Source organism: Callorhinus ursinus, unplaced genomic scaffold (assembly GCF_003265705.2).
Source record: "Callorhinus ursinus isolate GAN/ISIS: 27379988/994484 unplaced genomic scaffold, GSC_fseal_2.0 scaffold80, whole genome shotgun sequence".
NCBI lineage: Eukaryota > Metazoa > Chordata > Mammalia > Carnivora > Otariidae > Callorhinus > Callorhinus ursinus.
This window is the reverse complement of record NW_027397142.1, coordinates 1,563,039-1,615,452: the sequence shown is the minus strand read 5'-3', so window position 1 is coordinate 1,615,452 and position 52,414 is coordinate 1,563,039. Positions and strand designations below refer to the sequence as shown.

General features: G+C 40.6%; 1 protein-coding gene and 1 long non-coding RNA gene across 2 annotated transcripts; one reads left to right on the top strand and one right to left on the bottom strand.

The window, feature by feature from the left end:
• Window positions 1-7,812: 7,812 nt before the first annotated feature.
• Window positions 7,813-13,462, bottom strand: LOC141371595 (uncharacterized). Its single transcript, XR_012376675.1, has 3 exons — window positions 13,405-13,462; window positions 11,780-11,895; window positions 7,813-7,937 (listed from the first exon to the last, which is right to left on the bottom strand). It is a non-coding gene; the product is annotated as an uncharacterized lncRNA (long non-coding RNA).
• A 123-nt stretch (window positions 13,463-13,585) lies between these two features.
• On the top strand, window positions 13,586-39,498 carry XRCC2 (X-ray repair cross complementing 2). The gene is made up of 3 exons (XM_025862231.2): window positions 13,586-13,721; window positions 27,192-27,273; window positions 37,506-39,498. Exons 1-3 carry the CDS (start codon window positions 13,683-13,685, stop codon window positions 38,225-38,227), a joined length of 843 nt encoding a protein of 280 aa, XP_025718016.1. The 5' UTR covers window positions 13,586-13,682; the 3' UTR covers window positions 38,228-39,498.
• The last annotated feature ends 12,916 nt before the right edge of the window (window positions 39,499-52,414 follow it).

Here is a 52,414-nt window from a genome sequence, read left to right as displayed (position 1 = left end):
TGGGCATCTGCCTTCAGCTCAGGTCATGGTCCCAGGGTCCTGGGATCGAGCCCCGCGTCGGGCTCCCTGCTCAGCGGGAAGCCTGCTTCTCCCTCTCCCACTCCCCCTGCTTGTGTTCCTGCTCTTGCTATCTCTGCCTCTGTCAAATAAATAAATAAATAATCTTTAAAAAAATAAAAATAAAATAAAATAAAGCAAAATAAAATAGTCAAACTCATAAGAGTCAGACAGAATGGTGGTTGCCGGAGGCTACAGGGAGGGGGAAATGGGCAGATGTTAATCAATGGCATAAGGGCACCTGGGTGGCTCAGATGGTTGAGCGTCTGCCTTCAGCTCAGGTCATGATCCTGGAGTCCTGGGATCGAGTCCCGCATCGGGCTCCCTGCTCCTTGGGAGCCTGCTTCTCCCTCTGCCTCTCTCTCTGTCTCTCTGTCTCTCATGAATAAATAAATAAAATCTTAAAAAAAAAAATCAATGGCATAAAAAGTGAATTATGTAAGATGCATAAATTCTAGAACTCTGCTGTACAACATTGTACACTTAAACATTTAAGAGAGTAGATCTCATATTGTTTTATCATAATAAAATAAAAAAAACGTTTAAATTATACTTTTTCTTCAATGCATTTTGAAGTTTCTGCTTTCAACCAGATTTTGTTAAAATTAGAAGGGAAGATTCTACCCTCAAAGAGGTTATAGTCTTAGTGGAGAGACATTTAGGGGAATTTTTTACACAGACAAGTACACTGACTGTTGAGCTAGCAATGAAATTGATGTCTATTATTCCTCTGGTTGCACTTCACATTTCATGACTCTAATCCATACTGTCACTGACTTCCCAGCTCCAGCTGACATCTCTGTGATGCACATTTTGGGTTGAGGCCTAAGGACATTTAGAAATAGTTTAGTGCTGAGCATAAGCTGAATATATTCCCAGAATTCCTGCACTAATCAATTATTTATCCCTTACAAATGCTGAGATCAAAAATGAAGAAAAGTTATATATTCAAGCTTGACAGGAGGTTTTGGGAGACCAGCAGGAACAAAATACGTTTGAGTCTACAGTGGGTAAAAATGAGCTTCCCACTTCAGTTGTACTTTATCTAAAACAAGACAAAGAGTACTCCTTTGCTACCAGTAGTTAAACATTAATTTATAAATTATGAGGAAGGTGTAATTTGTATGAAATGTTTCAGTCTCTCACCACTGAGTTACTGGGATTTTCTAATGTAACTAGTAAACATATTGTGATATTTGTCACACTTCACCCCTCACTTTAGTTTTAATACAAAGGTGATAAAATATACTAAGTTGCCACTTCAAAGTGCATCTTTCTATCTACAAACTTCTCACCCTTGTACACACACTTTTCTTTTAAAGATTTTATTTGTTTATTTGACAGAGAGAGACACAGCGAGAGAGAGAACACAAGCAGGGGGAGTGGGAGAGGGAGAAGCAGACCTCCCGCCGAGCAGGGAGCCCGACACGGGCCTCGATCCCAGGACCCTGGGACCATGACCTGAGCCAAAGGCAGACGCTTAACGACTGAGCCACCCAGGCGCCCCTACACACACGTTTTTAACTAGGCTTTATTATTTAAAAACTACTGTTACATTTACAGGAAAATTGATAAAATTGAACAAAAGGTACCTGTTCCCACATACCCATGTACCTGACACCTGGTTTCCATGATGATTACCATCTTAAGGTGGTACGGTATATTTGTTACAGGTGATAAACCAATATTAACGCTTGCCTCCTGTTTTGTCTTTTGCTTTCTTTCCACCTCTCTGCCTTCAGTGGTGCTGGGCTCTGTCTCAGGCTCCACTCTGTGGCCAGCCCGCCCTGTGGCCCCGTGGGGCTCTCCCTCTGTGCTCACAGGCTACTACCCCTACACGCTCACAGCCTCGGACCACACCAGGCTCTGCCTCTTGCTTTTCACCCCAACGGTATTGTGCTCCTATCTTTTCCATGTCCCTATAGACAGCTCCCTGCTGCAGCGAGTGCTATGAGATGGTCCAAGATGTGGAATATCATAATTATTAAACCAATCACCTATTTATAGACATTGGTATTATTTTACAAACAAAGCCTCAACACTTATCCTGGGACATATTTCTTTATGTACCTGGACTGTCTTTCCAAGGGATGGCTTCTTGGAGGGGAACTGATAAGTCCGGGGGTATTGGTTGTACTCTTTTAAACCTTTTAGAAATAAAGATTTCACAGTAGGGAAACCTGGGTGGCTCAGTTGGTTAAAGCGTCTGCCTTTGGCTCAGGTCATGATCCCAGGGTCCTGGGATCAAGCCCCGCATCGGGCTCCCGGCTCAGTGGGAAGCCTGCTTCTCCCTCTCCTCCCCACTCATGCTCTCTCGCTGTCTCTGTCTTTCCCTCAAATAAATAAAATCTTAAAAAAAAAAAAGATTTCACAGTAGTGAAGATTTTATCTGTCCACTCTTATTTTTCCACGTTATTCATAAACTATTAAATGCTTGGTTTAATCAAAATATATCATATTTAAGGTAATTCCATTCTAGGGGCGCCTGGGTGGCTCAGTCGGTTGAGCGTCTGCCTTCGGCTCAGGTCATGATCCCAGGGTCCTGGGATCGAGCCATGCCTCGGGCTCCCCGCTCAGCGGGGAGTCTGCTTCTCCCTCTGCCCCTCCCCCTTCTCGTGCTCTCTCTCTCTCTCTCTCTCTCTCTCTCTCAGATAAATAAATAAAATCTTTAAAAAAGATAATTCCACTCTATAAGAGACTTACTTATTTTTAGAGCCATCTTCCTTTGGCCCAACTCACCTTTAAAATGTCTACCCACAGGGTTATAGCTTTTTTTTTTCCTCCTCTGAAATTTTACTATTCTTAGGTCTGGGACATATCTGACTAGACCCGTGTTTCCTCTAAAATATGGTCATTTTCCGCTGCTGCTTTCCGCGTGGTCAGAGTGAAGTTCTACACAACGGCTCCTCTCATTTAACATTTAAATGAGAACACTTTAATCTCCAACAATGGACATAAAGGACGTAGCTGAAGCTCTGCTTTCCACAGAATGAGGCTTCCATCAGTGAACAGACAGTTCAGGCCTCTTCCTGTTTCCTCTGCTGGTTTTGCATCTCGTGTTGAGAAAACATGACTCATTTTCTCTGTGTGGCCCGGTGCTCTGTGGTCTCCTCTCCTACCAACAAAGCCCCAGCATCCTTCCCCCCATTTCTGCTTTCCCGAATGCTTCCCGCCATCTTCCCTGCTGGTATGTGTATTTCCACAGCAGGTGTACATGTTTTGGGGACAGTGCCAGTTACCCCTCTGTTTTAATATACGTGGTTCTTTGAAACAAGAGTGTAGCCCCTCACTTCCTTATTCATAGCCTATTTTATATCCCTGATTTTCAGTGGCTTTGATAAGATCATTTTCCATATCCATCTATTTGTTTAGTACCCAGGCTCTGTACATGGCCATACCAACCGTTGCAGCAATATGGGTTTGTTTTTTTTTTTAATTTTTTTATTGTTATGTTAATCACCATATATTACATCATTAGTTTTTGATGCAGTGTTCCATGATTCATTGTTTGTTCCTAACACCCAGTGCTCCACGCAGAACGTGCCCTCCTCAACACCCATCACCAGGCCAACCCATCCCCCACCCCCCTCCCCTCTAGAACCCTCAGTTTGCCTTCCAGAGTCAATATGGGTTTGTTTAGACCCTGTTGTATCATCACCCCCAGAATTACTGGGACCCGTGTTACCACTGTTCTCACTCCTGTGTTACTGACATCTGCTCTGGCCTGGACTGAAACCTGCTCCTTTCCTGCTGTTCTCCCAGGTCCTCACCCAAGGCTTCAAAACCACTGGTGACACATTCTAGCTTCCTTCTGGGCTTTTCAGCAAATGTGATTACTAAAAAGTGTACCTCAAGTTCAGGACCAATGTGCTCTGCATTTGGAGTTATCAGCTGTAAGACCATCATGTCGTCATGAGAGATTTCCTTTTTCTGCTAGCCATTCTTCTTCTGTTATTAAAATGGTTTCTTTTACTTATTTGTTTATTTATTTTAGAGACAGAAAGCAGGGGAAAGAGCAGAGGAAGGGGGATAAACAGACTCCGTGCTCAGTGCAGAGCAAACCCACGGCCCTGAGATCATGACCTGAGCTGAAGTCAAGAGTTGGACGCTTAACCGACTGAGCCACCCAGGCGCCCCTGGTTTCTATATTTTCACAGAGCAAAAGTAAATGTTCAGTTGTGTGGCACGTGCTTAATTAAATAATTTTTGTACATATACCTAGGTATCTGTGCACATATTTTGAAATGTGATTATTAAATAACAATTCTGTTAAAATGAAATGTGAAACGTAGTCAAAGGAACTACTAGCAGGAATTTCAGCAAGTACTAAACCAGTGGTTGGCGTGCTACGAGCTAAGGATCCTAGGATCGCCAAGACCTTTCAGGGGGTTCATGAGATCAAAACTGTGTTCATAAAAATACTAAGATGTTATTTTCCTTTCTCTTTGTGTTGGCATTTGCACTGTGCTGACATTACAACCGACTGAATTCAGAAGCAGATAGAAGATTCTAGCTGTCATCCGATTAAGCCAACCATTAAAGAGATTTGCAAAAAATGTAAAACGATGCTATTCTTTTCACCAATTTTTTATTTAATTTAATTAATTTTTTTTAAGATTTTATTTTTGTTGGGGCAGCTGGGTGGCTTAGTCTGTTGAGCATCTGCCTTCTGCTCAGGTCATGGTCCCAAGGTCCTGGGATCAAGCCCCACGTCGGGCTCCCTACTCAGCAGGGAGTCTGCTTCTCTCTCTCTCCCTCTGCCCCCCCCCAATCGTGCTCTCTCTCTCTCTCTCAGATAAATAAATAAAACCTTTTTTAAAAAAAGATTTTGTTTTTGTTAAGTAGTCTCTACACCAAACGGGGGGTTCGAACTCACAACCCCAAGACCAAGAGTTGCATGCTCTACTGACTGACCCAGCCGGGCACCCCTCACCAGTTTTTTATTTTAGAAAATACTTTTTTAAATAAAATATGTTGACATGTAAAAGGTTGGTTACATATATATATTTTTTAATTTCTCACTTTAGTTTGTAATACAGTAAATATCATTAGGTATGACCCACATAAACAAAAGTTCTTTGGGGTCCTTAATAATTTTTAAGAGTGTAAAGTGCTCCTGAGCCCCAAAATTCTGAGAGCTGCTGCCCTTAAATGATTATTCAAATTCAGTCTGGATAGTTTTCTTGAAATTTTTTTTTTTTTACCTAAAAAGGTGGGAGAATTCTATCTACTATTTCCATCTTCACCTATATAACAGGTTTTTATTATAACAACTCTTTTCATATATGTCTACAAATATAAATGAAAAGGAAAAAGAGAGAGGGAATTGGAAACCCTATCCTTTAAGACCCAAAAGAGACATACAGATGGGTAAAAGAGCAGTCTTTCAGTTAAATGAGAAGTAAGAATTTCTTCTGGAATGAGCTGAGGTCTGTATAATTAATTGTGTGCAAAAATAATAAAATGCCAGTTTTGTAAATAAAGAAGATAATGTCGTCTTAGTCCATTCCCAACATCCATTTCTCTAAAAGTCTTAATCTCATAGCCTTTTTCAACAGCTTTCCTGAAAAACTCACATGCATACAGTTCATCTATGAAAGTGTACAGTTCAATGGCTTTTAGCTTATTCAAGAGTTGTGCATCCATCACACCATCAATTTTGGAACATTTTCATTATTCCAAAAAGAAACCCTGTACCCATTAGCCATTACCCACCAACACTCCCCCATACCCTCTAGCACTGGGCAACAAATAATCTATTTTCTTTCTCTACGTTCTCCTATTCTGGACATTTCAAATACATGGAATCATACAGTATATGTCCACTGTGACTGGCTTCTAACACTTAGCATAATGTTTTCAAGGTTTGTACAGGTTGCAATACAAATCAGCATTTTATTTCTTTTTATTGACAAATAATATTCCATTGTATGAATATATACCACATTTTATTTATTCACCCATCGGTTGATGGATATCTGGGTGGTTTCTACTTTGTGGCTGTTATGAAAAATGTTGCTATGAACATTTGTATACAAGCGTTTGTGTGCACAACGGTTTTCGGTTCTCTGGGAATAGACCCAGGAGAGGACGTGCTAGGTCATATGGGAGCTCTACATTTAAGATTTTGAGGGATGGCCAGACTGTTTTCCACAGAAGCTGAGCCATTTTATGTTGCCTCCAGCAATACACAAAGATTCCAATTTCTCCAGATCTTCACCAATCCTAGTTATTTATTTATTTGCTTATGTTATTCTAGCCATCCTGGTGGTTGTGAAGGGGCATCTCATTATGGTTTTGATTGGTCAAAAGCCTTTCAACTGGGAAATCAATGTTGTCAGCTGGTGAACTCCAGTCCCGTGGGCTTTAGATGCCCAGGCTCCTCAAAACCCTTATTCTAACATGGATGCCGATCTCAATCTTTTCACCTCCTAAAGCAATTAAATTTGATTTAGGGCAATTTTACCTCTGCAGGTCTTTTTGTGAACCCGATCATCTGCTGGTATTCTGCCGGCGTGACCTAGAGAATTCAGAAGTCTCACTGGCAGTCACAAGTTCATGGCCCTGGGTTCTCTGTTGTCCCAAACATTGTGCCTGTTGGATGGTGTGTGAAGTCAAGAGCACTGGCTTTGGGGCAGACCCAAGGTCAAAATAATCCCCAACTCTAACCAGCTACACAAATGTCATCAGGTAACTGATGTCACCTCTCCAGTCTCAGTTCTTCAGGTATAAAGCAGGGCCATCACCACTGAGGTAAAAGCAGTATGCCATAAGGGTCAGAGATTCGAGCTCTAGAACGGATCGGCCGGGATTGAAATCCAGCTCTGCAACTTCTTAGCTATGTGGCCTTGGGCAAGGTACTTAACCCCTCTGATCCTTTGTTCCTTCACCTGGCACTTAACCCATAGAACTAAAGGAGAAACTATGTAAAGTCGTTGGCGTTTGGTACAGCATTCAAAAATTGTTAGTCAATCCTGCTATTAAATAATATTATTGTGAAATTTAATAGGTAAGGCAAAAAATTGGATGCCAAGAGTTGACGATATGGGGAAAGAGGAAATTGTGTCCACCAACCCAGCAGAACTGAGTTGAGTTGATGTGTTCATGACCCAGCCACCCCATGCCAAGGATATATTGCAGAAAAATTCTCACAAAAGATCTGTGAGGGTACATAAATAGCGGATGTCCATCAGAGTGCTGTGTGTGGGAGCCGGAGTTGGAGACACTCTCGTTATGGGGGACACAGATGACTAGACAAGCACCGGTGGTGGGTACGCAGTGTAGACCATCATGCAGCAGTCAGAGAGGGACACAGACAAACAGGAACAGAGCTGGACCTCCAAACAAGGGGAAAACTGAGTGTATCTGCTGAGAATTAACTAGGAAAACAGATAACACTTTTTTTTTTTTAAAGATTTTATTTATTTGACAGAGAGAGACACAGCGAGAGAGGGAACACAAGCAGGGGGAGTGGGAGAGGGAGAAGCAGGCTTCCCGCGGAGCAGGGAGCCCGACGCGGGGCTCGATCCCAGGACCCCGGGATCATGACCCTAGCCGAAGGCAGACGCTTAACATCTGAGCCACCCAGGCGCCCCAGAAAACAGATAACACATTAAGTATTTTAAAACAGAGAGAATTTAATATGAGAAATTGGTGGCACAGATGACAAAACAGTTAGGAAACCAAACAGGGGACAGATGAAGCCTAGGCTTTTGTAACAGCAGGGAGCCCTCTCTGCCACGAGAGGTGGGAGGCACAAGGGCAGGGAGTGATGTGACCTAAGTCCAGGGGCTGAGGTCACCCTGTAAGAGCTGGAACTATGGCAGGGTTGTTCCGTGGGAACTGGAGCTCTGGAGAAGACTCGGTTGCTGCAGGAGATCCTAAAAAAGACAGAGAAGGAGCACGCACCCGCTTCTCCATTCCTCCATCCTCCTATCTCCCACTAGTGCCTCCCACTGGCTAAACGCAGCTAGGAGCTGACTAGGGAACCTGGAAATGCAGCTTGCAAAGCTCAGCTCGCACCGTGCCCCACTGCACCCTGCACCGCCCTGTGATGTAAAGCAGAGCAGGGAAAGAACAAGAAATGGATTTGAGAGTCTCAGATTCCGGCCAGGACAAAGAATGAGCACACTTCTCTCTGTGAATCACAAATACATACCTACTCAAACAAAACTACTTATTTTGTAAGGAACCTACAAATGCAAGTACACATAGAACATTTAGAGTCATTGCCCAGGCAGGGATGAGATAAAGAGTAAGAAGTGGGACTAAAAGGGAATAAACAAATAAATGAAACCAGAGCAGGGCTTTGCTGGAGCAGAGAGCTGGTCACAAGCCAAAAAAGTACAATGAACTACCCTGAGTATATAAGAAAGGAAGAGGTTGAGGTGACCAATGACTTTAGGGTAAGCGAACCTGATACTCCTTCGATGCTGGTTAATTCCCACAGGAAAAGGGATTGAATGCTTAGGTTATGAATTATTAGTACCTCGGCAGACATGTTGATTTCTTTCTTTTTTTAAAGATTTTATTTATTTATTTGTCAGAGAGAGAGAGAGAGAGAACACAAGCAGGGGAGTGGCAGGCAGAGGGAGAAGCAGGCTCCCCACTGAGCCAGGAGCCCAATGCGGGACTTGATCCTAGAACTCTGGGATCATGACCTGAGCCAAAGGCAGACACTTAACCGGCTGAGCCACCCAGGTGTCCCTGCTGATTCCTTTCTTAATCATAGAGAATCACAGAACCTAGAGTTATAAAAGGCCTTAGGCCCTTCGCATCTTCTGCAAGCAACTGAATGTGTTAGGAAGACCTCAGGCTTTATAGTCAGGTAAACCTGGGTTTACTAGCTGGAGGACTGTGTGATGATTAAAACTCTCTGAGCCTCCAAGTCCTCACCTATAAAATGGGGGAATAATAAATACCTTGCAAGAAAGGGTTGGGAATCATACCATAGAACAAAAGGCAGAGTGTCTGCAACAGAGTTGACTTTTGATAAATGGGAGCTATCATCTTGTCCAAATCCCTCATTTCCCAGGGAAAGAAGTGGAGGCTACCATCTCCTGTAAGTTAGAGGCGTACTGAGCATCACAGACATACGGCAGAGTTGATGATGCATTTTAAATTTCCATGTGGAATTGGAGGTACGAACTTAGCATAAATTCCTAGAAGTAGGATTACTGTGTTAAAAAGTCAATGAATGTGTAGTTTTGTTAGGAACCGGCAAACTCCCCTCCATAAAGAGTGCACATGTTTGCATTTCCACCAGCAAGTTATGAGAACACCTCGAACAGTCTTTTAAAAGAGAAGTGATATCTCTAGAACATTGAAACTGAATTTCAAAACCATGTTGTGCAAGATGGCTCATACAAACAGGTGTGCACTTAATGAACTTAGCTTGTTCAGCTGACACATAACCTTCATTAGGAACAGTGTGAGGACCAAGAAGCTCAATCCGTCCAGGGCGGCTATTCAATTGTAAAGGCTTCTTTCTTAAATATTGATTTTCTTACATGTAAGGAAAGAACTTCTTTGTAGAGACGTGAACAGAATGGAAGAGGAGATGACCTAGATATGTGGCTTTGTACATATGTGTCCTCATTATGAAGGATATAATGAGAGGGAGGGTGCCTCCCCAGCACCCACTCCCACTTCTCCTAAGTACTGGGTTGTTGTTGTGCCATTGTTATTTACTGTTACCTACACCTTACACAAAGCCCATACACTTTGAAAGAATACACTTCCAACCCCGGGGTCTGGGGTGGAGCATGTAGCTCAGGCCCCTACTAACCAGCCCAACCTTATTCCCTGAATGTATTAATGTTTCAGGTGCAGACACATAGCCCTATAAGGGCCAAGGTAGAGAATATGAATCTGACAAGAAAAAAAAGAAACGAGGTACTTGTTTGCCTAATTCAACCTCTCAATAAACTACCCTTGAAGCCTGTCTTACCTCTGGACTTTCGTCTGTGTGACCCAATAAACTTCTTTATTTATTTATGTATTTATTATTTTTATTTTTAAGTAATCTCTACCCCCAACATGGGGCTTGAACTCACAACCCTAAGATCAAGAGCTGCATGCTGTACTGACTGAGCCAGCCAAGCACCCCTCTCATTTATTATATAAACCAATAAGAGTTGAGTGTTCTGTGACTTGTAACCAAAAACATTCCAGTTTATACCATGAGCAATTTTAGTATTAGCTATGAGAATTATTTCATAAGTATATGATATTACATCAGCTTTTTAAAGAATAGATGGGTGAAAATGTATCTTTTCGTGAAACATTTTTTTAAATATTTTATTTATTTATTTGACAGAGAGAAACACAGCAAGAGAGGGAACACAAACAGGGGGAGTGGGAGAGGGAGAAGCAGGCTTCCCGCGGAGCAGGGAGCCTGACTCGGGACTCGATCCCAGGACCCTGGGATCATGACCTGAGCCGAAGGCAGACACCCAATGACTGAGCCACACAGGTGCCCCTCATGAAACTTTTTCATTCCAGTTTTTCCCCTTTGATATTAATGGCTAATATTATTAGTTCCAGATTCTTGCCTCTTAGAACCCAAAAGTGGGCATTACTATTACCAGGACTAAATTTCTAGTTTCTCAAATCCTAGAGATTAGGCCCAAAACTTTATCAAGAAAGCTTAACAAGGCATAAAAAAACCTTTCGGTCAGAATGAAAGACACGTTCATCTATTTTGGCTAAATCCTGCCTTTCTCAATTACAATTACATTCCTGCTTCTCTGAACTTCTTTGCTCACTCAAAATCTTTAATTTATCTTGTTATAGATTGCTTAGTGTGGGTCATCAAGAACTACACAGAGTCTGAGATTTTACTCTTCCTGTAAGCTAATGAGTTAGTCAACCACAATTTTCTGGATGCTGATAAAAGACACAAGAGTCACGGGGCACCAAGGTGGCTCAGTGCGTTAAGCATCCAACTCTTGATTTCAGCTCAGACCGTGATCTCAGAGTCCAGGGATCAAGTCCTGTGTCGGGCTCCATGCTCAGCAGGGATCTGCATGAGATTCCCTCTCTCCTTCTCCCTCTCCCTCTGCCCCTCCCCCTACTTGCGCGCGCACGCCCACACACACACACACACACACACACACACACACACACACGCGCGCGCTCTCTCTCTCACTCTTTGAAATAAATAAATCTTAAAAAAAAAAAAAAGACACAAGAGTCCACACCAGCAGCCAGAATATCAGCATCTCGGTACACTGGTTCCAAGAGCCCCAGTAAGCACAGAGAATGTGAAGAGGGTAAGGTAACACCTGCACGTGGAGTGGGTTGCATTCTAGGAGAGGACATTTCAGCTCAGGGAACACAAATCTTTTCTAATGGACAATAAGCAGGACTTTGCTCCTGAGGGAGACACTGGATCTATCTTCCAGAGCTGTTCATTACACAAATATCTTGGATAGTTTGCAGAATTAGAAAAACTAGACTTCACATTTCTAAGTTAGGAAAATCCAGGACCCCAGTTCAAAAGGGGTTATAGCACAAGCCATCACTATCATCAATACTATCAGAATTATATTAAGATTTGCAGACTTGCCTCGGGGAGCAAATAAGTTGGCACATCTTCTAAAGGATGCATTTACAATATTTGCCGACATATTTTTGGAGATTCACAGTCCTGCCTCCTTGTGTGGGAGTGGGTGGGGAGAAGGCAGGGTAGGTGAATGAATGTTGGTTGCGTTCACCTTACCTTCTATCCCAATCAGTTAAACCTACGCATAGTAACTGTTACTCAAGCGTTGTCTTTCATGGTGCCTGTTTTACCATCTTTCCAAGTGTCTTTTCTTCCCAACCACATACAGTATCCTGTTTGAAAAGAATTGCAATTAAAAATCGTGTTTTCCATCTCATATTCCTGTGATATTTTAATACATAGAGAAGTTTTAGCAGCTTTTATAATGTATCACCCTGGACAACTGCCAGACAGGCTCATCTCTTAATCTGGCCCTAATCACTGCCATCATGGTAAACAGGAGATGGGTATTGAATATTTATTGTATCTTTGGCACTATGTTAAGATATGATTTAAGAAAGATAGGGAGGTAGGAAGAGAATCAATATTTTGTGCTAGGTGCTGTGCTAGCTCTTTTAAGTACATAGTTTCATCACGACAACACAACAATAACTAAGGTCCAGGGTGGTAAGTGATGTGTATCATGGTAATAAGTGACAGAACCAGATTTAAAATTCCAGGTGTATCTGACATCAAGATCCATGATGATTTCAGAAAATTTATCTTGAAATTCAAGAAAATTGTAACTCAGGGAGAAAAGCTCTGTGCAATGAAAGAATAGTACTAATATATGTTGTGTATTAAATGTGATTGTAGACAGTAAGTGTTAAGGAAAATTATCCTGGTTAAAATAATTACTGTCATAGAGCACTTAGGTCAGTCCCTGCTGCTCTGTGTACAGAATGAACCAAGGATTTCAGAGGAAGGTTTTTGGCAGAGCCTGTAGATGGTAACATTAATTCAGGCACTCAACTTAGGCACACACTTTACTTTCACAAGAGGAGTTCAACTTTCACAAGAGGAATTAACTTTCACAAGAGGAGTCCTGGATTTCTACTACCTTGCTTTCTACCTCAGACTCGAACTTCCTCAAGCTCTTTGAGCTTCTCATCCCCAAATTTATCTGCATCTGCACCCATTCTCAACCCTCGTCTCTACTCACAGCGAAAGAGATGCCCTCCCACAGCTAAAGCTAACTTTTATACCTACACCCTCCGTTGTCTCTAGGTCCTGACTCCATCAGGTTTTCTTTCTCTTTCTTTAACCGGTAAGTTACCACAGATCTTCCCTGTCAGCATTTAAACATGTCCCAGGCTTTGCCTTCTTGAAAGACCCTTCCTTGATTTTGCTTGGTACTATATTATCTCCTTCCTTCACAACCAAGTTTCTTTGAAGAACTGTTTGTACTCATGCTCTTCCTTTCCTACTTCCCTTCAATGTGCTGACTACACTACACTCTGGTCATGTGTGCCAAAATTGTGCCTCAGTTTCCTCGTCTGTAAAATGGGGATAACAGTAGCTACCTCATAGGCCTGTGCGGATTAAATGAATTATTATATATAAAGCACTAAGGACACATACTAAGCACTGTAAGTGTTAGCTGTAATTACTATTATTATAATAATTATTTCTTAATTACATAGATTCTATCGAAGTTAGTGTAATTCTTTGTTTTCAGAATTAACCATGAATCACATGTATAACCAGCCAGAGGCTTTTAACCCACAACAGACAAAAAGCCCTGCGTACTCAGTAACTGCTTTTTTATAGTAAAAAAAAAAAGTACATGCTGCTAGTTTTACCTAATAAAAACGAACTGAAGCTTATGAGAGAAAAAAAAAATCACCAGCTGCCTCTGGGTCTCCTAGGAGACGGAGTCTGACGTCACTTGGGCGAGGGTCGCCAGCACACACTACTGCGCATGCCCGCCGCCTCCCTGGCTCAGGGCGGGCGCAATGCGCATGCTCGCGCCCGGTTCACGGGTCAGCGCGTTTGACTGGCTGCGGGACTTCCTCCGTTCGCGGTAAATGGCGCTAGTGGCGGGAAAGTTGAGTGTCTGGTTAGCCCAGCCTCCGGGGCGATGTGTAGTGACTTTCGCAGGGCCGAGTCTGGGACGGAGGTGAGAGCCGCCGAGTCTGGGACGGGAGCGAGAGAGAGGAGAACAGGGCGGTGGGCGGCCGAGGGAGCCGGGAGAGCGCGGGAGGCGGGGCGCGTGCCGGCGCGCGGGGCGCTCGGCGGAGGGAGGGCGAGCCGCCCTGGACTGCGGCCCCCCGGCCGACCCCTCCCGCCCTCGCACCCGGAGCCGGCCCCCGGCACCTGGGAGTCTTCGGAGAAGGGCAGGCTGACGCGCGCGCTGCGAGCGGAGGCGGAGGAGGGCACCCGCACCGCGTGCACAGATAGGTGTGCGGTGCCTGGTATCTGCTCGCTAGGCTGACGGTCCGAATCTGTCCCCCGTTAACTGCGGTCAGAAACGGTAAGCCAGGCAACAGAAGCGAGGAAGAGGGAGGGATTGTCAGCGGGAGAATTTACAGACGTTTAGCCAGGACAGGCAGTGTTTGAGTAGGTTGCCTCCCCTTCTCCCTCTACTCTCTACGTCTCTGCTTATGGCATCAGGCCCTCGCTCTCCCAGCTTGAGTAGCTCAAAAAACACGCCAGCTATTTGACATCCTGCAAGAATTTATTCAGGAATTGAACCAGGAAGTTTCGAGGACTTACAACGTGTCAGCCACTGGTTGAGGAATTGGAGTAAGAAACAACTTCTGCCATTGAAGAACTAGTAAGCTAGTCCGACTTAAAAATTGCAGTATATGTAGGAAAGCGTGCTGCCCAATAGAGGGGCAGGCATCTAGTTAGGAGGAGCAGATGACTGAGTTTTTATTTTATTTTTTTAAAGATTTTATTTATTTGAGAGAGAGAGGATAAGAGACAGAGCACCAGAGGGAAGAGGGTCAGAGGGAGAAGCAGACTCCCTGCCGAGCAGGGAGCCCGATGCGGGACTCGATCCCGGGACTCCAGGATCATGACCTGAGCCGAAGGCAGTCGCTTAACCAACTGAGCCACCCAGGCGCCCAGATGACTGAGTTTTTAAAAGAACCATGTGAAATCGGTTTGGCAAGGAGGGGGTGGCAGTCAAAGAGAATAGCAGTTAACGTGGGTTCTTGCCTTAAGAGCACGGCTTATTTAGGGGAACTGCAGGTACTTCTGAATAGTTGGAACAGAGCTAGTGAGGGAGAGTGGAGTTGGGCAGTGAGTACTGAGAAATAGGCCGGGGTGGATTAGGAAGGATCTCTTATACAGATGAGGGAGAGAAGCAATACTTTGTTTTTTTTTTTTAATAAGATTTTATTTATTTATTTAAGAGAGGGAACAAGTGGAGGGGAGAGGCAGAGGGAGAAGCAGGCTCCCCACTGAGCAGGGAGCCTGACATGGGGCTCCATCCCAGGGATCTGGGATCATGACCTGAGCGGAAGGCAGATGCCCAACCGACTGAGCCATAAGTCAACGAACTTTTCCTGTGAGGGGCGGGATAGTACTTAGGCATTGCAGGCCAGGGGGTCTCTGTCAGAACTCCTTAACCTTGCAGTTATAATGTGAAGGCATCCACAGAGAGGTGAACAAATCAGCATGGCTGTGTTCAATTATTTTTAAACTTCGGATTTGACCTGCTGGCCATAGTTTACCAACCCTTGCTCCTTAAGAGTAGAGCTACTGCATGTATAAGAGCCACTACAGTTAAAACCTTACTTACTTAGATGATCGTTTGAAACCAAGGTTAAACATAAATGACTTTTGCAGTCAGAACAAGCCTAGTATCTAAAAAAATGGGAGCCCTGGGGTCCCTGGGTGGCTCAGCCGGTTAAGTGTCTGCCTTAGGCTCAGGTCATGATCCCAGGTTCCTGGGATCAAGCCCCCGTCGGGCTCTCTGCCAGGGGTGGGTGTGTGTGTGTCCCTCTGCCTGCCGCTCCCCCTGCTTGCGCACTCTCTTTCTCTAATAGGTAAATAAAATCTTTAAAAAAAATAATGAGAGCCTAGCACAGCCCCATCATTGAACAAAAAATTTAGCCACATATCCTTGGCCTGCCGTGTCTGCATGGAGACCCTAAGCCAGATTGCCTGGCTCATACTGCTTTGGAGTACAGAGGGTTGGAGGGGAACAGGAAGCTGGGCAATAGGTGCTACTTTATTCTTTCTTCTTTTTGTTAAGAAAACCAGCTAAGTGAAACTCTTCCTTTAAGTGCTTTGGGCGCTCAATGGCTAGTGCTTCATTTGTTTGGACACAATTTTCTTCCTTTGCACATTATGCTACAGTACTTTATGGATTCTACTTGGAGGCATTGTGTTGAGGAAGATACCTGAAGTCAAAAACTAGCCCAAGAAACAAACTACTTTAAATTTTTAATTCATGAGAATTACAACTTTAAAAAGCAGCTAACCATTCCCACGTTTTGTGAGTAGTAGGGAAAAGACATTTCATACAGGGTCTTCCAAGAAAATAAAGTTGCAAAAAATATTTTAACCTATTCTAGAGATGGAATTACGGTAGGCCAGGTAGCAAGTGGAAAACTTAATAATGAACCCTTGATTTAAAGACCAACATTTGACTACAATTTACAATAAAATAACCTGGTTTGTTTGTTTTTTTTTTACCTTGCCTACTGTTAACCTTTATTCTTTTATCCAGTTTATTCTTCTTAGCACAACTGACAGTTTATATTGATTTAAAGGTCATGAGAGCAGACTTTGTTGTCCGTTGAGTTTACTCCTTTAGTGTCAATGATTAGAACAATATTTAGCCCACAGTAGGCACTCAGTAATTGTTTCTTTAGTGGATAAATTTAATATCTTCTCGTTCCTCTCCCCTCGTTTGCCTTGCTTCATGCGTCATTGAAAAAAAAAATTTCACGGGAACTCCCTTAAATTTTCCTGTTGTCTTTCTTTTTTTTTTTTAAGATTTTATTTATTTACTTGACAGAGAAACACAGCGAGAGAGGGAACACAAGCAGGGGAAGTGGGAGAGGGAGAAGCAGGCTTCCCGCCAAGCAGGGAGCCTGATGTGGGCGGGGCTCGATCCCAGGACCCTGGGACCATGACCTGAGCCGAAGGCAGACGCTTAACAACTGAGCCACCCAGGCGCCCCTCCTGTTGTCTTTCTGTTACTCATTTCTACTTTGTGTCCATCATTGTCAGAGAACATACTCTGTATGATTTCAGTTCTTTTGAATTTGTTGAGGTCTTATGGCCCAGGATGTGATCTGTCTTGATGAATGTTCCATGAGCACTTGAAAAAAATGTATATTCTGCTGTTGTTGGGTACAGTGTTTTATATACATGAGTCAGATCTTGTGTGTTCAGATCTTCTGTATCCTTAATGATTTTCTGTTTGTAAGTCTATCCATTGCAGACTGGTGACTGTTAAGTCCCAGCTAAAATTGTGGGTTGGTTTATTTCTCCTTTCACCTGTATTAATTAGTTTTGCTTCTTGTATTTTGAGGCTCTGATTGATATGTACACATTTAGGATCATACGTCTTTTTTGGTGGATTGATCCTTTTATTATTCATTCTGTAATGTACCTCTTTGTCTCTAGGAATTTTCTTTCCTCTGAAGTATGCTTTATCAGATACTAATATCGCAATTCTTGCTTTTTCATAAAGTCTATCTTGATAATATATGCACTGATTTTTCTCTGATTTTCCTCCTTAAAATAGTAAATATTTTTGCTTCGAAGAAACTGCAACTTCGAGGGCACCTGGGTGGCTCAGTCAGTTGAGCGACTGCCTTCGGCTCAGGTCATGATCCTGGAGTCCCAGGATTGGTCAGTGGGGAGTGGGGCGTCTGCTTCTCCCTCTGGCCCTCCCTCCTCTCATGCTCGCTCGCTCTCTCTCTCTCTCTCTCTCTCTCTCTCTCTCAATCTCTCTCTGAAATAAAATCTTTTAAAAAAGAAAAGAAAAGAAACTGCAACTTCGAGGTGACTGGGTGGCTCAGTCGGTTAAGCATCTGACTCTCGGTTTTGGCTCAGGTCATGATCTCAGGGTCGTGAGATCGAGGGGAGGCGCGGGGAGCTGGAGGGGGCTGAAGGGGGGCCCACGCCCACCTTGGGCGCCTTGGGCTCTGTGCGCAGCTGGAGTCAGCTTGGGATTCTTCCTCCCTCCCTCTCTACTCTTCCCCCAGCGGGGGCTCTCAGGCGGGGGCTCTCTCTCAAATAAAATCTTAAAAAAAAAAAAAAAGGGCAACTTCTCCACTTAGGTTTTTTCCATCCCATCCCTTCTCAAAGACTTCACCGCTACAGATGTTCCCACTCCTATGGTCATTTTTCTGTCTTCTGCATTTTTTTTTTTTTTTTGATTTGTCAGAGCGAGCACAAACGGGGAGCAGCAAACCGAGGGAGAAGCAGGCTGCCTGCCGAGCAAGGAGCCCAACACAGGACCTGATCCCAGCACCCTTAACTGACTGAGCCACCCACGTGTCCCTGCTTCTGCATTTGTAGTCTTCTTTTCCACCCGTCATTTCCCTTGGCGCCCTAACATAAAACAGCAACTGCAAGGCAGAAAACCTCCCTAGGTGCCAACGCCCCACCCAGCCCCATTCCTTTACTCTTCAGCACCGCAGAGTTGTGCTCTGTGCCTCACTTCCTTATCTCCCATTCCTTCCTTAGCCCATGGTGATTCGGCTTCGGTCTCCCACTGTACCCACTACAAGTTCTCTGGTCTAGGTTATCAGCCAACTTGTGTTGCCAAATGCTCATTCCTGAGTGCTCTCTTTTTAGACTGAAGTGTAGGAACGCAGCAGAAAGTGTACTTCTGCAGGAGAGCCGTTGGGAGGGAGGAAGGGGGTGATCATGGGTGTGTAGTACCTGCTCTTAAAATAACCCACTAGAAGGTCTTCCCCGGGGAAGAGAGAATGAGGGGATAGGAGAATATGCCAAAGTATTTCTCCAGCAGAGATCCTCACATGCAAGGTGAGAATAAGTGTTCTGCCAACATTAAGCTCCTGTAATTTTGATTTTGTGCTTTACTGTTTCTTTCTGGGACTGTGCATATATTTGATTTTTTTTAAAGATTGTGTTTATTTGAGAGGGAGAGCGTACGAGTGGGGAGGGGGGCAGAGGGAGAGAATCTGAAGCTGACTCCATTGGAGCCCAATGTGGGGCTTGATCTCACGACCCTGAGATTATGATCTGAGCCGAAATCAAGAGTTGGACACTTAATCAGCTGAGCCACCCGGGTGCCCCTATATTTGTTTTATCTAAATGAAAATTTGAAGCAGTTTGATAAAACTTCCTGATGAAATCTGAAGAATGCATTTAATGGAATTACTCATTTGTGGGATATCATAAATTTAAAATTTAGACCTTACAAATTCTGCTAGAAATTAATGCTGCTTATACACCTTCAGAATGGCAAAAATCAGCAATACAAAAAACAACTGGTGTTGACCAGGATGTGGAGAAAAAGGAACCTTTGTGCACTGTTGGTGGGAATGCAAATTGGTGCAGCCCCTATGGAAAACAGCATGGAGGGTCCTTAAAAAGTTAAAAAACTAGAGCTACCTTAGGGGCGCCTGGGTGGCTCAGTCGTTAAGCGTTGACCTTCGGCTCGGGTCATGGTCCCAGGGTCCTGGGATCAAGCCCCATATCGGGCTCTCTGCTCAGCGGGAAGCCTGCTTCTCCCGCTCCCACTCCCCCTGCTTGTGTTCCCTCTCTTGCTGTGTCTCTCTGTCAAATAAATAAAATCTTAAAAAAAAAACAAAACACAAAAAACACTAGAGCTACCTTAAGATCTAGCAGTTGCACTTCTGAGTATTTTACCCAAAGAGCACAAGAACACTAATTCAAAGGGATACAGTGTTTATAGCAGCATTATTTACAGTAGCCAAGATATTGAAGCAACCCAGATATCCATCAACAGATGAATGGAGAAAGAAGAGGGGGTATATGCGTACAATGGAATATTATTCAGCCATAAAAACGAGTGAAATCTTGCCATTTGCAGTGATATGGATGGAGCTAGAGAAATAAGTCAGAGAAAAACAAATACCATATGATTTCATTCATTTAAGAATTTAAGAGGTAAAACAAACGGGCATCTGGGTGGCTCAGTCGTTAAGCGTCTGACTTCAGCTCAGGTCTTGATCCCAGGGTCCTGGGATCGAGCCCCACATCGGGCTCCCTGCTCCGCGGGGAGTCTGCTTGTCCTCTCTCCCTCCCCAGCCCCCAGCTCATGCTCTCTTTCTCTCAAATGAATAAAATCTTAAAGGGGAAAAAAATAAGAGCGAGACAAACCAAGACACAGACTCTTTAACTATAGGGAACAAACTTGATGCTTACCAGAGGGGAGGAGGGAGGGGGATGGGGGAACAGGCGATGGGGATGAAGGAGGGCACTTGTCCTGATGAGCACCGGGTGATGTGTGGACGTGTTGAGTTACTATATTGTATACCTGAGGCTAATATAACACTATATGTTGACTGGAATTGAAAACTTTAAAAAAAGAAATTCATGCTGCTTAAATTGTCAGGTGTATATATAGTAGTTTTTGCTTTACTTTATTTTTCCTTTTCCTCTTACAGGATGATTGCTTTTATAAAAGCATTAGTTCTTCAAGCTTGATTGAAGAGCCAGGCCCAGTACTCTGCCCTGAAGGGACAGTTGAATTTTTCTAAAGTGGCAGAGGAGCCTCATTTCCCATGTGAAGGGGAATTGGCCCTCTAATTTATGGAACTACCATGAGATCCAAATTTTACATCAATCACATACATATTCACCTAGCTGCTGCTTTCCCTTGCTTCCTTATTCCAGCTCCTCGCTTATGTTCCCTGAGTTATAGTTAACATGTTTTTGCCTGAATTTCCTCTACATATGAGTAGTAAAACTAAGAATTGTATTCATTTTGTAGGTGGGAAATCCAGGCTTGTTATGGGGCAGGGATGGGAATATTTGGTTTAGAATGTTTGCTTCTTTAGGTAGCTTTTTTTTTTTTTAAGATTTTATTTATTTGAGAGAGAGCACAAACTGAGGGGAGAAGCAGAGGGAGAAACTGAGCGGGGAGCCTGATATGGGGGCTCCATCCCAGGACCCTGGGATCATGATCCAAGCCAAAGGTAGACGCTTAACTGAAGCACCCAGAAGCCCCTTTGAGTAGCCTTTTATACTTAAGCGGTTTGCAACCCTGCTGCTGGGGTCCATCTGCAGACAGATTTATTTACAAAAGGTCAGGGGAAATGAGCCTTTATCCAAATGAGCTATATATATGTATGTGTATATATTTACCTTAATGCCATTCATTTCTGGTTGGTTTGATCTTTAAGTTCTTCTTTCTGCTCTTGTGTAAGCTTTTCCTTAACTAAATGGTCTTTAAAAACATCTGTATGGTAGGTATTCTACTTACTAAGTGTTGAAGGTATACAGTTGCATTGGAAATGGACTTTTGTTAGTATGAAGAACTTCGAGGACATGAATACTCATGGACTTTTGTTTGGTAGAAGTTTGCAGACTGTCCAAACATGAAAATCAAAATAGTTTGAGGTTCTTTACACTCTCCATCCTTCCCAAGCCTGCCTACCTATGCCCTGTTTACCTTTAATTTAACAGGGAGCTACTGAGTTTCTGCCAAACAAAAGCGTTTTGGAGTCCATTGTGAGCCAAGATAAGATTCTTTTCCTTTTGAGCTTTTACATCCAGATGAGGGATGTAATGTGTTAAGTACAATAATAGTTTCATGGAAGGAGGTGGCCTTGAAGAATGTATAGTATTGTTTGTTCAGTAGTCTTGGCCTTAGAAATTTAAATGAGAGACTAGGCAAAGGATATTCCCTGTAGAAAGAAAAAAAGCATTTCTCTATCAAGGCACATTTTGAATGTATTTAAAAGAACTATATACGAAATCTCTCATTCAAAATTAAGGGTGCCTCCCACAAATTAGAACTGACCGTGAGACTGAACAGAAAGGCTGACAAGTCCAGCTTGAAGTGAAATGGCTTGTAAGGGGACTTACTGACTGAGCCTGTCTCCGGGCAGCCTCAAGATGAGTAAATCTCAATCCCACCTCCCTTAAGACAAGACAGGGCTTTTCTTGCCCGGAGGAGGTTGGAAGTACTGTTGTGGGACCACCCAAGAGGAGAATGTTTAATGGCTGTGTGTCATAGTCAGAGCTCCAGGGCAGGTCAAGGATGTTATGCCCTAAGGGTGTACTTAAGGGTGTGGTTAAACAAAAGGAAAGAATGTTGGGAGGGGTGCTGTGCTCCAGGAGGTCCCAGGTCACTGACTGGTCCTCGGGGTGATTTGTCCAAGGTGATTTGTCCAAGATGGCGTTAGGTTCCCACACCTTCCCAGCACCCTGCCTGATTTCTCTTGTAGCAGCTTCAGTACTTGATTGCATTTTTGTAACCTTCTGACTCTCCCCTCTTAAATTCTTTGAAGATAGAAACTGTGTCTGCTACATCTGTGTAGCCCTAGCATCTCACTCAGTTCCTGGGATACACTTGACTTGGCTGAAATGTTTACCAGTGGATATCTATACAATAGAGTATTACCCCCTTTGCAGATTATATACTTATTATGGCAGTAATGCTGCTGTTGAAACATTTAGGGCTCCTTGTTGCTGTTGGAGGGAGTACTAACAGAGATGGTTGAAAGAGACCAGGTAATTGCCTGGACGGGATCTTGGACCGGTTTGGACCGGTTTGATCGTCAGCTTAGTAGGTCCAAAAACCATTTCATCTCTGTACTCAGACTTGATTAGTCTCGGTGATACTGACTCTGAGGTAGTGGAGCACAGAACTCTCCAGGCTTTGGGAGCCATAAGAGATCTCTTAAATCTTGGCTCTGGCATCCACTAGTTTTCTCATCTGAAAAACAGAATGATAACAAATAGAGCTAGTGTAACAACTAAAAGATATAATGTATATAAATTATGTACTGCTGATAACCACAGTAAGCACAAATAGTAGCTATTAGTTGATGGCTATTGTTATGATAAAACCTAGCAGATACTCATTTACAAACCAAATGTAAAATCTATTAATTAACAATATTAGTGAAACTGCCAAATAGGCTAAAATTGTTGTGTCCACTGTGCCTTCTTTTCGAAATAGGAAATTTGGCCTCAGAAAGATTGCTGAGAGAATCAAGAGAAATCCCTCACCAAGCTCAGATTGTTAATCTTCCCTAAAAGGGTTAAAGTGTCTTGTCTAGCAGAACTTGGGTTCCTTTTAACAAACTCTTTTCTGCCCTTCAGAAACTCCAGATTGATTATACCTGGCTTCTTTCCGTTCATTCCTTAAATCTGGACATCATTAATTTTAATTTCTATAATAGGTTATGTCAGATTTTTAGAGTATTTTCTTTCTTTCTTTTTTTAAGATTTTATTTATTTGACAGAGACACAGCGAGAGCAGAAACACAAGCAGGGGGAGTGGGAGAGGGAGAAGCAGGCCTCCTGCAGAGCAGGGAGCCCGATGTGGGGCTCGATCCCAGGACCCTGGGACCATGACCTGAGCCGAAGGCAGACGCTTAATGACTTGAGCCACCCCGGCGCCCCCTTTTTTTTCTTTTTTTTTTTTTTTTAAGATTTTACTATTTATTTATTTGAAAGAGAAACAGACTGCTTTGGCATTGTAAAACATTATTTTGAATATTCTCAATGGTGGAAAGTTTTCATCCTTTGAAAATGAATTTGATTTTTTAATAAGAGTGGAAAATCAGATGCAGTTAGCCAGTTTGGTAAGAGGGGTAGTACCATCTCTGTCCAGATGTCATGCCAATATAAAGCTTTCTTGAATACTTTTCTTATCAGGAATTCTCACGTAGAGAATTCTAAAATATCTTGAGGAGTGACAGTAAGAGTAAACAGCTGGAGTAACTTCCTAAGTTAATCATTCTGATGAGGATAGTTATTTGTATACATGCTTTTTAAAACATTTAAAGTCATTGTATGTGTTCTATCTTGTCCCTGCGGGTTTCCTTCTTGTCCTTCAAGCTGGACTCCATCTTCTAACTCAGGGGTTCTCATATGTTTTGGCTTTAGGAGTGCATTACACATTTAAAAATTATTGAGGATTTTAAAGAGCTTCTGTGCATTTTTTTGTGGAGTTTTTTTTTTTTTGTGGTATAATAGTTAAAACATTATATTAGTTTCAGGTGTACATCATGATTTGATATTTATGTTGCTAAGTGATCACCACAATAAGTGCAGTTAGTATTTGTCACCAAGAGCTTTTGTTTATGTGGGTTATATCTATTTATTGAAAGGCAGAAGCGAGAAGGTTTATTAAAGCGAAAAATACACTCACAAGATCTCCAGAGCGGGCGAGCTCCAGAGAGAGAGCTGCATGAGTAATTTAGAATTTTAAATATTTACATTCATATGCAAGTGACAAATTATAATCCCTTTGAGTATTATCATAAGTATTTTAATGAAAAATAGTTATTTCCCTAAACAAAAAATGTGAGGAGTGACACTGTTTTACATATTTGCAGATCTCTCTAATGTCTGGTTGAATGGAACTTGACTGGGTTCTCATCTCTTCTGCATCCAGTCTATTACTGTATGTTCTGGTTGAAGTACATGAAGACTCTCTGGGCTTTCACAGATACATACAGTTGGAAAAAGTAGAAGTATTTGAAGGTCTTTTTAGATAATTGTGGGTTTTCTTTGATTCTGTACCAAAACTTGACAAGATAGTAGTTTCCTAAAAGTTAATTGCAACGTAGACTATAAAATTACATCAGTGACTTTTTTTTCATATGTTAAAATCATTGATTGGTCTAACACTTGGAGTGAATATTTTAACCAGGACTGATTTAACATCATGCATTGGTCATTTGGAGATACTGGTTCACTGAATTACACAGATCTTTCAAGTATTGGCGTGTTTTGTTAAATAATTATTTTAAAAAATCACATTCATTAAAACACTGGTGACTTCACCAAAAAGGACCTTAAGTTTTGGAAAGCTGTCAAGGTCACAGTGGTGGATGAGTTTTCCAAAATTCAGATGTTATCATTGGCAACAAATACTGTCAGTTTTCTTGAAGTGACAAGCTTACTTTCTTTGTTTTCAACAAAATGCCACATACCAAAGTCTGTATAATCAAAGTTTGTCTTTTAGTTGTTCTTTCAAATAAAAGGGTAGCCGACTGAAAAAAGCATCCAACTCAAATATTCAACACAAGTGCTTTTACTAGAGAAAACAAAACAAAGCAAAACAAAATGATTGCATTTCATTTTGGAGAAGTCCTTCATCTGTGTGTGAAGTTGGGGACGTCCCCCAGAGCTGACTTTACCTCAGACACAAAGAGTTAGATACCTAGGACTATACTCAACTCTGATATTAATTGCAAGTTGGGAGGTCCCCAGGACCACCTTCAGGTATAGCAATTCAGTAGGACTCACAGAACTCATTGAAAGCAGTTGTATTCATGGTTATGGTTTACTGCAGGGAAAGGATGCAGATTTAAAAGCAGCCAGCGGAGGAGATGTAATGGATCAAAGTCCAGGAGAATTCCAAATGCAGACCTTCCAGTCGTCCTCTCCTGGTGGAGTTGTGGATGGTGCTCAGTTCTCCCAGCAACAGTTTGTGATGGTCTGCCAACCACAGAAGATCCCCTGAACTTTGGTGTCCAGCATCTTCTTGGGGCTCTCTCATGTAGACACAGCTCACTCTCTGGCCCCCCTGAGACCAGAGGTCAAATTGATCCAAAGCCCCAACCCTAAGTCACACTGTTAGACTGTCTGGTGTGGCGGAAGGTTCCCTGGTAAACAAAGATACTTTGATCAGGCAGGATATTCCAGGAGACTTGGAGATGACCTCCCAGGGGCCAAGGGCAAAGGCCAGACCTCTCTGATCAAGGTTAAATTCTTTACTGGTAGTATGTAGCCTGTGTCATCACAATGATTTAAAGTACTCAGGGGTCATGATTTAAGAGAACTAATACTTTTAGCCGCCTCATCAAAGGCATTCTTATGAAAAACTAGTTTTGCTGGTTTTGCGTTTTTTCTGCGAGTGGTGAGGAACGCCGTGTGTGCTGGGACAGTTGGGTGCCACTTGTGCGGTTGGGCCAGCATTTTCACCCGCCTCCACTGGTCCACGGTCAGTGCAGGTGTCAACTCGGCGAGAACGATCGTGTCTGAATACTTAGGAGGAGAGTTTTAACCTCGGATATGCCTGCCCAATCTGCGCTAACTCGGCGCGCTGTGTCTCTGGTGTAGTGAGCAGTGCTTTACATTCTTTTGTAGTAAAATACCATCTCCCAGAGGACGGTTACAGCAAGTTCTTTGAGGGTAGGTTGTCTTCATCTTTTGTAGTCTGCATTTTACCTGCCATGGTGCATTGTATGTAACAGAAACTCAATAAACATTTGCTAAATTAATGTATAGTACCCTTTCATCACTTAAGGAAATCTTTTCAAAACCTTCGTTTCAGTTAAAAAAAAAAAACAGTAGAGTGACTGCTTTTGTTCCCTCTTTTTCTCTTTTGTTGTGTGGAAGAGTGGTCAAATCTGTGCTGATTTCTCAGACACTTGAGAATCAGCTTTGATATCTTTGATTACATGTCCCTCATTGACATTTAAATCAGTCATGCAGTTCTGCTCGCTGTCATCCTAACTACTTTTGTCTTGGTGCGGGCATTCATCCTCCAGATTAGTGTGACAGACTCCAGCTTACTCTGCATATCTGGTTTTACTTTCAGATACATTCCCTGCTAGCCACCAAGATAATCTGTTTGAAGTGCAGATGATGCTAGCTTGTGCTGTACTTAACATAGTGCTTACTCTATGTCAAGCACTTTTTTTAATACCCTGAATCCTCAACAACTGCGGGAGGGGAGATTCTGTTATCACTTGAATGACGAGAGACCTGAGGCCCAGAGGAGGGAGCTAGTAGGTCTGGTTCTGAAGTCCCAACTGTCTACTGTAACTGTTCTAGACTGCTTCTCACTACATAGCTTACAATCCCTTGCTTTTGTCTACAAACCAGAGAATAAGCCCCTAAACATGGCATGTAGGGCCTTCTGTGATCTGACTTGCGCTCTTAGCACCTCTGTATCTCCTGTTTTGTGCTAGAAGCTCTAGCAGGTGAATCTGCTTACGGTTCACCCACATGCGGAGTAACAGCCTCTGCGCCCTGGCTATGGTCACCTGTGCTCTGTTCACCGAACAAATCCCGGAGGGAGCTCTTCAAGGGCAGTTTTTCTCCACTCTTCCTTTGTCCCCTCCCACTGCTAGATAAGGAATTGACAGTATAATTCGCAGACAGATTAAAAGCTGGTGTATGTATAACAAGTGTATTAAGTATAGTGAGAGAAAATTGGGTAAATACTTTGTAATTAGCAGTTTGGCCCTATCTCCCAAACTATACTATCAGTTCTTCTGGGGGCAGGAACTCATTTTATGCCATCAGTATTTGACACATAAACAAAAAAGGAAATATTTTCTGAATAAACGAACATAATTTTTCCTGTTTCGTAATTTCCTCCAAATCCTCAAAACTAAATTAGTCTTTTTTATAGACTTTTGGAAAATTGTGTAAATATAGATTTCTAAGATTTTATATTTTTAAGTAATGAGTTTTTCTTCTTTTTTTCTTTTGCAAGCTCCTTGGCCGACTTGAAGGTAGAAGTTCCTTGAAAGAAATAGAACCGTATCTGTTTGCTGATGAAGATTCATCTGTACATGGTAAAAACAATCTCAAACCAAAATACAGTGTCATACATTAAGGCTTATAAAACATGTTTTTTTCTGACATACTCATTTATATGTACATACTCGTAGCAAACGGCTATATGGATTAACCTGTAAAATTAAAAAGTGAGAAATAGATCATAACACTTTTAAGTCTTCATTATCTGTGTCAGATGAGATAAAGTTTGGCTCATCTGCAGTAAATAGATTAAATACCTCTCTTATCCTGACACAGTATTTTTGAGGGAGTTTGTTACTATAATTTATTTTTTAATTCTTTAGAAGTTTGAGAATCACAAGAAAGTCCTTAGGTATCCCGTTGTCTGTTAATACTTATGTAGAAGGGAGAGGACATGCCCACTTGTTCCCCGCAGTGCTTCTACACTAAGGAAAACTTAAAGAAAGGTACTGTGCTGGCATTGTGTTTCGATTCTTTAGTGGAAGAGCTCTGTAGAGATATAATTCACCCATTTAAGTGTGCAATTTCATGATTTGTAGTATTCACATTTACGCATCTATCACCACAAGTGATTTTAGAACATTTTCATCACCCCAAAAGAAAGCCGTGCCTATTAGCAGTCACTCCCCATTTGCTCCCACCTCCCTCAGCTCTAGGCAGCCACTAATCTACTTGATGACTCTATAGCCTTGTCTGTATATTTCATATAATTGAATTATACAGTATGTGGTCTTCTGTGACTGGCTTCTATTACTTTGCATAATCTTCAAGTTTTCTGTTGTGGCATAGTTCTGTTTCTTGTTGAGTAATATTTTCTTTTTTGTTTATCCATTCATCAGCTGCTGGACATTTGGGTTTCTACTTTTTGCTGTTATGGATAACGCTGCTGTGATTATTTGTGTACAAGCTTTTCTGTGGATATATGTTTTCAGTTCTCATGGGTAATACCCACGAGAGGGACTGTTAGGTTTGTTCGGCAACTGTGTTTAACCTTTTGTGGAACTGCTAGACTGTTTCCCTCAGCAGCTACACATTTTACTTGCCACCAGGGGTGAAGTGTAGAATAGTTCCAATTTTCCCACATCCTGCAAACAAATGTCATTGTCTGTGTTTTTGATTATAGCCTTCCTAGTGAGTATGAAATGATATCTCATTGTGGTTTTGATTTACATTCCCTGATGGCTAATGATATTAGGCATCTTTGCGTGTGCTTGTTGGCAATTTGTATATGTAATTTGGAGAAATGTCATATCTTTTGCCCATTTAAAAAAATGGGTTGTGTTTTTCTTACTGAGTTGTAAGAGTCCTTTATATATTCTAGATACAAGTCCCTTATCAAACATATTTGATAATACTTTCTTTCAAAGTATTTGAAAATACTTTCTCCCATTCTATAGGTTGCCTTTTCATTATCTTGATAGTGTCCCTTGAAGCACAAAGTTATTAATTTTGATGAAGTCCAATTTATCTGTTTTATCTTTTATTGCTCATGCTTTTGGTATCATAGCTAGGAGGCCATTGGCTAATCCAAGGTCAAGATTTACGGCTTTCATTCTTTTCTGATCAGAGAGCAGTCTTCTGTGATTCAACCTTTTTAATTGATTGAGATTTGTTTTATTTCTGAATGTAAGGTCTATTTTGAAGAATGTTCCATGTGCACTTGAGAAGAATGTATATTCTGCTCTAGTTGGATTGAGTGTTTTCTTGATGTTTTGTAGTTCTGGTTGATTTTTAGCATTAAGTCTCCTGTCCTTGTTGGATCTTTTAACCTAATGTTCTATCTGGTATTGAAAGTGGGTATTGAAGTTTCCATCAATTACTATTGAATTGTTTATTTCTCCCTTTATTTCTCAGTTTTCCTTCATATATTTTGGGGCTTCATGCACTGTTGGGCATGTACAAGTTTATTATTTTACCTTATTGATGGATTGATTGATTTATTATTATAAAATGTCCTTCTTTGTCACCTAACACCCATTAGGATGGAAACAGTAAAAAACAAAATAACAAGTGTTGGTGAGGTTGTAGAGAAATTAGAACCCTTGTGCACTGTTAATGTGAATATAAAATGGTGCCACTATGAAAAACAGTATGAAGTTTCCTCAAAAAATCAACAACAGAACTACCATATGATTGGGGCATCTGGATGGCGCAGTCGGTTTAGCATCTAACTCTTGATTTCAGCTCAGGTCATGCTCTCAGGGTCATGAGATCGAGCCCCAGGTTGGGCTCTGGGTTTGGTGCAGAGTCTGCTTGAGATTCTTTCCTTCTCCCTCTGTTCCTGCCCCTACTCGTGCGTGCACTCACTCGCTCACTCTGAAAATAAATAAAATCTTAAAAAAAAAAAAAAAAAGGAACTGCCATATGATCCAACAATTCTACTTCTGGGAAGATCTCCAGAAGAATTGAAAGGAGAGTATTGAAGAGGTATTTGCGTTCCTATGTTCATAGCAGCAGTACTCACAATAGCTAAGAGATGGGGGCAACCCAGACGTTCATCGACAGATGAATGCATAAACCAAATGTGGTATATGCAGACAAGGGAATATTATTCAGCCTTAAAAAGGAAGGAAATCCTGTCGTGCTACTACATGGATAAACTGCGAGGACGTGCTAAGTGAAATGAACCAGTCACAAAAAGGAAAATACTGTGGTTGCACTTACGAGGAATCTACAGCAGACAAATTCATAGAAACAAAGTAGAATGGTAGTAGCCAGGGCTGGGGGAGAAAGGTGAAAAGGGGAGTTGTTGTTTAATGGGTATAGAGTTTCAGTTTTGCATGATAGAAAAGTTCTGGAGATGTTTTACAACAATGTGAATGTAACTTAACACTACTGAACTGTACACTTAAAAATGGTAACTTTTATGCCATCTGTTAGCACCATGGAAAACAAAAATGTCCTTCTTCCTCTCTTAATAACAGTTGTTGTCTTAAAGTATACTTTGGTAATAGTATAACCACACCAGCTATATTTTGGTTACTGTCTGCATGGCATATCTTTTTCTATCCTTTTGTTACCAATCTTATTTGTGGCTTGGTAAAGTGTGTCTATGGTAGATAGCCTGTAGTTGAAGCATGTGTTTTTATTCCATTTTGCCAATCTCTGCCTTTTGTTTGGACTGTTGAAGGCACTTACTAGTTAAATAAATTACTGATAAGATAGAGTTTATGACTGTCTTTTGCTCTTTTACATACATTTTATATCTTTTTTGTTTCTCTCTTCCTCCTTTACTGTCTTCTTTTGTGTTAAATAAATATTTTCTAATGTACCATTTTGTTAAAGGGTTGGGGGAAGGCAGAAGGAGAGGGAGAGAGAATCTTAAGCAGACTCCACACCCAGCACGGAGCCCCACCCGACATGGGCTTGATCTCACAACACTGATTATCATGACCTGAGCTGAAATCAGGAGGCAAGAGTTAACCAAGTGAGCCACCCAGGTGCTCCTAGTGTACCGTTTTTATTCCTGGTCATTGCTTTTACTTTATTTTTTTTAGTTATTTTCCTTTTAAAAAAAAAAAGGATTTATTTGACAGAGAGAGAGAGACTACAAGCAGTGGGGAGCAGCAGAGGGAGAGGGAGAAGCAGGCTCCATGCATGGAGCAGGGAGCCCGATACGGGGCTCTATCCCAGGACCCTGAGATCATGACCTGAGCTGAAGGCAAACACTTAACCGGCTGAGCCACCCAGGCACCCTTGAGTTATTTTCCTAATGGTTGCTCTGAGGGTCACAATTAATATCTTTTTTGTTAATTTTTATTATGTTAATCACCATACATTACATCATTAGGTTTTTTTAATTTTTATTGTTATGTTAATCACCATACATTACATCATTAGTTCTTTTTTTTTAATTTTTTATTGTTATGTTAATCACCATATATTACATCATTAGTTTTTGATGCAGTGTTCCATGATTCATTGTTTGTTCATAACACCCAGTGCTCCATGCAGAACGTGCCCTCCTCAATACCCATCACCAGGCTAACCCATCCCCCCACCCCCCTACCCTCTAGAACCCTCAGTTTGTTTTTCAGAGTCCATCGTCTCTCATGGTTCGTCTCCCCCTCCTATTTCCCCCCTTCATTCTTCCCCTCCTGCTATCTTTTTTTTTCCTTAACATATATTGCATTATTTGTTTCAGAAGTACAGATCTGTGATTCAACAGTCTTGCACAATTCACAGCACTCACCATAGCACGTACCCTCCCCAATGTCTATCACCCAGCCACCCCACACAATTAATATCTTAATTTAAAATAATCTAATTTGGATTAATACCATCTTAATTTCAATATTTTCTAAATACTTGGCTACTGGGTAGCTCCATTTCCTCCCCCTTCCTTTGTGTTGTTACAAATTATGTATCTATGCATTGTATGTCCATAAACACTTCTAAAATTGACTTAATGCAAGAATTAAAAAGCCATTACAGGAAAGAAAATGTATTATAACAAAAAATTATTACTCAATTCATTTGTTTAAGTCAGATGAGTGAAAAAAGTTACAAATATAAATATATACGGTCTTTCATATTTACCTATGTAGTTGCATTTACCTGTGGTTTTTATTAACTCATTTGGTTCAAGTAACTCTCTACTATCCTTTCATGCAGCCTAGAAGATTCCCTGTACTATTTTTTATAAAGCAGATCTGTTAGCAAACAATTTTCTGAACTATCAGTAATAAAGACAACTTTTGCCAAACATGTTAGACAAAAGATTGAACTTTCTGTTCTATCAGAAAGGATATTATTAAGTTGGACCTTATGAAACTGACACAAAAACATGGTTTCACAGCACCACTTATACATTTGAATATTACATTTGTAGAAACTGCAAAAACACCATTATGCTCAGTCACTAACAAAAAAGTTTACTTAGTTTGGATTAACACCATTTTAATTTCAATATTTAATAAATACTGTCGATATTTTAGCTGTAAATCCAGTTAGATGGGTGTTCCCGGGAGCAGTAGACTGAAGACTGGTATTAGAAGGACTGTTTATCAACAACAGTAGTTTATCAGAAACTGGGGAAGCTCACACTGAAGCAGTACGACATTCAGGGATTATAGAAAGCTCTAACACCATTGTAAACATCTCTTAAGTGCTTTTTTGTAGTAGTTACTCAGTAGTATATACCAACTCATTACCTCTTCCATACTGTAATGATTGTAATCTGCAAATTCAACATATTGTTACACAATTAGTAGGTTGGTACCAAGATGATGTATTTTTTGGCTTTTCTTTTTTATCCTTATTTTGAAGGATCTTCAGATTCATAAACTCACTCTGACAATCTGTTACCCAGATCCCTTACAGCATTCTATTTGTGAGAGCAACTATCAAGGCCAAACCATCCAGATTTTCTGATTTAGTTTAATTTGTCAAGTGCCAAACTGTAGAGGTGTTTTTGGGGTATGTGCGTGTGTATGTGTGTTTAGTGGTGGTGGTGGGGGTTGTTTTTTTTACTGCAAGTTTTCATACCCAATACTTTGAGTGGACAAGGGTATGATTTCTTTTGTAACAGCTCTCAGAAACATTTAAGATAGTGACTTCAAATACCCCTAAAAGGACTGTGCCCCTCTGTAGAACATCATGTTTGAATATGATTTTTGACGTGATGATTAAACAGTAAATGTTTATAAAATCAGCAAAACTGACTTCAGTTGATCATTAAACATATTTGTAGAGAATCTGGGACCTTAATGATAATATTTATGTGTAATTTGCAAGTTTGCATATTTTATTTCCCCAGTTGTTACAAGTGACCTTTTTATTGCTTTGCTATTAATCTGTAAAAGGAAAAGAGTATTTTTATATACCCCTTAATCATCTCCTAACCAGGGATTTCACCTTAAGCTTTGCCTCATCTCAATCATGCCAAACCAAGAATGTGAGGAATCCATATACTACGTAATCTATTTCTTAGTAATGTATGGATTTAGCAAACCTTGTTAAACCATGTAAGCAAGTGCTCGAGACTTTTTTGAGTTATGCTGAAAGATGTTTATGAGCACCACCTTCTCTCCAAGAAAATATTTGGCTAGGTTTTCATTTTTTTTTCCTATTCTGAGGATTCCAGAAATATCCAGAGATAGCTCACACTTAACTCTGGCCAGTGTCATGTATTTCTGTCTCCCTGTGGAGTCTCTTCCCTTTTGCTTCAGAATATGTTGCCTTTCTCCTACCTTTGGTTGTCTTCATTTGACTCCAGCCTCACAAAACTGCTGTTGAATATTTTTACTTTTTAAATGAATGTAGACCATCATATTTTTCCCCTAATTCCTTGTGTGCCCCCTGCCTTCCCTGCAGCCTGATTCTTGGAAGAATGCTGAGGGCTCCCTGGAGAGCCCTTCCATCTCTTTTCCGAGTATCTGATTTTGAAGTTTGGTTCATAAAAATAATATTTATATTAAATGTGGTTTTTGCTGGGGGTGCCTGGGTGGCTCAGTCATTAAGCATCTGCCTTTGGCTCAGGTCATGGTCCCGGGGTCCTGGGATCCAGCCCCGCATCGGGCTCCCTGCTCGGCGGGAAGCCTGCTTCTCCCTCCCCCACTCCCCCTGCTTGTGTTCCCTCTCTCGCTGTGTCTCTCTCTGTCAAAGAAATAAATAAAATCTTTAAAAAAAAAGAAAAAGGTGGTTTTGCAAACTACACATTTACTGCTGTAAGGTACTATCCAGGACCAATTCAGTGATCTGTTCCCAAACTCTCCCCGGCCATTTTTTTACTTTTAGAAATTTTGTGCTGCATTTAATGTTTTTTAGTACTGTTTCATTTTCTTGAAACCTTTCATGTTCTGTGCCATTTTCCTCCTAATTTTTATATTAAATTTCTGTTTTTATATGTCTTCATGCCGACTCCTCTAACATGGATGCATTCCAAGAGGTGAGTTTTTGGCCTCTATTCTTAATTTTTTGTTCACTCTCACTCACCAAATTGAGCTTTCTGTTCTCTGTTTCTGTGTAGCTTACTCTCAGATCATTATGTCTGCACTTTTATTAACTGTCTTGAATCTTAAATCCTAGTGTTATAAGACATTTTTATTTTGTGACATCTAGCTAACATAGTATTTTGAAAGCTAAATTCTTGTTAGGATATTTATGTGATAATGTGAATTAAAAATCCCTGCTTTCCTTAAGTATATGATTTGCATGGGTACTTCCAACCCTGTCTCTGAATAGAACCTTTACATCACTACCTTAGCTTTACCCTCACCTTCTGAATATGTGAAGGGACTGAAGAGCTGACAGAACCGAAGTGTCAGCACCCCTTGGGCCAGGGGCCGTGGGCAGGGCACTGGACTCACACTGGGCACTTTGTTCCTGTTCTGGCTTATCTCCTGTGTCAGTCTCTTATTTCCAGCCTTGGTCCTGGGCCTTTGCACCTGCTGGACTCTGTGACCAGTGCCACACCCCCTACCTGTGATTCCCCTATCTGACTTGCTTCCTTTCAAAATGATATGTTCACGGGTGCCTGGGTGGCTCAGTTGGTTAAGCGACTGCCTTCGGCTCAGGTCATGATCCTGGAGTCCCGGAATCAAGTCCCGCATTGGCTCTCTGCTCGGCAGGGAGCCTGCTTCTCCCTCTGACCCTCCCCCTTCTCATGTGCTCTCTCTCTCATTCTCTCTCTCTCTCTCTCTCTCTCTCTCTCTCAAATAAATAAATAAATAAATAGAATCTTTGAAATGCGATGTTCAGAGTTCACTTTGGGGCCTTTACCCCTCACCAGATAGGACTTAATTTTCATTTTTTAGATGTCTCTCAAGAAGTTCTCAAAGTAATCTGATGAAGTGCATTCGAAAGATACTGTGTTTTGTGCTGGAGATAGAATAGTAAAGTGCCAACCTGAAAGTAGCATACAGGAAATATAATGAAATAGTCAGAAATCATATAGCATGAGGGGCGCCCGGCTGGCTCGGTCAGTGGAGTGTGTGGCTCTTGATCTTAAGGTTGTAAGTTTGAGCCCCATGTTGGGTGTAGAGATTAATTAAAAATAAAAAATCTTTAAAAAATTATATAGCATGAGGGCGCCTGGGTGGCTCAGTTGTTAAGCGTCTGCCTTCGGCTCAGGTCATGATCCCAGGGTCCTGGGATTGAGCCCCGTATCGGGCTCCCTGCTTGGTGAGCCTGCTTCTCCCTCTTTCTCTGCTGCTACCCCTGCTTGTGTTCTCTCTCTCTCTCTCTGTCAAATAATAAATAAAATCTTAAAAAAAATATAAAGCATGATAACTGTGATGATGGAACATGATAAAGTTTGCTTTCTTACCTCAGAGTGTTGTTATTAGGATCAAATGAGATATCATCAAGTTGTCCCTTTTCATTTGTAAAGTGTAATAGAAAACTTAGTTGCTATTGATAGGCCTCTTTCTGGGGGAAAAAAGGGAAGGTCTGGTGCAGTCTGTTGATACTGTGTTTCTGCGTGGTTCACTGTCCTGCAAACTTTTCAGATTAGTCTTGCTAAACTGTGTTTTCAGCTTTCCTTCACTACCATCAATATCTGTTCTATGTTAATGTTTCATCTAATGCATGTAGTTTATTCTCCTTCTCTAATATAGGGAAGTAAAAGACTTATTTGTAGGTAAAGGGTTGATTTCAGTTTAGCTCCTTAGTCATGTAGTGGGAGAGAATAACATCTGGCTTGAATAGTTTTTTAGTTACTATGTTAACTTTCAGCAAGAGCATCAGTGAACAATTGTTATTGTGAAAATAGATTTACTTCTTGAGTCTCAAATCTTTTGGGGGAGGGGTGTGGGGTGATCATTTTTATTTAAATTTTGAATTGCAAATTGCATGTAAGATTATGGTAGAAACTGTTTGAAGTTTTACAGTACTTTAAATATGGTATAGTGGTAACATGCTAGATTTTTTACACATTCTTTGTGAGCGTTCCAGTTTACAATGGTTTGTTAGTAATAACAGGAAATAAAGTAACTGGATTCTCAGACTGTAATTTGCTTGGGGCCTAAGAATCTGCATTTTAACAGTGTTTCCAATTATGTGGTTCAGCCATAAATTAAATGGAAACAAACTAGCAAGAATTGGAAAGCCACTGTCCAGAGTGGATTTTGAAGAACTCCGGAGTCGGAACAGTTTACCCAGGTGTTTAATTTGCGTTGTCCTCACTGGAAGAGAGTCATCTATAGAAAAAGATTTGGAGTCTTTGAAGTTCAGAGTGGTTTACTTACACTTATAATGCTAGGAAAATAACTTACAATGCAGATGTCATTCCAGCTGGGCACAATTTCAAGAAATTTTTATAGCAAAGAATAAGTGATAGCATATTGGAAATGTGGAGGGGTGTTTTCAGTTGAGGGATGCTGTTGGCATTTAGGCCTGAGAGCTGTGGACTCCTGAGGCTCTGTACGTACGAAACTGCACAACCAAGCATTGTTCTGCCTGTAATGCCAGTAACATGAGAAACCCTAATTAGGGATTGTTTCAACTGCATGTCGCGGAAGTCCAGCCTAGGGGCTTTCCTGATAGAGACTTATTTTCCTCACCTCACAAGTGTATAGAGGCAGGCCCCGCATAACTGTGTGGGGTTCCCATAGTGTCATCAAAGTCCTGGGCACCTCTTGTCTTCCTGCTCCACATTCTTAGGGCCCACCCTACTTAGGGTGTCCCTCTTATACTCACTCCAGAGTGGGGCGTGGCAGAGCAGAAGTGGCCCCTGTACCAGGAAAGCAAAACTTAGCAACCCCCAACAGAAATCTACTCGTGTCTCATTGGCTACAACCATGATACCTGCTGACCCCTCTCTGCAAGGGATACGGAGAAAAATAGTTTTTCAGCTGGATGCACTGCTTTCCCCCACCCCCAAATTGAGGTTTTATACTTAAGGAAAAGGAGAGAATGTATAGTGGGTAATCAGGTACCAGAAATGCTGTGTACCATAGTAATCAATACATTTTTGGAAGACCAGAGGTCTGGCACTTTATTCTTAGCTTATCGCCAGTTTCAGTGTGAGTGCATGTGGACCCCTCCCCAGGAGACTTCCTTGGGTGCCTTTCAACCTTGCCATTCTGTTTTTCACATTTTCTTGATGCTAATTAATAGCCAGCTCCTTCCTCAGAGGTGAAACTTAATGGTTTAATTTCCTTATTTATTTGTATTTGCTTATATGGATCCATTTTGGCAAATGGATTTAGATTTTTCTTTGACATTCCGGTAAATGTGTTTTTACACATTGTTGCAGACTTCTTGTTTTGTAGCCTGCCGTTACTGTGCTGCTCCATTTTGACTGACATTTTTACATTTTACGCAGGTGATATTCTTGAATTTCATGGTCCAGAGGGAACAGGAAAAACAGAAATGCTTTATCATTTAACAGCACGATGTATACTCCCAAAATCGGAAGGGGGACTGGAAGTAGAAGTCTTATTTATTGACACAGATTATCACTTTGATATGCTTCGGCTGGTTACAATTCTCGAACATAGACTATCCCAGAGTTCTGAAGAAATGGTAAAATGCTGCCTCGGAAGGTTGCTTTTGGTGAACTGCAGTAGTAACACCCAGCTGCTCCTCACGCTGTACTCACTAGAAAGCATGGTCTGTAGCCGCCCTTCCCTCTGCCTTCTGATCTTGGATAGCCTGTCCGCTTTTTACTGGATAGACCGCGTCAATGGAGGAGAAAGTGTTAACCTACAGGAGTATACCCTGAAGAAATGTGCTCAGTTCTTAGAGAAGCTCGTAAATGAGTATCGCTTGGTTCTTTTTGCAACAACACAAAGTATAATGCAGAAAACCTCAAACTGGACAGAAGGGCCTTCTTCTGCCTTGAACCATCCGAGTGAGGCAGATGCGGACTATAGACCCTATCTCTGTAAGGCATGGCAACAAGTAGTAAGGCATAGAATATTTTTCTCCAAACAAGAGGATTTTAAAACCAGCAACCAGTTTTCTTTGGTTTCACGTCATTTAAAAAGTAACAGTTTACAAAAGCATATTTTTATTATTGGAGAAAGTGGCATTGAGTTTTGTTGATAGTATCATAAAATAGTGTTTTTCAGGATATTATGCAAAATTTTAAAAGTCCTTAATGGGCTAAAATGATTTGGTTATAAAGCTTTAAACTCTGGGAGAATTAATATAAATGTTTCTACACAGAATGGATTTTTTTTTTTTTCCAGAACAGATTTCTTAAACTAGTACAGTAGAACTTTATTCTCTTCTTAGGTTGTTGAAGATAAATCAAACTGGTGGTAATAATTAAACTGTATATTAAGCTTGTTTTAAAACTAAATAATCTACACATTGCAGCCTAAATAAAACGAACTTTTTTATAACTTTGTGTCACATTTCTGGAATTTGGTTAAGTACTTAATTGTTTAGGAAAGTTTAAATGAATTTCCGTTTTCTCATATGTAACTCCTTTAGGAAGCTGTGACTTTGGAAAGTGTTCTGTAGAGCTGTTGTTTCTGCAGAGGGGATGAAAACAAGGAGCCTGCCCATCTGCCTTTCACACGAAAGACTGGAAAGTCAGAGCATTCTGATCTGAGTTAGAATGAGTCCAAGATGGAGTTGCATTCTGGTTGGGTCTTTGTATCATTTTTTTAACACAGGGAAGTAATATACCCGTTCAAGGAATTCTGTGAAGATTATTTTGAAATTTTCGTCTCCTCATTAAGTGATAGACACATGCTAAAACTGTATTAGAACTGTAAGTTACTAGTATGTTCTTAGCCATTTAGAATAGTCCAGCCATACCATGAAATGAATCAAATTATTTCCAGCTGAGAGCTGGGCAAGGCTCTGTGTACTTTGGCCAAGGGGTGGCCCAAATGGGGAGCATGCACCTCGAGAGGTACGCAAGGTAATGTATTGTGGAGAGGAAGAAAATCTCAGAACTTCTATTTATACATTTTAATCTAAGAAAAGATGAAATTGCATCAGTATTTGATATTCAGTTGACTCTGGTGCACTCGTTGATCTGTGTGTCGGGTGGTCATCTGTCACATTCATATCTGAAGTATCCTGTGGGGAAAGTGGAAAGAATTGACTGTGATGTTTTTGTGTTCATATGTTCATTTATATATTACCAATTTAGTTAAAACTAACTGTATTAACCTACCTAACAAAGATTCTTTTTAAGGGCTTAGAAAGGATCCTGCAAAGAAATTAAGATTGAAGTTAATATTCTTCATAATGCAGGGACAGCAGAGGTGGCATATGCTATCTGTGCCCTGCTCACCGACCCTGTGCCGCCTCTAGCTTACCTGCAGTTTCCAAAACCCACTGGCTTCTGGAGGTGTCTGCTGGCTGGCTGCCAGAGTCTGCTGGGCTGCATGTGGGCCAGGCCAGGCAGTCCTTAACCAGTGAAGGGCAGGATTTGGTGTGTAAACACTCCAGCTTCCTTACCCCTCAGCTCAGAGGACACTGAGGTTCTCTCAAGAGTGGCCCCAGGAGGATTGGTTCCCATTGCTGAACAGCAGCAATCCATTTATTAACACACTGCATACTGTCTTCTGTCCTTCTGTCTCACTTCACCCTCATGGGGCCTCCTGGGATTGTCACCCTAATGAAGGACAAGTCCTGGGGTAGGAGCTACTTCTGTTGTGGGTCCAGGGGGAACCAGACTGTCAGTAGACAATAAGAAATTGTCAAACAGCCCTCCTAGGCCCAGTGTTTGCTTTTTGGCCACATCGTGAAATTTAGAACAATGGTGGTCCCAAGGGCAATCAAGTCAAGTTACGCTAGATCACATTTCTGTCATTCACACTCTCACACCCATATGCCCTCAACAAATTTTATTTTGCCACTGATAAACTTTAAAATATTTAAGAATATGACCTATTTTATCCCTAGTTCATCCTTTCTCACTTTGTATTTTGTGGTTTTTATTACATGTTACGTGTAAGTAATGTATAAATATTTGTATGTTGGAGGAATAGGCTGGTTTCCCCCTGGATAAGTGTGTGATCAGTAAGATTGAGACTCTCTGGGGCGCCTGGGGGGCTCGGTCAGTTGAGCGTCTGCCGTGGGCTCAGGTCATTATCCTGGGGTCTGGGACTCACCCCCACCCCCTAGGCTCCCTGCTCAGTTGGAGTGTGTGTATGCACACACACTCAAATAAATAAAATCTTAAAAAATAAGATAAATCTCTTGGTCTGCTCTAAGTTCCATCTCTTTTTAGCTGTTTGGAAAAGATAAGAAAATTCCATTACCTTCCCTGGTCTAGCTCTGGGTATATGCGTTAACACGCATATATGAAAAACTAAGCAACTCTTAGAATTCTATCCTTGTTTCCATTTCTCATCTATATAAATGAAATATTAACTTAATGGACTGTTATTCACAGATTTATAACTTATTCTTAGGGAACATGATTAAAAATAATGAACTTTTATATTAACTTAAATTATCAATTATATATTAATGTGTCAGACCGAAGACTTCGTTATCTTAAAAAGATTTGTTATCTGACATGTTGGAAGGAATTAAGAATCCTGGTTAATAAAAAATTCTTTTAAACTAAAACTTATACCAATAGGATTTCTTGAACACTACAGAAAATTTAATACTTATAAAAAGAATGAGACTTACAGGGAAAGAGAAATGGCATATCCTAAGGTATACAGATAGCAGATACAGGGGTGCTGATTAGAACCAGAATAGTGGAGTGAGGGGTTACAAATCTAAAGAGTGTTCCATTTACCTGTAAAAAAGGGGGGTGAACTTCTTGGAATCATTGTGAGAATCTAGTGAAAGAAAATTGCATATGAAAGGTATTCCAGACATTCATGTGATAAATGCAATACAAAACTAAGATCGTGCTTACCTTATTGCTTCCTTTGTATACAGTTTCCAGCCTTCAACTATCAAATGCTGTAGTATTAATACCATTCCAGGAAATTTTGATGCAGACACTCTGCTTTATGGATTAAGAATGAGGGTCAAAGACCAACATTTTCAGATGAACAAAAACAGAATTTTCCACCAAAATTGCTTCAGTAAAGGAACTTCTAAAAGATAAACTTCAGGGCGCCTGGGTGGCTCAGTTGGTTAAGCGACTGCCTTCAGCTCAGGTCATGATCCTGGAGTCCCGGGATCGAGTCCCACATCGGGCTCCCTGCACAGCGGGGAGTCTGCTTCTCCCTCTGACCCTCTTCCCTCTCGTGCTCTCTATCTCTCATTCTCTCTCTCTCAAATAAATAAATAAAATCTTTAAAAAAAAAAAAAAAAAGATAAACTTCAAGGAGGAGGAATATTATCACAGAAGGTCTGAGACGTAAGAAGTAATAGTGAGTAAAGAAAATAGTAAGCACTTGAGGGGCGCCTGGGTGGCGCAGTCGTTGGGCGTCTGCCTTCGGCTCAGGTCATGATCCCGGGGTCCTGGGATCGAGCCCCGCATCGGGCTCCCTGCTCCGCGGGAAGCCTGCTTCTCCCTCTCCCACTCCCCCTGCTTGTGTTCCCTCTCTCGCTGTGTCTGTCAAATAAATAAATAAAATCTTAAAAAAAAAAATAGTAAGCACTTGAGTAAATCTAAAGAAATATTGATAGTGTAAGTAATATCAAATTTGTCGGAGGAAAAAGTGATATCAAGTAAAAAGTCTAGGTATCTTGTTGCTTGTAAGCCTAATTCATGTGAAGTTGGCAATTGAAATTATATCAATCTAAATATCTGGTGTTATTGTTAAGGAGAGTAAAGATATGGACCCACTTTAGACTTGGGTATGAACTTGACAAGATGAAGAGCTGCCTCTGGAAGAAACAAATCAGTATATGCTCCAGCGGTATCTGTTGAGGAGGCAAAGGGAAAGGAGAAAAACAAGAAACAAATAAATACACATGGGAAAAGTGGTTAGGACAAATAAGCGCCAAATAATTGGTAGAGAGAAATCCAATTGTAAATGGATTGAGCGCTTCTGCAAAAAATCTTGGTCATTAGATTTTCAATAATCTGCAATATGCTTTTTAAAGAAATGCATCTAAAACAAAGATACTGAAATACCCAGAGCCAAAAGATAAAAAAGGGCTAAGAAAGATCAAAGGAAGCTCTGTAGCTGTGTAAGTAGACTCTAACTATGGTAACATTTTGTTTTAATGAAGATCATTACATGAAGATAGAAGGTTTGATTTATCCTTTAAGTTTATGTGTCTTCAGTAAGATAACTTCCAAAACTATAAAGCAAAATTTATGGAACTACAAGGAGAAATTGGCAAAGTCACCATCTCAATAGTTGTTTTAATATACCTGGGAGATCAAGCAATTAAAATCGGTTGAAGGGGTGCCTGGGTGGCTCAGTTGGTTAAGTGTCTGCCGCTCCCCCTGCTTGTACTCTTTTCTCTCAAATAAGTAAAAATCGTTATTTTTTATTAAAGATTTATTTATTTATTTGAGAGAGAGGCAGAGGGAAAAACACTCCCCGCTGAGCAGGGAGCCTGATGCCACACGGGGCTCGATCCCAGGACCCCAGGATCATGACCTGAGCTGAAAGCAGACGCTTAATGACTGATCCACCCAGGCGCCCCAATAATGTATATTTTAAACGCAAAAGGGAAATTTATGAATAAAGTGATCTTGTGCTGTGAGAAGACATCAAATTTCGAAGAATCCATATCATGGAGATTATTTTTCTTGATTATAATGGAATTGTCAGAAGTTAACAGAAGGATGCTAGAAGTCTCCAAATAGAGGAAAAAAATGTTTAAATTTCTAAATCAGTAGGTCAAATAAAAGGTCATATCCCAATTAGAAGCTACTAACATACAGCTTAAGTTAGAAAAACAGGATGGGGCGCCTGGGTGGCTCAGTCGTTAGGTGTCTGCCTTCGGCTTAAGTCATGATCCCAGGGTCCTGGGGTCGAGCCCCACATCGGGCTCCCTGCTCCTCGGGAGGCCTGCTTTTCCCTCTCCCACTCCCCCTGCTTGTGTTCCCTCTCTCGCTGTGTCTGTCAAAGAAATAAATAAAATCTTTAAAAAAAAAAAAAACAGGATAAACTCAAAGGACAGACGAAAACAGTAGAAATTAATGAAATAGAAACAACAAAGTCAAATGAGCAAGAGCTCAGTTTTTAGGAATGAATAAGAACATAACAATAGAGCAGAGATTTTTTTTTAGCATATTAACAACTTTGTATCAATAAATTTGAAAACAGACAATGGACACCTCTTACCAAAACACTCAAAAAAAAAAAAAACTGAAAAATACCATAATCATTGTAAGACTTGAATAGTAATTTGAACTCTCCCAGTTAGAGTTACTTCCAGTACTAGCAGAACATGTAAAACAAACCAAACAAAAACAACTAGATAAAATACACATTTATATTTAAGGTATCAAAGAGCTAACCAGTTAGTGAGGAATTACCAGATGAAGATTCAGAAGAGGAAGGACATCCCGATGTCAGTTGAAGGGTCTGAGAGTGCACTGTACTTCGTTGGTGTCACTTTGCGGGGGACCTTAGTAAACCACTCCCCTCACTGGGAACCCTGCTTGGTGGAGCCCTAGGATTAAGGGTGAAATTGAAGTAGACCAGCCTTGCACAGGCCACATCTTGGCCTCTCATCATTTGGGTGGTTTGAAAAATCACAAGCCTTGAAAAATAATTTCTCAAAATCTGTTTTAAAAAATTTGAACCAGGGGGTATAGAAGAACCAAGAATGGCACAGTGTTGGTAACAAATCTGGGTGGAGGGTAGGTTAAAGTGGTCTCAGATTTTTAGTGCCCCCATTTCCCAACCAAAACACAAGTTTTCTGAGGAGGATGATAATATCATCTGAGGCTTCAAATTATTTCTAAAAGTGCATTCTCAAATGCACTATCCAAAACGCACACGTACACGACCCGTACAGACCGAGAGTACTTAGGAAGAGCAACATGGGGTGTGGGAGTGGGGGCCAATGGAGTTAGTGTTCAGACTCTGGGTCCATGTATACCAATAATTATATTTAAATTGACTAAGTTCACTGGTTTAACATACATTTTCAGACTGGATTTTAAAAATACATATTTGCTATTTTAAAGAGACCTCTAGACATAAGAATACAAGAAACGATATTAAGGGAATGGAAAAAAGATCCTCAAACATGAGTCAAGGGAAGACTGATCTATGTATATTAATATCAAAAGATATTAAGCTGGAAAGTATCTTTACTAGAGCTAAAGATTAGTAACAAAATTGATAAATCTTTTAGTTCACCAGGATAATAAGTTTACAGAAGTGTAAAGGAGTCCATTCAGAATCATGGGTAGATTTTAACACCCTAGTAGTTTGATACAAGGAGCAAACAAAAGCAGTAAGCATACTGAATACTGAACAGCACAGTCAACACATGTACCACCCACCAAGTGCAGAATACATTATTTTCTAGCATGCTTATAACATTTTTTAGTGACCTTATACTGGCCATAAATCTGTCAACAGAGCTCACAGGATTGAAATCACAGAGTAAGTTCTCCCATTGACAATATTTAGGGGGAAATTTACAGCCTTAAATCCTTATATTAGATCAGAAGAAAGTCTAAAAAATGAGCTAAATAAGCATTTAGAAGTGTAGAAAAGTATTTTATAGGATTCAGTATCTTCATGGTAATATATCAATGTAAATTTCACAGATTAAAAAACAGTTTACTTGAAAATGAGTAGCAAATTAAATCCCCTTCCCTGTGTAGAAGATATGTAATAATAAAAGCAGGAATTAATAAAATGGGAAATGTAATAAAGGATCAACAAAGGCAATGGTTATTTCTTTGAAATGGCTAATCAAATTGGTAACTCCCTGGCTAGGCACAAATAACCAGTTATCAGAAATGAAAAAGGAGACACTGCAGATTCTACTGACCTTCAAAAGATAAGTTATTAGTAATTATTTTGTGTTCAAGATTTTTGATAAGTGGTAAAATGGGCAAATTAATAGAAAAATACAGCTTATTAAAGCCTACACAGGAGACATTGTAAAAGCCTGACTAGTCTTTAACTATTAAAGAAATTGGATCGGAAATAAAAGACCTAAGGAAACTCCAGGCTTTGATGGTTTTTCCAATGAGTTATCAAGCATTTGAAGGGAGAATGGTATCAATTTTTTGTGAACTCTTTCAGAGAATAGAAGAAAAAAGGGTCAGGGTCAGATTCCAATTCATTTAATCAGGCTCCCAACACTTTGATGCCAAAACTGGACAGACATATGAGGGGGAAATTACAAGCCCTTCTTACTGAAGGACGTATATGCAAAAATACTGAAGACAATCAACAAACAATTCAGTGAAATAGAAATCGGATACTACATCATGACCAAGTTGGATTTATCCCAGAAACACAGATTGGTTTAGCATTTGAAAATCAATGAGTATAATTTACCACATAAACTGGATTAAAGGGAAAAACAAGATCTCAATGTAGAAAAGTATTTTATAGGATTCAGTATCTTCGTGGTAATATATCAATGTAAATTTCACAGATTAAAAGTAAAAAAGTGTGATTATTTCAGACACAAAAAGCTTTTAATAGGGCGCCTGGGTGGCTCAGTCGCTACACGTCTGCCTTCGGCTCAGGTCGTGATCCCGGGGTCCTGGGATGGAGCCCCGCATCGGGCTCCCTGCTCGGCGGGAAGCCTGCTTCTCCCTCTCCCCCTCCCCCTGTTTGTGTTCCCTCTCTCGCTGTCTCTTGTCTGTCAAATAAATCTTAAAAAAAAAACTTTTAATAAAATACATCTTTTTATGATATTCTGACCATAGAATAGAAGATCATTTCCTTGAGCAGATAAAAGGTCTCTGCAAAAATCCCATAGTAAACGTTATTAAATAGTGAAATAGAGGATTCCCTTTAAAATCAACAAAACAAGAGTGCCTGCTATCACTCATACTCAACATTGTACTGAAAGTGTCAGCACAGCAAGGCAAGGAAAATGAATAAAAGGCGTAAGGGAGAAACAAAACTCAATTGTACAATTGTGTAATATGGAAACCTAAAATTGTCTATAAACCTGTTAGAATTAATAGTTTAGCAAATTTGCTAGTTAAAGGATTAAATTTTTCTGGGCACCTGGATGGCTTATTTGGTTGAGGATCAAACTCAGGGTTTCACCTTAGGTCATGATCTCAGGGTTGTGAGATTGGGCCCCATGTCGGGCTCAGCGCTGGGCAAGGAGCCTGCTCAGGATTCTCTTTCTCCCTCTCTTCCTACCCAGCCCCCCGGCCCCAGCACGCACTCTCTCTCTCTCTCAAAAAAAAAAAAAAAAAAAATTTTTAATTTTTTCTAAATAGTAGCAGCAGAATTAGAAAAATAGTTTAAAAATACACAATTTCAGTCATGACTAAAAGTATGAGATCCCTAAAAATCTCACAAAAATTCACAAGACCCTGAGAAAATTATAATGCTATATTTAAAGAAGCTTTAAAGAAAACCTAAATAAGTGGCGAGAGAGACCAGGTTCATACATAGACTCCGTATTTTTGAGATACCAGTTCTGCAGTGGATAAAGCCATCCTGTGTTATTCCTGTCAAAATCCCAACAAAGTATTTTTGTTTTTGTCTTCATTTTGGAACTTGGCCATCTGATTCTTGAATCGAATAGAGCAAGGTATCAAAACTAGTCAAGACCCTTGTATCAGTTCAGGTCTTAAGGAGACAGAGGCCAAAATGTGGTTAGAAGTATAAAATGTGAAAGAAAGACGGAAGAGAGGATGATTAGGCGGGGAAAGTCGGCAGGCTGAGATGCAGGTATGACACTGGTGGGCAGAGGGGGGAAGGAAGGAGAATTGGCAGCAGGAACTTCAGCCTGGCAGCAGAGCTCTGAGAAAGTCTTGGCCTGATCAACAGGGAGCCCCAGTACAGAGATGGTAGAGGAGTCCCTTGTCGGGCAGAAATGGCCAGGCCTTGGCTACTTGCCTGGGAAGAGCATTACCTCAGCTCAAATGCTGCAGCAGATCCAGAAGGTGCTTTAGCTGGAGGCTGTCAACTCCACCAGTGGTGGCATATCCCCTCTCAAAGGGAGGTCTGAACACTGCCCTTCCAAGGCTGCTCTGTGTTCCAAACTAAGACTGAGGTAGGGAGACTTACCCTATTATATGGAAAGATATTCTATAGCTAAATTAATTGAAGTAATGTTATTGGTACGGAGATAAACAAGTAGACCAGAAAGAGCTCCAGAACAAACCCACCCAGGAATGGAGCTTGATACATATCAAAAGGAGCAAATCATTGTGGAAAAGATGGACTATTCAAATTGTAGCACGAATAGATGATACATATGGAAAAAACCTGGATCCTTATATAATACTAAAAGAATCCATTTCAGTGATTAAAGACATAAATGTAAAGGCAAAAGATTAAAAACCACAGGAGACTATGAGAATATATTTGTGATATTGTAGGGAAGTACTTCAAACAGACAAAAAAATAACTAATGCAAAAAAATAAATTTGAGGGGCGCCTGGGTGGCTCAGTCATTAGGCATCTGCCTTCAGCTCAGGTCATGATCCCAGGGTCCTGGGATCGAGTCCCACATCGGGCGCCTTGCTCGGTGGGAAGCCTGCTTCTCCCTCTCCCATTCCCCCTGCTTGTGTTCCCTCTTTCGTCGTCTCTGTCAAAAAATAAATAAAATCTTAAAAATAAATAAATAAATTTGACATTAAAACTTTTTATGCATCAAAAGATAAAGTAACAAGCTACAAACTATATTTGCAATCCATGTGAACATGCTCAGTATCCAAAACAAACTGCATATATGCATCATATGAATATATACAAATACGTTATATATATTTTTCTACTCATTAACTTTTCTAATTTGTTTTACATGTGTATGATACTGTATGAATATATGGTATACACACAAATCAAGGAAAATTTAATGAAAAGAAAAATGGGCAAAACTGATTTGAGGGCATTTCACAGAAGAAATGGGAATGATCAAAAAACATAAAATGAGGTTCAGTCTCATTGTTCATTTGGAATACAAATGAAGATCTCAGTCAGATGTCATTTCTTCCCTAGTTGGAGGACAGAAACTTAAAAGGCCGACAGTAGCAAGCAGTGAAGGTGTGCAGCAGACTTAAATGCTGGTGGCAATGTGAGCCTATGATGGTGCAGCACTTGGGAAACTAATTTGCCATTATTTCATCAAGCTAAACACCTACACCCTTTATTCTGGTATATGTCCTGGAGAAGTTCTTGTTTATATGCATCAGGAAAGATGTATAAATACTTAGCATTGTTTTTAACAGCAAAAGCCAGAATCCACTAAAACATCCATTCACCATAGTATGGATAAACAGGTGATAGTTTATTCGTACCATGCAGCACTCAGCAGTGTTAAAATTGAATGCACTACTGCGAAGTACATAAACATTAGATAAATATGTTTTTTAAAGATTTATTTATTTTGGTCACATAAACACACACGTGTGAGTGCGAGAGGGGCAGAGGGAGAGAGTCTTTAAGCAAACTCCCCGCTGAACACTGAGCCTAACACGGCTTGATCCCAAGACCATGAGGTCACAACCTAAGCCAAAACCAAGAGTTGGCCATTCAGCAGACTGAGCCACTCAGGCGCCCCTGGATAAATTTTTAAGTATAACGTTGAATTTTCTTAAAATACTACCAAAGAACATATTCACTATAATACCTGTTTTTTTATAGCTTTATTGAAATATAATTTGCACTTTGGTGGTTTTTAGTATATCCAGAGATCCAGAGTTGTGCAACTGTTTAATTTTAGAAAATTTTCATCACTGCCCCCAAAAAAACTCGTACCCTCTCTCCTCAGCCCCTAGCAACCACTAATCTACTTTTCTGTCTCCATGCATTTCCCTATTCTGGGCCTCTCATATAAATAGAATCACACAATATGTAGTCTTTTGTGGGCTTCTTTCACAAAGCATCATGTTTTCAGGATTCAACCATGTTGCAACATGAGTCAGTACTCTGTTACTTTGTATTGCCTTATAGTATTCCGTTGTGAGAATATGCCACTTTTTAAAAATCCATTCATCAGTATGGACATTTGGGTTGCTTCCAGTTTGGGGCTATTATGAATGATGCTGCTGTGAACACTCAAAAGTTTTAATGTGGACATTCTTTTTAAAATAAGGTTCAAAGATAAGCAAACCTAAACAGTATATGCTAAGATTAGAAAGAAAAGGAAGGAAGCAGCAGAATGAGATTTGTTGATGTTCTATCCAGTTCATTAAGGTTCATTTTTAATATGCCTCAGCTCATTATTGTACATTACAGTAATCATAACATACACACAAAGGCGCAGCTGGAAAGAGTGCTTTGGCTTCCACGTTTTGTAAAAGTTTGGTGATTGTGGGAGGGTCGCTGGCCTCTAAAATCTGCAAGTAGGTTTCAATTCTTAGGGAGACCTGGGTTCTCATTTCACACTGAATTCTTCCACTGTACTCCCACTTTCCAAACGTGTCCATTCTTGAGCAGTTTTTGAGTTCTGATGGGAAAATCAGCATGTCTGTGGGCTGCCTGCTGAGGCTTCCATGTCCTCTGTTTATTGGGTCCACAGACCTCCCCCCGTCACCAGCCTTCTAGCTTCGGGGATCGGAGATCACGTTCCTGTTGTCTTTTCTCCTTGCTTTATCCTTCCGGGTTTTGACTTCACCCCCTTTTCTGACAGTTCAGCCAGATTTCAGGAGGAATTAAGAGGTGAATAGATAGGTTCAACAGCCGTGATTATTCAGAAATTTTATAATTTAAACTGAGTCGAGGTTTACTATTTGTAGCTAAGAGTATCTTGATCTGACATGTTATCAATAGTATTTTCCCATAGCAATATTCTACGGTATGAGATGTAAAGGCTACATGGCATTCCCTTTTGCAGATGTTTACTAATCATTCTTGAATTGGTGGTTTCCAATGTGCCAATTATTTATTTATTTTTAAGTAGGCTCTACACCCAGTGAGGAGCCCAACATGGTACTTGAACTCACAACCCTGAGAGCAAGACCTGAGCTGAGTGCAAGAGTCAGATGCTCAACCGACTGAGCCACCTAGACACTTTCCAGTTATTTTTTTAAAACAACATAGAAATGTATTTGCCACAATGTTATCATGTTATCAAATGTCTCAAGAAGGTATATACCAATTTATACTCCTGCCTTGGGTGGAGGACGATCTAGGCATCTCACACCATAACAACAGGCAATATGTATTTACATTTTATATGTTATTTTCTGATTATATTCATCTGAACAAGAAATCAGTCATAATCCCACCATCCAATGATCTCTATTATTAATATTCTGGACTATCCTGGACCGGTCTCTATGCATGTATTCACATTGTTTTTGAGATAGTGTTTTGGCTCTTGTTTTTGCTTTGTTCATTTTTTTTTCTTTGCTGTACATATAGGATTTTATACTTGTTAACAGCATGCTGTGGACACCTTTCCACATCAGTACATATTGATCTAATCATTTCCAAAGCTCTGTGTATCATTGCTTGCTTAACCCACTCCTATTGATGGACATTTAGATTGTTTATATATTTTTCCAAATCCTTATACATACTAGCTTTGTAGGGGTCCAGTTCTTTCCTTTAGGTAAATAAAGAGATATTGCTAGGTTAAAGGATGTTTACTTTTTTGAGTTTTCAGTATATTAACATGTCCTGCTGAAGGTTGTGGAAAACAGTAGAGCTGATCATAAAGGTGAGGCTTTGGCAGTATCATTTGATCTGCATTATTCGGTTCCTGGACTTCTAACTTGTGTGAACTAATGAACTTACATTTTGCCTAGTACAGCAAGATTATTAATCTGTAATTTCAAACTCTTGCTAAGCTAAAGAGGAAGGCACTTGACCATACCTATATTAGTATTTAAGTAACACAAAGTTCAGATTTCAACTGTGATGGGGATAGCAAAATGCTGTGCTTCCTGTGAATGCTAACAAATCACTCAAAATTTAGGAAGTTTGCACCTATTTTATGTAGATATGTCTAAATTGAGAATATGGGTTAATATTTAGAGTAGCTGTAGCCTGATATAGTACATTGCATCTGAAGTCTTGAATCAACATGAATTAACCTATACATCTTTAAATATTTGCAAAATTATATTTGATATGAGCCTGTAATAAATGACCATATTACAATTCAGAAGCTGGAAAGTGTAGTGAGAGTTGCCATGGGAACCTTAATGTGATAGTCCCTTGCTTCCATTTAAATTTCATTTTTAATATTGCATTAACATTTTTGCATTTAATGGATAGATATTTGAATTAATATTGAAGTGCTTGCTAATATAAATAAAATATAAGAAATGAAAATGTGATTTTTCTTCCAATGAACAAATGAATGTATAATCCAAGATCTTGTAGAAATAACAGCACTTGAGTTTTAAATTATTAGATTCCATTAATTTATTTTGAAGTTTCTTAAAGGATCTCTTTTAAAAGATTAAGAAATATTTATGGATAGTCACATAATTCATGTCTTTACATCTCAAATATGGCCCAGAATTTCCTGAAGTCTGTTTGGGGACAGTTTTCTTCACTGTGACTTAGTTTATTCTTTTGTTTTTTTCTGACCAGTTGACCTCTGAGGTCTCTCCTACCTCTAAGTCCATCTTAGTGTACTAATTATTTATAGGGTGATACGCCTCATCTCACTTAAAATTCTAACTACATTACCAAATACAGATTTGTCTGTTCAAGTTCATTGTATGAAAATCTAACTGATGCCAGAGATACAGGTATTTTTTTATTACAGAGGATTCTTGACTATACAAGAATATTCATACATAGGATTACATGTGAATAGTGCGTTTGAAATAGAAGTAACTGTGGGCGCCTGGGTGGCTCAGTCGGTTAAGCGCTGCCATCAGCTCAGGTCATGATCCCAGGGTCCTGGGATCAAGCCCCGCATCGGGCTTCCTGCTCAGCGGGAGCCTGATTCTCCCTCTGCCTGCCGCTCCCCCTGCTTGTGCTCTCTCTCTCTCTCTCTCTCTCTCTCTCTCTCTCTCTCTCTGTGTGTCAAATAAATAAAATCTTTAAACTAGATTAATTTTCATTTCTTCCTGTGGAGAAGTGAGGGCATCTTATTTTCATATGAGATCTGGCTATCATAAGAGGATATGAGTAGATCCACATGTTGCAAGGGGTTGGCTGTGCCATGCCGTTTTGTATTGTCCACGATACCACAATCCACATGGCCATGCCTACTTCATTCACCCCCCTACACACACACACACACACACACACACACGCACACACACACACA

Bases quoted from the DNA above. Each gene is read 5' to 3' on its own strand.
- XRCC2 (XM_025862231.2), top strand. From the start codon at position 13,683: ATGTGTAGTGACTTTCGCAGGGCCGAGTCTGGGACGGAG. The intron at 13,722-27,191 runs GTGAGAGCCGCC...TTCTTTTGCAAG, and splicing joins GGGCCGAGTCTGGGACGGAG to CTCCTTGGCCGACTTGAAGG. The intron at 27,274-37,505 runs GTAAAAACAATC...CATTTTACGCAG, and splicing joins TGAAGATTCATCTGTACATG to GTGATATTCTTGAATTTCAT.